Source organism: Sander lucioperca, chromosome 9 (assembly GCF_008315115.2).
Source record: "Sander lucioperca isolate FBNREF2018 chromosome 9, SLUC_FBN_1.2, whole genome shotgun sequence".
Lineage (NCBI taxonomy): Eukaryota > Metazoa > Chordata > Actinopteri > Perciformes > Percidae > Sander > Sander lucioperca.
In genome coordinates this window covers 17,929,250-18,001,338 of record NC_050181.1, presented here as the reverse complement: position 1 = coordinate 18,001,338, position 72,089 = coordinate 17,929,250, and the positions used below count along the sequence as shown (strand labels likewise).

Below are 72,089 nucleotides of genomic sequence, written 5' to 3'. Positions count from 1 at the left end.
TTGTTTACTGTCTCATGTGTTTCTGTTAGCTGTGTTTTACCATGTATGTTTCTTGCTTCAGATTCCTGTTTTACTTTGAAGTGTCTTTTTCCTGTCTTGTCTTGTTTGACTTCCTGCCTTGTGTTTTCCCGCCTCTGTGATTGTCTGCACCGCCCTGATGTGTTCCACCTGTTCTTCAGCCCTCGTGTCACCTGTCCCTCGTTTTACCCTCGTTACCTTGTGTATTTAGTCTCTGTGCTGTCTATGTCGGTGTCAGATCGTTGTGTATTTTGTAACCCCCTTCGGCGCTGTGTTTCTTGTTATTTGATGCACTCTTTAGTTTTCTCTGCGGTTTTTGGTACTCCTTTTGCCTGCTTTACTTAACTCATGTTTGGCCTGCCTGCTTGCTTCAGGACTCCCTTTGTTGTATCCTGTTTATTTAATTAAACCCTCAAACTTTCCACTGCCTACTCTTCTCTGCTTTTTTGGGTCCGCCATTCCTCACCTCTTGACAATGTTATCTCATTATTTTAATCTGTACAAAAGACAAAGGTCATACAGTGGTTTAAGTGGCGGACTATTTCCTGGCTGGGTGCAGTGATTTTGTGGAGTCGTGTCGTCAACATATAATGCTTTACTATGTCCACACTACTACGTTTTAATTTTTGTTTCTCGTTGTAATGTACAACACCTGCTAGCAGAAACGGCTGGAATACATTACCCATGTTTAATTAAGCACCCGTAGTCAAGGCCAATGTTGCTTTTTCTTCTTTAGAAAAGAGTCACGTGATAGGGGCCTGGCGAATCAGAGAAGGGCGCGTCTTGACTGATAAGACCCAATCAGGAAGCGAACGTGGGTGTCTGCGTCGTCGTTTCCAGACGTCAGTCCAGACTACAACCCCAGAGTTTTTAAACTAAAACGGGGTCAGCAGCGTTTCCAAATGTCTCCGCTTTAGGGAGTGGGAACCAACGGAGAGGTGTGGATGCCAAGCTTAAACGTAGCAAAAAAACTAATGTTTTAAAACATTAGTGTTGATGTAGCTCAGAGGTGCTGGTTCTCGTTTTGTTCCCTTGCTGCTAGCTGTAGCTTCATATTTGCCATATACACATGAGTGGTTTCGATTCTTTCATCAGGGTGTTTGCGGGGTTTAAAAAAGTATTAAAAGGTAGTATATCAAATTAGTAAAAATTAAGGCCATTAAAAGTTATTAAAAGGTATTAATCGCCATTTTACGAGGTATTTTTTTTTTTTTTGCAAATTATGAGTTGTCCATTTGTTTTATTATGTCTATTTAAGTTGATCTTGTAAAGTTTGTGTGATATTATATCCTATCCAGCATCGGGTGATAGCCTATCTTAGCCTGACAAGCCAGGAACTCCCCATTTGCAGGGCTCAATCCGAGTCGCGGGATTAACGGTTGTCTTTCAAATTCCCTCTGCACCCTACAACCAAGCAGAGCAACGAAGAAGATAGCTGAGCTAGTTGATAGCATGGATGTATTAAGAGAACGGTTGATACATTAAACTTTTGCCGTATCCGGTCGGCAAAACTCCGAACACGTCTTCCTTTTTTAAGAATGACTTCAGTGTCGTTCTTTGTTCTTTTCTCAAAGAAGAACTTAACTCCAAGTCTTCCAGAGTTGCAGCCAATTCCAAAGACCGCTGTTAGCCAGCAGCAGCTCTTCTTTGTTTTCAAGTTGTTTGTATCCCACAAAGATGAACAGAGATCCTGAGTGGTGCATCACACAGATGAAGCATATAGTGCAAACATTCCTCCAGAGCAAGCAGTTGGCAGATGGCATCTCAGCTGGTACGAAAATATTGTATAGGGACAGTAGAAGTGGATAGGTTATTCAGATTGATTAAGGACATGTGTTAGCGGTCTCAGTGTGCAAGGTGGTTTTGTGCATTCTCTTAACAGTGTGGAAGTGTCTTTAGGGATTGCTTTTCCTTAAATAATTTATTTGAACAAGTTCTGAAAAAATCTACTATGTACTCCTAGCTCTCTGTGTAGATGCTGCGATAGTTGACAGAGTTTCCTCTAGAATTGTTTTCAGCAGCGGGGGTGGGGGTGTTGAACGTCAAAAAGTAACGTTACCTGAAAACAGCGTGTAGATTCTTTTTAGCATCTCACATCACACTTTCAGTCACTATGACCACTACTACTACCAAAATATGAACAATAACATCGCTGTCAATGGGCTTATCTGCTAATGTTAGCTACCGACTGTTACCTTAAAACCATCCAGCAAATAGACGGTGCCGTTACCTGAAATCGGTGATTTCACGTCACCGCTCTTTTACACACAGTTTAACAACAAAACAAAAGGCTGAGTGAACATTACTAGCTATGTTTTTCATGTTGGTTTTGAGCGGTATGCTCACCTCGTGGGGAAGAAAAAACAATTCAACTGAAGCACTTACCATGAGATCACAGGTTCAAATGGTTATAACGGCATCATAAAGTTCAAACAGTGAATGCTTGTTTGCTTGTCTGTATGTATGTCTGTTTTCTTGTATTTCACTTGCCTCATGGAATATTTTCTATGTGTACTCATGTGGGTGTCTGTAAATACAGAAGAAGGTTCTCTTAGTTTGAAGTGGTTATAATGGCATCAGTGAATGCTTGTTTGAACTGCTTTAATTTATAATTTTATTTCATCTGTTAATGTTATTCTAAAGGTGAAATAAATGCAAGATGGGTTATGGTTGCAAGATGTTTCCAAAGTCAGTGAGTCTCAATCTATTCTGTTGACTTTCCCTATCTGCATTGTTCTATTGGCCTAGAGGGTGTAGTTTTATAAATCTCAAACTCTGTTTAATGGTTAGAAACGTGTTGCCGTATAAACCTGCAACTCAATGGCGTGTTGGTTTTAAAAAATATTGAGAAGGTATTAAAAATGGTATTAAAAGGTATTGAATTTACCTCCAGGATTTCTGTATATACCCTGTTCATCCTAGGAAGCGAATAAGCATTTTTCGTGTTAAACCATTTCTTTAACAATCAGTACTACGATTCTAAGTGAAGGCACATACTGTATTTGTTGTACAGATCATTGTGCATTCAGTTGCTTTTAACATTTATTTAAGCTTCTAATTTATATTTTTCTCACTTCTATTTTATTGGCTTGATTTTACTTGTATGACTCATTGCAAATTGTTCCCTTGTCTTCTTCTATCTTTGTTTTTGTTCCACTAATTCCTCTGATTTGTTCTTTATCTCATCCTTGCAAGCAGCGTATCATGCAGGCCTTACACAGCCAGTCAGTACTAAGATTAATCTGATAGTAATCTGGATCAGACTTCTCTGCTGGTAGTGCAAAAAAAAAAAAAAAATACATTTGGCAATAATAGTAAGGATTTTGGATGTCGTGCTGCTGAGATTCTTCTGCTGATAGCAGAGCCAGGACACCTCTGTGAAACTCAGTCCGGGTTGTCTCCTCTGCAGAAAATCATCTTTCCCTGTCCAGATGGAACAGAGAGAGAGATATATCGAGGGACTTAAAACCTGTCATCTCCCTCACTTCTCAAACATGTCTGTTGACTTAGAAGGCATTTTTGGGCTTTGGACAAACTGAGTGCAGAGTGATGTTGAGTAAAGTGAAAACCAGCAGGCAGCTATTCACTTCTTCTTTTTTTTTGATCCATGTGAAACCAAATGAGAGCAGAGAAACCACTGTGTAAGAGGTAGATGGATATTCCTTCCACCAGCAGCGCAGAACATACTGAAAATAACTATTTACAGAAAGCCATTTGGTTTCAGCCTCACACTCTCTCGGCTATTTGATGCGACGCCGACCCCATGGGACAGGACATCATTTTATGTTGCTTCTCTTATTTGTGCCTCTTTACTGTAGTACAGTCGGGATCTGATGGAATCTGTAATACATTGTGTGTATGTTTCTGTGAATGTGTTTTTTTGTAGTGCTTATTATTAAAACTAAACCCCTTAATTGTTACCATCACGTTCCAATAATTTAGCCATTGAAAGGCTAATTAATAATTATTATTACTTCATTTCTACCTAATAGGACTTTCATTTTTCAATTAGGTCAAGTGTAGGAGGATTATAATAGATGGTTTTTATCCCTTAAGAAGCCAGTAAGCATCCCTGAATCTTTATCTTAAATTAACGTAAAGGCCCTCAAACCTTAAGATATAGATAGAAAGTATTTACCCCATTAAAAAAACCCTTACACCATGTTCATAATCCATAATAAAAAGCTTAATGTTTTACAATCTATTGGCAAATAGTTTTAAATGAATGTGTAAATTGACAAACCCCTAAAATCTGGGGGGTGTTGTACATAGTGGTTGTACGTGTAAGGATGTTGCCAGCTCCATATCTCCAGTGCAGCAGACTGAGCTATATAATATAAAAGCCTGGTGAATTTATGCACCTTGATTAAATTTAGTTGCAGATCACATATTGCGAGCAAACGTGTGTTACCTTGGCAACTGTTGATCACACTTCAGCCCCTTATTATTCCCTTAGAAAAGCTGGCAGGTGTAAAAGGCATATTATCGACAGTATTCTAGGGTTCCTGTGAGAGTTTCTACAATATCATCCAGATCTTTGTTTATTCCAAACAAATGGATGCAAAGACCTTTGCTGAGTTAACAGTATGGCTGTCTGTTGTCTTTTTTGTCTATTTGTACCATTATTTCCCTGTAGTACTGGCTTCATACTCGATGTGGCTTTTTGTCAGAGTACACAGGACAGGTAATAGCATTCTCATTTTGGACAATTACATAATTTATCTCTATTGAAGATGATGTATTAGGGAGGAAAGTAGAGCCTTGAATGAGAATATAATGCTTCTCAGATGGGTAATCATCTACAGTACATGGTTTTATCAGGTCCATGTCCACGTTGAACAGTGAGTGGAAAATCCTCTTCGAATGCTACAATATGTTTAGCATTTTTGCACGACTATTTTAATAAATTGATACAAACAATAATTAAGTGATTTGCCAGAGAGTTCATAGCTGGCAATCGTGTACTTGGCATACTATTATAAATAAATATTTTCATTCTAATATTTCATTATTTGAGTTAAATAGAGAGAAAGAAAGCAAGCAAACTGAGTGTAGTTTAATTCTTCACCCTTATACCTGCCTGAGATTATCTAATTGATGTTGATCCTGTGCACTTGTGTTTAGTATCAGAGATGTGAACTGTATCGATTATTCAAGACAGTTGCACCTCTCCTTTTTAACAAATACGTTTTTTTTTTCAGCTGCAGCTCTCGTTAATGTTTATAGCACAGCGGCTTGGTTCAGCCTTCTATTTAGTCTCCTTTATTTACTAAAATGGAGTTGTTAAAATCACTGCTGTTGTTGGTATTTAGCTTTAGACCACAATGAGCCTCATGATGCCAAGGTCAGACTACAAACGTCAGTCTTTCAGGATGGCCGCTAATGGTGCTTATCCACTGCTAGTACCAGCTCTACTCGGCTTGGCTCGACTCGGCCGCGGTGCCCCGTCCTCCTTTTTCCATTGCAGATTTAGTACCGCCTCATGCCTGAGGCGAGCGTGGCTGGTCGTCATAGTGACGCCGCAGGAAACTGTCGCGACCTAACGCGACACACACACAGAACGTGGAAGGTGTGTTGTTTTTGATTCTCTGCATGTGGCTGTTTGCCAGAAGACACATTTAGTTTCTAAAGAAGATGGAGGCAGCAAAAAAACACACAGCTGGCTAAACTATTTAAAAATGTCGGGTTTGTTCAGGACACCCCCGTCTGTCGCTATAGCAATGATGACGCAGTGATTAGTGACGATTCTCTCCGACCAATCAATAGTCTGCAGGTTTTCACGTCACCTTTTGGTATCGCCTCAGCTCGCTTGGAACCTCGACAGAGGTGATACTAAATAAAGTACCTGTTGGCAGATACCAGGGACTTTTTATCAGAATGGAAAACCAAAAAAGGCGAGTAGAGTCGAGCTGAGTCGAGCAGGTACCATGCTAGGAAAAACGCCATATGTCAGATGTAGTATATATCCACGACGTTCCACTTCAAGGATTGCTCCGGTGCCGCCGGAAATTCCACCGGATGTCACTCTTTTCAGCCGGATGTCCGTCCCCTTCCTCTTTCTTTGTGTTGGCGTTCTAACCTCTGGTGGATTTGTGAGGACTATGGTTAACTGCTCCTCAGATCTCTGCAGGGTAAATCCAGACAGCTAGCTAGACTATCTGACCAATCAGAGTTTTCTGTTGCACGACTAAAACTACTTTTGAACGTACACATGTTCCACCAAAACAAGTTCCTTCCTCCGCCCAGTACGATTGATTGGTTTAAAAAAATACCAATAAACCAAAGCACGTTTTTCTCCCATCCCAGAATGCTGTGTGGACTAGCCAGACCTTCCTCTGCAGCGCTGTGGCGGAAGGTCTGGCAAAGCGAGACTATGTAAGATCAGATCTATGGTTCACAGAGAAACTCTGTAGAAACAGTTTGGGAACCACTGGATTAGATAACTGTGGTCCTGCCTGACTCTGCTGAGAGACGCACATCAGACTACACTGAACCACGGCCAGTATAAAGGTTGTGGTCTTTCAATCAGGAGATTCCAGAGACCGACTTCTAGGATCAGGAATTTCAACGACTGTGTGTGCATATCTGCGATATTGTCAAACTAGGCTCTCCCACTATCACACACTATACAGGACTATATATATATATTTACCGGGTTATTTTGTTTAGTTTGATCCCAGCTTTAAAGACACATGTGGATCATTAGGGCACTGCTGCTCTCAGCCTGCGCTGCCTCTATACTGTACAATGTGTTTCTGCTGTTAATTGATGCTCTTCTTTCTGATCTCAGCATATGGAGCGCTGATGCACTGCTTTATGTTGATTCCCAGGTGAGAAATGCCAAGTGAATTTCTCACACACACACACACACACACACACACACACACACACATACTTAGTGCGTGGCACTATCTTTGTGGGGACCTGTCATTGACATCATGCATTCTCTAGCCCCTTACCCTAACCTTAACCATCACAACTAAATGCCTAACCTTAACCCTTACCCTCACCCTAACCATAACCTAATTCTAACCCTAATCCTAAAACCAAGTCTTAACCCTCAAACAGCCCTTTAAACTTGTGGGGTCCAGCATTTTGGCCCCACAAAGCTGTCTGGACCCCACAAGTATACTGAGCTCCCGGTTTTTGGACCCCACGAATATAGTTAAACAAGAACACACACACACACACACACACACACACACACACACACACGCTAATGAACATGTCCAATGATAGATTACAGAGAGGAAAGTCTCCAGAGACAGATCAAAAGAGACTCTCTTAAACACATGCATGCCTTCACACTTGTTAGATCCTCTTTTGTTCCTGCACACATGCACGTATATGCACACTACGTAGAGACAAAACCCCACACACACACACACACACACACACACACACACACACACACACACACACACACACACACACACACACACACACACCAGATATCATCAAGCTATCTCATCTAGGACAGTGTGCTGTGCTTTGTTCTGCCTGATGTTTGTTCCCAAAGAGACCTGCCGTAAATTCAGACTAAAGCGATGTGTGTTCACGCATTAGCATAAAAGATGGAAGCAGCACTAGGAATAAAGCACACAGAAGACAGATACACTCTCTCTGGAGTTTAAATGAGGTATCTGATGATTCAGCACGAGTAACGGTACTGCCAAATCAAAGCATTTTCAAGCAACAAGTCGGCTGTGTGATTTCTGCTCCTGTGTTTTGATCAGAAACATTGTAATGTGCTCAACCTTTCTCTGCAGCGTGGCTGGATCTTCTGACAGAACACATGGGATCGGAGCGAGGCCTCCCCTGCTTCTGTAAACAAGCTTTGTATTGTTTAGTGAGAAGGGTGCCGCCATCCAAAGTCGAGGAGCAACGCTGACTCAGAGAGACAAGCTGTTTGCTTTTGTTTTTTGTTAACTCCCTACGCAAAACCGACGACTTTTCTCACTAGATTCCTTATGGCAAAACAGCAAGCCAAAACATTAGCCAAGCGACAAATCCAGTTCCCTCCTGAACCTGCTGGATGACGGGTGGCTGTGTGGAGCCGCGTGACAGCTTCCTGACTCGATTTCGACCAATAAAAGAACACCTGGGGAGGGGAACAGACAGTTAACAAATGGTGATTAGTGGCTGTGGTCAGTCGGACATGGTTGTACTTTTCAATTGGGCCAAGTGGGCATTTGGTCAAGGAGAGTGGCTCCATAGCCATGTGTTCACACAGGCATTGCATCACTTGAGACTGCAGTAACTCAAAGTACTGTAGGCCACAGAACTGGACAAAATCAGTTACCACAATTTTACTTTCTTTCTTTAATTAAAGTATATAAACTAATCCGAGACAGCATCAGTTGTTTCAACAAGTACAAATTGACACTTTTACGTTCAAGTGACAAAGCAGCCGTAGTAATTATGACTGTTGCTCTACAACAGGGGTCGGCAACCTTTTTAATATGAAGTGCCATTTCAAAATGTTCTTGTTAATCGGTGCCTACCATCATCTGCTGAGCCCGCTCAGACAGTGTTATTTCGCTTGCGCCGCATTCTGTGAAGAAGGTAACAAGTACTAGCCAATCAGAGGCAGAGTAGGGTGGGTCATCGCGGAATGCAGATGGGGAAAAAGTCAATCAAACTACCATAAATAACAGGCTGTGCTGCTGCCAATGGCTGTGAAAGAGGTCATTTTGCATGCAGATTCGAACATTTCCCCAAAACTCTCTTGCACACTTATCTCTAGTGTGCCATTGGTTAAGCTACTGCGGGCCACCAATGGCATTGCCTAAGATTGCTGACCCCTGCTCTACAATGTCACTTACCTTCTCCCATTGCTGCTGAGCCCGGGTGAGGAGGTTTGTGTGAACAGAGATCAACAAAACATTAGATTTATACATGTAAGACCCCCAATTGTTTGCAAAACCTATATGTCTAAGTAAGTGAGAGAATCTTATATTTAGATTTAAAATCTAGTCTGACTTGTTTTCAGTATGGATCTGTTTAAACAGGCAAGGCTGTTTGACTTAATTCAACTAAGTGACCCTCATTTACGAAACAAATGTACGACAGAAAACAAGCGTTAAACCGGCGTACGGTCATTTCCACGCAAAGCTCGGCATTTATCAATATGGACTACGATCAAATCTCAAGTTTAAACTTGTGTACGCAAGTTTTTGAGTCAGTGTGGACTTGTGGTGCAGCATATAATCAGTTTAACACAAGGAGAAGTCATCAGTTGATTACTTATCAGCAATGGCAGATCTGGCTCTTTTAGAGGACCTTTATGCGCCGGTACAACAGTGCACACGTACGCGCATGGGCCACGGTGGAGAGCTCCATCGGATTGATTAAGGGCAGATGGCTCTGTCTTGCATCAGCGGGGGGGACCCTACTATACATGCCAGAAAAAGTCTGCAACAGTGTTTTAGCCTGTGGGGTTCTGCACATTGGGCAGGGAAACAGGGTGCCATAAATGTAGTCATGGAGCCAGATGACCTGATGCCCAGAGAGCAGTGTCCAGCACAGTCCCAACTGGGCTACACGAAGGAGACAGGATATTATTCCTCACTTTTAAAAGGTATAGTGTTATGTTTGGCTATGATATTCAATACAGGAAACATGTCAATGCACAACATGTTTATATATATTATTTATTATATTATTATTTTATATTCTTCAGGTTTTTCGTTTCTCTTTTAAAGTGTCGTTAATGGCCACAAGTGAACGATTTATTTCTGCCATTGACCGATATATTTCGGCTTGTTTTTCCAGCCCCTCTGCGGTCAGGAGACAGGGTCGGGGTGGTGGTCCAGCACGGGGGGACGGAGGACACGTGCTCTCCCTCACAGCTCACGGTTGCCTGGCTCTGACTCATGAAAAAACTTAAACTCTGCTACTCTGTGTTTATTTAAATATAGGTATACCTACATGTAGGCCTAATATATTGCAATATAAGCCTGTATATTACTATTAGGACTATACATACGTCAAACTTCAGCTAGAGTCCAATTTACTACAGCAACACTGTTGACCGCATCAATGATCTCTTTCCATTCTGCATTCTTTCTACAGCCTTTAATAACCAAATAGTACACACGTTAGTGCAAATGAACCTGAGATATCAGGGTTTCAATTTCCACCTCTGAAAAGTGCCGCTTCTTAGCAGGATTAAGTCTCGCCATGTCGTAAATTGTAGGGGCGAGGCCTCAAAACAGAGAATATATTGGGGCATGATATTTAAATTACGATCGTTTCCAGCCGCTGCATTTATCAATGTACGACCATTCTTACGCTCTGATTGGTGTGATAAGAACTTTTCATGAATCACACGTGAAGCCTGTCGTAACGATGCATCCACATTGGCACAGTAGATACGGCTGCGAAACGACCGGAAGATTGAAGATTATCCTCCATTTTTTTCTACTCGCTTCCGATGCTTTTAATGCTGTAATACGATGTCACTGGGGGCGCATTGCGTATTACGGAGCTGATTTCAAGTGCCAGTGTGAAGGCGGCGTAAGAGGATTTCTGCGCTCATATCTGCGCTGGTTTCTACGTTAGGTTGATAAATGAGGGCCATTGTCACTTGCCTTGTCTTAAATAGCACAATGCTTTCTGTTTTAGCTCTGTTTTTGGTCTCCGCCAAGCCCTGAAGGCAATATCTGGCTGTTTAGCTGCTAAATCTTCGCTTACTTATAACCAAACTCTTGGAAACAACAAAGCAAAACAAATTGAAGTGTCACTCTTAATCCAGCTACTGGATACTGGGAGATGGATAAACATGCATATTTGCTGACCCGTGACATTTGATAGGCTACAAATAACCAATAGATGTCAACATTGTTTGGTTGTAGAAAACAAATATGATTTTTAGATCCAGGTCTGCACTTGACACATCTTTTGACACGCTGTTGTGCAGTCAATAGATGGTGATTTATTGACTCATATCCAGCAGGTTGGAATGTGCGTACATTAACCTCTGTGGGTTGTTTCAGAGTCCTTGCCATGATGCCCTGCTGTGCGATCGATAGGGCCGCACATGCATGACATTTGATGTTTTTACAGTGTGCGTTTGTGTGTGCCACTGCAATCTACATCAGCGCTGTTCCATTATTCTTTAAATGGCTTGCTTCATATTTGGAGTAGACGTTTACCATCCAGCAGCTCGGGAGGTTATGCAAATGTGTTCTAACTTAAAAGCAATGAGTACAATGAGCAGCTGTTGTTTCAAGGCCAGAGAGCACTGAGGCTTAATTAACAGCAATAGAAAATACAGTAACGCTTTAGATTACAGCCCGCAACGTACAGCGTAATTATTCGAAAATTATGGTGTACCAGTACAGTATGTACCAATACTTATATGTAGGTACTGGGAAACAAGATACTTATTTTACCGATACAGTATTGGTACGTAGTAGGTAAAAAATAGTATAGTTTCCCAGTAGGTAAAAAAACAACTAAAGTATAGGTACACAGTAGGTAAAAATTAACTACAGTATAACTTATTTGTAAGATCCAAATTGTTACACCCTTTTTCCATAACTTGTTCCATCTTGTTCCTCAGTACCTACATATAAGTATCGGTATGTACTGTACTCTACTGGTACACCCATATACAGTCTATGGGTACACCCTTATTCCGGAATAATTACCCTGTACATTGCAGGCTGTAATCTAAAGCGTTACCAAAAATCCCATTTCTTTTAACAAGTACATACACAGTTGACAGTGGGAGTCGATCTGCCTATGCTTACATGATGTAATGATTTATTTGAATTTCATTGTCTGATGTAAAGGAACAGGCATTGTCTGACAGCTAAACACAAGCTTCAGACAAGTCTGAGGCTGGAAATGTTTGTTTTTATATGAAATATTCCTAAACCCAAATTGTGGCTTTCTGTAAGTATTTGACATAAATCTTTTTTTCCCTTCAACCCACCAATGAAATGAACCCAACTGGGTGACATGGAGTTAATGAATGGCTTCAGGCTGCATGGAGCCTCTTCCTCGTCGTGACTAATCCTAATGACTAATCCTGTTGTAAACGATAGACCCGTCACTCTTTCCTTTACAATGTGTCTCACACAGCCTATTTCTGTACAGTAACATTCACACGGCTGCTTGGAAGAGATATCAAGAGTTTATTTTTTAACTGTTTAGAATAGAAACAACTTATTGCTACAGTCATTTATAGACAAATTGTTTAGCCTGTTGTATGCAGTGAGGTTGTTTGGTTGACATATATATTGTCAGTAATGGAGATTTCTCTAAGGACACTTTCACACCTATAGTTCGGTGGACTCGGTGCGATTCAGGGGTAAAATTGCAAGCATTTTTCATTTGGTTTGGTTTGCTTTCACACTGCACTTTATCAAACGCACCAAACACTGTAAACACGTCACGCGATGACACTTGTTTTTTGGACAGAATATCTGAAACTCGCCGACACTTCCTGGTCTCAGAAATAATGGAGCAACACCAAATTTATTAAGTCTTAGGTTTTTTATGGTTCTGGTTTAGTCTAATATTTTAGAACAAGGCAAACAATGAGCAGCTGACAGACAGCGAGAGAAGGTGAGAGATGATGATGATGTCACACAGACGACCAGCGATATGTGGTCAGAACAGCTCATGGATCTGAAAGTTATCCCTTAAATCATATATAAATCCGTAAATAGTGTGCAAGGTTGAAGTTGCAGCTAGTAAATGCTCTGTTTTTGGTTCTCTTCCTGTGTTTGGATCGGATCGCGTTCTCACCTGAAGTGAACTGAACTCTAGTTCCCTTGGAAGAGAACCAAGACCTTCATTTTTAAGAGGACCAGAGTTTGTTTGTTTGATCCGCTCCAGAGTTGAGATAAGCTTTCACACCAGCCCGAACCAACTGGACTATCAGACCAAACGCTCCAGGGTTGGGTTAAAACGGACCAAACGAGACAGGTGTGAAAGCAACCTAAGTGCCGTTTCATTATTCTTCACTATTTGCTCTTTGCTTTCAACTCTTCACTTCTGCCTAGTTCAAATTCAAAGTTTTGTTCTGTTCAATTTACTGCTACAGTACTTTAATTTGCCAGATTCATTGTGGAGGAAACATGATGACTGCTTGGATTACATTCAAAGGCAATTTTTTTTCTAATCCAGAAAGTGTGACATCTTTATACGACACAGCTGTGGTGTGGAGGAGGTTGGAGTAGATGATAAGGCACAGACAGCACAAGACTTTGACACCAGACCAGAGACACCAGGTTTTCACATCCTGCATTACACATGTCAATATGTGCAATAGTTCAACATTTTAAGAAATATGCTTACTAGCTTTTTTTGCTAAGAGTTAGAGGAAGGAACCGCTACCAATGTCATGTCTGTCCGGTAAAGATCATCACTGGCTTAGTTAACAGCTACTGGAAATGCTTAGGGTGGAGGTTTAGCCTCCTCATCCCATAAAGAGAAGGAGTGAAGGGAGAAATTGGCTACAAAATTGCCATTTAAATCTCCTCCATTAGCTCTTCAGCTTCAGGGCTGGGAGATGGAGGGCCAGCGAGACAGGCCAGGGTCGTAGATCTGGGAGGTGTAGAGGGAGGAGAGGAAAACAGCGTTGGATGGATGGGAGAGGGGGAGGGAGGTTCTTGTTTGGTTGGGGAAGAGAAAGGGAAGAAAATGACAGGTTTGATGGGGGAGACTGGGGAGGGGGAAGCTTGTTTTGAGGGGGAAGTTGATGGGGATGTTGCCTCTTTGGTAGAAGAGGAGGAAGGGGCTGGTTTGGTGGGAGAAAGAGAGGCTGGTTTGGTGGGAGAAGAAGAGGTTTGGGCTGGTTTGGTTGGAGATGATGATCTTAATTTAGCACATAGGCGTAATTTACAGGGGAGATGGAGGGTTTACAACCCCGCCAATAATCAAAACTGGCCAGTGCAAACCACCCCAAAAACCTATTATAATTTCCTTTACTTAAGTAAAGACATTTGCAGCTTAAATTGATGCAGAAAGGCACAAATTGTTGCAGAAAAATTCACCAGAATGCTGAAAATGAAGTGTTTGACATTGAAAATTTCAATTTTGCTCAAAAGTGAAAATCTCAACCCCAATGTTGAACCCAAAGTTATGCCCTTGACTTAGCATAAAGACTGGAAACAGGGGAAACAGCTTGCTTGGCTCTGTCCACATCTAACAAAATTTGCCAACCAGCACCTCACTAATTAACTTGCTATACATCATTTGTTTAATCCATTCAGAAACCAACCTGTAAAAATGACATGTTGCCTTTTGTACAACCAAAGCTGGTCTACGGAAAGCCGTTCCACTCCCTATTCAGCCCCATTGTACCGAATTTGTTTGCAGTTCCACCAGAGTTCCACTGGGGGTGATCGCAGGCGAGTGCAAAATGAATGGGACTCTATGGAGCTAGACGGCTAAATTTGTCTCTTTCGCCTGATTGTCGTTGAGAAATCTCAGATTTGATTGTAGTTTTTGCAAGTTCAACATGGATTATAGGTCGAAAGTTGAATGAACGAGTACGTATGTCCTTTTGATTTGTTACAGGTTGAGTCGTTGTTGCCCATAACACGCTAGCATTCTGCTAATGAATGCTGATTGGTCAGTGAAGGACTGATTACGACCAGAGATCCCGCTTGACGGCATCCGAAGCAGAACCAGAACGTCAGAGTGAATATTTCGGCGTGGTCTTTAAAACATTAGCAGACCTCTTTCTAGCACGTGTATTAACAGGGAGAGTCTAACCTGTCAGCTGTGTTGTCGATGCCTCGAGAGAAAGAAGGAAGTGACTCAGAGCTCGCCGTAAAGCAGAATCTCTGGCCGTATATATGTGTATGACGTCATTGACATTTCAAAAGGCTTTTTAGAACAAAAAAGCCACTTTAAAAAAATCTAACACCCAGCAGTGTGTATCTTCTTAGCCTCCCCTTTTGAATGCAACATTCAAATTACTAGACACAAAATTATATCCTGAGAAAAGTGGATTTTGAGGGGTATAGCTCCATAGAGGCCCATTCATTCTGCACTCGCCTGTGAGCACCCCCTATATGGATCAAGAGTGGAACTGCAACCAGTTCAGAAGCCGGAAGTAACGAGAGTGGAACTTCTTCCCTTATTAGAAATTCTTTGGTACTACTTCTTGGCTGGGCAGTGGGAGCAGTAACATCCTGGAGTCATCCTGTCAGTGTGGGGTTGCCAGGCAACCAGCTATTGCTAATGATAATTATTCGTATAGGCCTATGAACATAGCCTATATGAGCATACAGTAACATTTAGGAGATTTGTAGTATGGCGATAAATGGCACTCCTCTGCATAAAACTAATATATAGCCAAAAAGATTGTCAAGCTCACAAAAGTGGTCTCTTCTATCACTAAAATTCACTAGCTCTCAGCCTCTTGAGCTTTTTTATGCCTTTATGAAAGATGTTTGTTTCCCGACCGATTCAATAATAATGAATTTAATAAGCTGGCCCCCCTCCCTGGGTGACTGCTGGCTCAAACCCCTGGAAACCCCACGTTAATGAAGGTTTATGTGACGTGCTACATGCCATAAGCTTGGTCTGCTCTCTTAATGGGGGCTTTCACAGCCAGTTAGCAGCTCCTCAGTCAAGCTTAGATATCAGACAAATATGAGAAAACTGCTCATCAGACACTATGGAAAACAGGGATTTTGCAATGTTTATCGCTGCCTTCAGCAGGCACATGAAGGACAGAAGACAGAGAGGAATATTAAAAATGAGTTTTTATGGTTTACGGTTCATCACTTCGCCATCTACAGTTTTTTGTATCATTGTATGTTTAGTCTATATGCACAACATTCCACTTCCGGGTTTGCTCCGGTGCCGCCAGAAATTCCGTTGGATGTCCCTCATTTTTCGACCGGATGTCTGTCCTCTTTCTTTGTGTTGGCGTTCTAAACTCTGGTGGATTTGTGAGGACTATGGTTAACTGCTCCTCAGATCTCTGCAGGGTAAATCCAGACAGCTAGCTAGATTATCTGTCCAATCTGAGTTTTCTGTTGCAAGACTAAAACTACTTTTGAACGTACACACGTTCCACCAAAACAAGTTTCTTCCCGAGGCTATTTTACAGGTACAGTGGCTTCATCCGGAGCTTAGCGCTGCCCAAAACGATTGTGATTGGTTTAAAGAAATGCCAACAAACCAGAGAACTTTTTTCTCCCATCCCAGAATGCTGTGTGGACTAGCCAGACCTTCCCCCGCAGCACTGTGGAGGAAGGTCTGGCAATGCGAGACTAATGTATGGCAGACAAAAAAAAAGTGTGCTGTGTATTTTACATGCCACCAAATCCAACAGGTGCTGCATCATATTGTAATAGTGTCTTCTGAATGCATCTTATGTCATCACAATATGTTTCAGATCTATTTTTATCTATTTTTTTATTTTGTCTCATATCGCTGCTGGTGTTATAGCGAAAAGCAATTTCTTGGCAGGTTGGTAAGGCTCCATTGTGTCTGAAGATGAATGTTGTGTTTGTGTTTGCAGATGCTTTCGGTAGAAATGCACTGCCGCCCGTCCCGAGTATATGAGAGGAACAGAGACGATTAGTGCTTGAGAGGCTTGTCCACTCATGGCCCATTTCAGTCCTTCTCACTAGATTGCATTTCTGCAATCATGCCTTGTTCCTCTCCACTGAAGTGGTATGCACAGCAATCACTTCATCTTTTTGGAGAAAGATTGCACATTTTCTAATAAAATAGGCTTTTTTAAGGGAAGTTTTGAATATGAAGGCAGAATTCAAATTTTGGAGGCGATGCTAATCCAGATGGTTATACCAGACTACACCAAAGCTCAAAGGCTCTCACATATGCATGAGGACTGCAGGAGGGACATTACATTTAGGCTACATTTACATTGCTACATTTTGGTTTAAAAACAAATATCTTTTGCTACGTTTCCCCCTCCCATTCCCCCTGCTCTGGTGTTTCCCCCTCTCATTCCCCCTGCTCTGGCGTTTCCCCCTCTCATTCCCCCTGCTCTGGCGTTTCCCCCTCCCATTCCCCCTGCTCTGGCGTTTCCCCCTCTCATTCCCCCTGCTCTGGCGTTTCCCCCTCCCATTCCCCCTGCTCTGGCGTTTCCCCCTCTCATTCCCCCTGCTCTGGCGTTTCCCCCTCTCATTCCCCCTGCTCTGGCGTTTCCCCCTCTCATTCCCCCTGCTCTGGCGTTTCCCCCTCTCATTCCCCCTGCTCTGGTGTTTCCGAGCCCCTAAACCGGAGACATTAGGAAACACTTCTGACCCGTTTTGGTTTGGAATCTGCGGGGTTGTGTTGCAGTCTCAACGGCCGCAAACGGAGACCTTTGGCAACACCGACACTGACGCCAAAGTTCTGCCGCCTGATTGGGTCTTATCGGTCACGACGTCTCTTTCTCTGAGTCAAAGCTACTAACGTTACCATAGCAACTAGCAGCAACAGGCAGAGTATACATTCTGTCTCCTGTTTACACCAGCACGCGCATGCCCAGTATATGAGAATGTTTTGGTTTGGTATGAGAATATTTTGGTTTGGGCGTGTTAGTTTAAACAGAGATTAGTTCTTCTACTGGAGCTAAAAACACTTGGCTTAAAACTCCACTGAAAAACCGTTTGTGAATGAATGAGTTGTGAATGAAAGAGTGTTCACCCCTCACATCATGTTTGGCTTACAGTGAGTGAGCAGATTTGCTCAGGGACTTGTTGTCAGTCGTTAGATTTTGTAAATCTTACATCACCCTGAGTGCCTGCAGTGAAAGTAAGCTTATTGAAAATGTTTCCAAAATTATAGAGAGCATAACTGACATTTCAGGTTAAACTCAGTATCTTTCAATTAGACTTTCTCCACTTAATGCAAAGTGAATCTTAGCAGTGGCACAACAGCAAACAAAGTCAGTTATAAAACATTAACAGACACACAGGTTCTTGAAAAAAAAAAGAAGCACTTTCACAATTGGGTTCAGTTTGAACACGCCGTGGGTTGTGGACCAACCACAAGCAGCCGCCCCACCCTGTCGACCCCCTTTTTCCATGCACTAACTGCAAGGAGGCACAGGCACACACACTATTACCTCTGGAATGGCATTGGAATTGAATTAGCCCAGGGTGGCTTAAGCATGTGGGCATGTGTGAACCTGTTAGCGGGGTGCGAGTGCATCATCTTTCACAATCAGCCGGCTGTGTGATGTACCCGGGAAAATGAGGCTGCTGTTGCTCTGCAGATGGAGCGGCGCCTCGCTGGTGAAAATGTATTCGCTGGGTTTTTTAGAAGGAGATAGAAGGACAAAGAGGGAAAGATGAATGAGAAGGACCGAGGCTGGTATGACTTGATCTGTATGTTAGTGTTAAAAATTGACATTTAATGGCGGTAATAATTGTAGAAATTATATTCTGGATATCAGAACATGTTATGTTTTGCCATGTTACTTTACTTCCTTCGTGTATGTGAGCCGTGAATGCAGAGGAAGGAAGTAATAAAGTAAGTTACATAGTACTGCTGTTGGTTTCAGTGGAACATTGTGTTGCTAGTAGCAACCACTACTGGCAGAGTTCCATAGCAATTGTAGTTTAACTTTTAAATCCGACTGACAGATCTGTGACCAAAGAAATAAATTAGATAGTAAGGCCATTTCCATTCAAATCAATGTGAGCAGAATGGTCAGAGCACCAGCCATTTTTATGGGTACCATTGCCATGGTTACGTATAAACTTCCGATAATAAGCCGACTTCCGGACAACGGACAAACAAGCAGCGGAGTAGTAACGTTACGAGGCTTCATCCACACAAAGCACACTGCTATCACCATGAGTGACAGCTTTATTCGGCTCGTTCTCTGTGAACAATGTGGCGAGGGGGTAACGTTAAGGCGGAGTTAGCAAGCTAACTTTAGCCAACTAACATCGGCTGGCTGGCTTGCTGGGTCTAACGTTAGCGGTCCGCTGACCCACATATAAAACAATGTTAGGGTTGGCAAAAATTATCGATTCTTAGATGCATCACATTTTTTTTTAAATGTGTTGATTTTTATTTCAAAGTTACTGTCTCCAGACAAGTACAAATCAGAAAACAGAGTAACTGAAAGAGGATGGGATAATGGACAACAACTTAGAGTTTAGGCAAGAGTGCAGAAAAAAAATACACAAAAATGGCCAAAAGGAAAAAATAAATAAATTGTGTATATATATATATATATATATATATATATATATATATATACACACACACACATGATCTAATAAGACATACATAACATAATTAGGCAAAACGCATATAGGCTGTTGATCTACTTTATTACATGACATGTGACCACCTCATGTTTGATGTTGTAAGAAGCCAATTCTCCACCTTTAAACCTGACGGAGCCTCTGACATGAAGATCACTGGGAGAGAAGGGGACTTCACAAGACTGTTGAAGGCTTCAGCATGGAATGACTACACAATAAAAACCTCAGGAGACAAAACATTTCACAAATACTGTATATGTCAAAATCTAAGCTTTGTCTAGCTGCTTTGTCTAGGAAGTGATTAGTAAACTCTGAGTAGCAAACTCAGATTTATATGTATATTTTTTTTAAATCACGCATAAAAAAATTTGTTGCATCGAGATGCATCGATAATCAGTTTAGAATCGAATCGTTGGCATCTGAATCGGAATCGAATCGTGAGGTGCCAAGAGATTCCCCCCCCCTATAAAACATACATTAAACATTGATCTCTGTGTTAATTTAGTCAATAACAGTGGTAAAGAATTCCATGTTTGCCTCGCTCTATATACTGTTAACACAGAACACAGACTGCACAAACAGTACGGAGGTCAAATTCACATGAATAATGTGAAGCAATGTTTTTTACTCTTTTTACTTCAATTTTAATCCATAAATTGCTGTGTTGTACTGCCTATGGAGAGGTTTTTTTTCATGCATGAGGATCAATGTAACTCATTTGACAGCTATAGTCTATACATTTGGTGAACCTGGTTCTGACTCTTGCTTATGTTATCTCATCTTTTTTTCTGATTTGTAATCAACATCACTGAATTTCTGAAAAAAAGTCTTGAAATCTTCCTAGAGTTCCACTGTAGCTGTAGTTACCAACTACATGTTACACTATGTACAAGATAGGCTGACTGTTATCGGGTAAAACGCTCCAAAATGTCACCTTGTTAGAAACTATTATAATTCTTTGTTTTGGTTGGATGAAAGTTAATTTTTGACATAATCCAAAATCAAACTTGTCCTTCAGCTGGTGTGAAAACATATCTTCTCCTTTGAGGTATGCGTGAATCAATTATTGATAAATTCACATATACCCAGTAGAGATTTACAAAATAATATTGTGTGAGTACTTTTTAACTACATTTCGGACTGCTAATTCTTGTTTTTTGTTTCTTATTTATTTTGAGTGCAGGTATTTTACCTATATTTTTTATCCATTATGGTATTCCTATATTTACTTAACCCTCTGAGAACGAAAGACGTCCAAAAGATGTTTGAAAAAACTCCTACTCAAAAAGCGATATTACAAAATTTCATTTCAGACATTTATTGACTATTTTTTTATCATATATAACCAAAGACTTTGATAAACTAATTTCAAGCACCAAAACAATTGGTACAACACATCATGAGTTAAGGTTGGTTTTCAAAAGAGACTTGAGGACTTTCAAAAAGCGAACATCAACGTTTCGCCAACTTATCTATTTACACATTGCTCTAGAAAAAACGTGGGCGTCACTATTCGGAAAGCTGAGTTTGTTTTGAACATTTTGATATTAAACATGCGGGGATCAGTTATATGCAAATACCTTAGACCTCAGAGGGTTACGTAAAGGATTTAAGGGCTCTTACCACCACTGTGGGAATTAGTAATAGTGAGAAACGTGTTGCATCACCTTCAGTCCAATGTGCACGCTATTCGAGTTCCCCTCTGCTTCCTGTCTGTGATTTCAGTCACTCACGTGTCTGCTTTGAAAGCACTTCAAGGAAGGAAACGTAGTACTCACTGGCCCAATGAGACTATTTGGTTGTTTTCTGGGCTTTTTACCTTCATTTTTATATAGACTATTGTGTCTGACGTACTTAAAGCACAGCCTTGAAAAGCTATTCATCCACGCAATGCATATCTGTGTGTTTTCTTTACTAAAATTACCACCGAGTTTTTCAAGGCAGCCCTTGAGGAGGAAGCGTTCATGCTGTTTGGTGACAATGTTATCACATGGCAATCCAGGAAATGTCACCCTCCAGTTTGGGCCGTAAACAGTTCTGCGACTGTGCTATCTCTCTGTTCCCATACCACAGTGTCTACCCCAGGCGTTGTTCATGTAGTTGTTTGAGATAAATCTCAGAGTTTGCTTTAATCAGCGACGGGTGCCAAATGGGTCTTGTGTGCCACAGATTTTCAGATCATGCATAGTTTTTTCAGCCAGATAAAAATAACAATTTTACACAGTCTGCCTTAAAAAAACTCTGTTATGATGGAGTATTAGGGGTGCTGTTTCTAGATTTTGAGAATAAAGCTTTGTTGAAAATAAAATGTTGTGTGATGTGTGATGTTATAAAAATAGTCACAATTCTATGATAAATTTTAAAATAAATATGCCATTATATTATGAGAATAAAGTGACAAGAAAAGGGTTTTATTTAAAAAACAGAATATTTAATATTATGATTTAATTTCATATTTTATATATTTTCATATTTCTCATATTTTAGCATCTTTAGAAATATTGGAATTCTTTCACAAATAATTAAAACCAAATTTTAAAATCTCTAATTTTTCTCTCAAAGTGGCCCTCATGCTCACTTAAGTGTATTTAGTGTGTTTTAACTTTATTGTAGTTTGTAATTATTTGTCTCTTTTCCTAAAATAAAAATCGTAGTTGAGCAGCCATAGGCCATGCAGTAATCATAGATTAATATCACATTGTCAGCACTATACAGACTGTGTTTATTGAACTTCATTTATAGACTTTAATCAAAGTCAATAAGCGCCTCCTCAGCCTGCACTCGGTGCTTATCGACTTGCCATGGGACTGCATGTAATCAAAGCAGAACTGTGTTTCAGACGGAAGAAAAACTCCACGCATCGTTGCCCCATCACACCAACAGGAGCTGCTCTGGAGAGCAATCAGTGCTGACTAAAGCCGTCATATTGATGGATCTATCAGCCACTGGCTGGGCTCCCAGAAGCCCCTGGCTCTGTGGTTGGGCCATATTGTCAGCTCAGTTTGAGATCCTGCACCAGGAATCCTAATCCTTCGCTTGTGCTCAACCACCTACTGACAACTTTAATTACTGCCTCAATACTCCAAAAGAGACCAAAAGAACCACATTGTGGAGTTAGTTATTATTTTATATTTTTATTAAGCAGGGGTCTATGTCGGTGAAAACCGGAACACGGTGCGTCGTGCATTTACTTCCCTGGCCAGGAACCAAGACGGTTACATTTGGTATTGACATACTATTTACACACTCATACTGACCGACACTAGACTCACGGATGGACACGGTTACATTCAGTAGCCTGGTGCGTAGTCTCCTCGTGACAGCCTAACTACCGTGTAGCAACTTTCACTTCTCTAACATTTAACTTAACATAACTACCAAGATAACATGACGTGTATTTGTATGTGATGTACTTATTGTGATGTACATCGATAATGTGTGAATTGCCATGAACACAATCATCTAAGATGCACCAGAAACAAGGCTTGGTTAATAACTCAAACTTGCCGAGAACCCAGACACCGCTTGATTACATGACTTGAGCAGGCCAGCCGGTTGCACGGTTACATTCGGTCTCATTCAGTAGCCTGGTGCGCGATCTAGGTAGCTCATTTCCTGATTGATTCTACCACCACCACTCCAGTGGAGGCGCTAATGAGCTAGATTACTACACACACAGTAGTAGAAGAATACCAGCTACACACAACGGCACGAATGAGGTAAAAGAAAAAAACAGGAGTGAGTCGGTTCATTGACGTATGGCACTCAATTCTCCCGGTTCAGTGACACGAGTCAGGTTAATTAACGGGCTCTTCGGTCAGTTCGTCAACACTAAACCGTCCCAGCCCTACTGATGGCTGAATGTTCAGTGTCATTTTGGTCCACTAAAAGTGCTTTATTTTGCCACTGACAGACTCAGATTAATATTCTAAGTGTCTGACAACATTATGGAAAGGATCCCTTCAGAGACAGACATTTTAAAACTTAACTTTCTGTTTAACCAGAAACAGCTCTGAGGTCAGTTGCTGATGTTTTTATGTTTAAAAAAGGATCTTACTCTTTAACAGAAAGGTCGACCTCCTTAGAAATCCTTTCCATAATGTTGTCAGAAACTTAGAATATTAATCTGAGTCTGTCAGTGGCAAAACCAGCGCTTTGTTAAGGTAAATACAGGCTGGACAATTGCCCTATTAACTTACATTGTAGTTTGTTTCACCCCTGCTGACTGCAGCGATCTCTCTTAATACTGGACCAATGTCAAAGATTGTTGTTCCCATCAGTCACTTGGACACAAACACATTAAAAAAGTATAGTTCCCCTTTAACCACTTACTCTAAATATTCACACTGTTTTGACAGAGAATTATTTAGTAACCATTTTGAAAATCAATATATTGCCTGTCAGTTATCAAGCAAATTACCAAGCGATCACTTACCCAGTTTCTCAAAAGTGAGGATGTTTGGGAGTAAAAAATCTTTCCAGATTCACAGAGTATCTAGTGACTATTTTTTTTTTAAAATGTAGCTAAATAAGTAATTGGTAGTTGCAGGCCTATTGTAGATCTATGGCAAGCAAACAGGTACTCTATGCTGACAAACCAAAGCATTCTTTTGGAAGTAAAACTTAGAGGATTCATTCATTCATGTATTGTTAGGTTCTAAATACAGAACCAAACTGAAAACACCAGATGAGGAACAAAAAAAAAAAGATGTCACAGTGCATTAGTGTTTTTGAATCTTACTTCGCATTCAGTTCTGGTCAATGAGATAAAAGCTTTTTATTTATTTACTTTGAACAATGAAAGCCTAAAACATAAGTAAGTCACTTCCTGTTTGATATGGGAAAATAGAGCACATACTGCACTTCAATTAAGGGGAATGGGTTGCTCTTCCTTGTTGCAGCCCCTTAATCCCCCTAAACATGATCAGAGGTAAACCGCTAGGTAGGGCGCAGAGCATAGGGCAAGCAGAGGCAAAGTACAGCGCAGCTATACATTGCTTCTGGCTGCCTCCTCTCCTCCTCTCATGACTGCGCCTAAAAGGTCAGCGGCAACTAGGGAAAAGTTGAGATAATTTTAAGTTTGACCGCAGCGCTGCGTCACGCTGGGGCTGGGCAATATATCGATACTATATTGATTAGGGCTGGGTATCGTTCAAAGATTTTCAATACCTGTAATTTTTTTTCCTGTCACACTAGTTTCAACAAACCTGGTGTGGTTTAGGTTGTCCTTCTTGTCAACAGGTACACCTGTCACTAAAAAGCTTCTGCAGTCAGACTGGGGTTGTTGTCATCTTCATTCAGGAAACACTTCTCAATCTGATGTCCCCAGACACCACAGCTCCTTCTTCTTCAGCTACAGCTGTCATAGCAACACATAAATCCTCTGCCTTCCTGTTGTGCTACGTGTTTAAATAAACATGTTCCTTCCCCATCAGAAGCTAAGTAGCTTTGCCCAACAGTCCTGCCTCTCTCCAGACCTTGATAAGGGATGCCTTCTGGTCTTTGATCTCAAAGTCCAGACTGTTTCCTGTTCCGAGAAGGCAAACACAGGAAGTGTGGGATTTTGGGCTGTTACACTGTGGTAACAATAAGAGCAAAGTAAATCAGTATTTAGTGACAGCAGCTCCTAAAAGGCCCATGGGAAACTTCCATATCTAGAAAACAACAGGAAACAATAAAGGGCATGCAAATATATTCACTGAAACGCAAGATGCAAAAATCCCAAATCAATACATTGAATTAAACATTATACTACTCAAGGAAGCCCCTGTGATCAGCAGGCGTAATTATTCCACCGATAATTTGATAGAAATTTCAAATGATGAATTGCTAACATGCATCCTTGTGGTGAAAATTTGTAACTGAGCCGATGTAGTAAAACAAACACATTTTACAACACGTTTGAACACATCAAGACCAATTGTTAGATTATTTTGCTAGCTGAAGCATTTTCAAAGTTTTGCGACATCTTGTTTGGGAATGCTTTGAGCAAACTCCACCACTTTTATTATTGACTTCTTTGCAGAAGGTGACAATGAGCCTTACTGAGGATTATTATGTGATGGAATCAGCTTTGAATAGTTTTAAAATCCACTTTTAATACAGCAAGTAACAGCTGTCGCTCGATGCCCACGCATTAACAGCTCCACAGATGTCACTGTGTAATCTGGAAGCACACCTGCTGTATGTATGTGTGTGTATATATGTGTACAGTATATTGATTTAACATCTGTTTCCTTCCACTGTCCATGGGTTAGAATTCAAACTGACAGCTCGAGTACTGAACATGGTTCCCATGTTTTTGAAGCGTCTTTTTTTTAACCACACTGCTAAAATAGTAGATGCTTGTTTCGTCCTTTACACTGTAATAATTCATTTTTGATGTTAACAAAATTTAAACATATTTACTTTATACAAAATAGTGCAATAAAAAATATAAATATATGTGCAGTTGTTTAGGAGAATATATTTATCCAGTTTAATTAATCTGAGCATAATATAACCAAATAGATTATCGGAGGTTTTAAAAACTGAACGCTGGGCATTAATTGGTTATTTTTTCGACAGGCATTTATGAAATATTATTAAGTTTTCATCAATTGTTGTCACGTTGCCGCTGAATCGTGCTTGTATATTTTAGCTGGAAAATTGGCACAGTGAGATTGATTTCAGCTCTGTGTGTGTGTGTGTGTGTGTGTGTGTGTGTGTGTGTGTGTGTGGCAACCCTTCTTGGATGTGGATTTGTGGGTAAGGACAAATAACAATGTAAAGAACTTTTTGTCATATAGTTATCATTACTTTTTAATATATGTTTTAAATATTTCTTTTCCTTTGCTGTGCTGTAAGTACTGTGACCCATTAAGCAGTCAAACCCTCGACCCTGCCAGTGTGGGTGTGTGGCTGCATCCATTTAGCTACATGAGACCAAAGTGACGACTTTTGCTGTCGACATAACCTTTTCACCTTTTTACAAACCCCAGGCTGTTTCAACAGATTATGAAAGCAGTGTTAGGGCAAGTGCATGTTAAAAGGCCCTTGATCTCAGGGTCATACATGGGTCATGTACTGTACATGAATTGACTCTCCCTGCACAATATTTGCACATATGCTCTGCATACACAGTGTACAGGTAGTGTGTGTTTTCCAGGTCGCATTAAAGCCAGTGAACATGCAGGGTTGTTTTTAAACCAATCGTTCCAACCATAAAACATTGTGAACCATAGGATTCAGATGAAATTGTGTGGGAGTAGTCTATATCCACGACATTCCACTTCCGGGATTATTCCGTTACCACTGGAAATTCCGCCAGATGTCCCTCATTTTCGGCCGGATGTCCGTCAGTTGTAATTCTAACCTCCGGTGGATTTGTGAGGACTATGGTTACCTCCTCCTCAGATCTCTGCAGGGTAAATCCAGACAGCTAGCTAGACTATCTGTCCAATCTGAGTTTCCTGTTGCATTAATAAAACAACCTTTGGACGTACACGTGTTCCACCAAAACAAGTTTCTTCCCGAGGCTATTTTGCTGAGGCACCGTTGCTCCGTCCGGTGATTAGCGCCGCCCACATGATTGTGATTGGTTTAAAGAAATGCCAATAAACCAGAGCAGGTTTTTCTTCCATCCCGGAATGCTGTGTGGACTAGCCAAAGCTGGACTAGTGTGAGAGGAACCATTATGAATATTTAATCAAAGGTCTAACAATCACAGGGTCTTGTATGATTTGACTTCTCAGCACAGCACTTTACATTGAAGTAACCAGACAAATCGAGAATGAGGACTTCGGTTCACATGAACCATTCTAAATCTTCGATCACAATCAAACACTAGGGTACATTATAGTCAAGTCTTCTGCCTTCCTTGTGACTCACATGCCTGGAGAGCAAAGAGAGGTATTGTTTGTGAAAGCCCCATCCTGACCCACACAGTGCTGCCCAACTCCCATGGCCGTGTGAGCCGAGGCTGACGGGCGACTAATGACTCTCGCCGAGGGTTCCTTGCAAACAGCCTCATGAATTAGTCATCACCTTCCCTTGACCTGTGCATTGATACCATCTCAGCCAGCCTCGGCAGCCTACCGAGGATCACAGAGGTTATGTAAATTGACAGATAGCAGACTAATGTGAAGACGTCGTGCAGTCAAGAGCTGCAGAATTGTGATTGATGATGGCAATCTGTTGTTAAAGTGCGGCTTGTGTTGCTATGTAAATATATTTGATGCACTGGAATTTAGTAACACACTACAGGTCTTGTATTTGCCGGTTTTGTCACTGAATGAAGATTTGTTTTCTTTATGTCATGAACCAGCTTAAATTCACAACCGAAGAAGGGAGATCACACATTGATAAGGATTGAATTAAAACCAATTTATTTAACCCAAATTAAATATTACTATAAAATAGCATAACACATGTATTTCAGTAGTATCAGTAGTGTAGTGAGTGCATGCATGAAGGTGAGTGTGTGGAACCCAAAAGACAAACCAAAAACAAACCCTGCTGGCTGTTTGGACAGAGAGATTTCAACTGCTCAGCTCCAGCAATCTTACCCCTTGTGTTGTCCTTCGGGTCCCCGGGACCCATTCAGTTTTGCATTGTTTTTGCATTGGCCTGGCATTGAGCTTTGGGTCCCGGTGACCGTGTACTATGTGATGTCATTTCACGTGAACTGGCACGGGGGGTCCCAGAGACCCGTGCTGCGATCAAACGCGTTTGGACAGGCTAATACAAAATGTAAATAAACTAACCAAGTCCCCATGACACGAAGGACAATACAAGGATTAAATAGGAAACAGAAGGCAATCGGGCAGAGTGGATTCAGGTGTGGCTGATCCTCCTGCCACACCTTGCCACTCGGACTGCCTCCCAAACACCTGCAGGGAAAAATACCCAAGAGCCACCCACAGAGTGGGAGGGCTCATCGCAATGAGCAATTCAAAATATGTGACGATAAGGTAACCGTGGCCCCACAACAACAATGCTTTAATCTTTAACCGTAAATCTGCCTACATGTGACACAAGTTATTTGCCACAAACACATGGGATGGAATAAAATGACCCATTTTTTAAGGTGCATGTTTGCAGGAAAGCGTACCTGAACTTTATCACTAAATGTGTAGAATTGAAATGGTCCAACACCTTTCACAATGAACCAAAGTCTTGCGTTGGGACTAAAAACCTTCACAAAGTCTTGCAATTTGCTTTAAGTTTATGCAATCTATCTTACAAGTATAGCATATTATTAGCATCTTGTGTTCATGAATAGATTCACTTCATCACTTGCTTTATAAATATGAGAGGTCTGCCACGTCTTTAAACTCAATTACTAAAACAATATGCCATGCTAATGGAAAAAATACTCACTAATTCATTACCCGCTTGTGTTTTATGATGCCTGCAATAATGACTGCACATTACAATGTTACCAAAGGCCCTTAATGAACAGAATCTAATGTAAAGGGCTTCACAGAGCGCAACATGAAGTGTAATTACTATGTCCTACAGTGAAAAATGATGGTCATAAAAACAAAATGGCAAACAGGGTCACGATTTTGCCACACAAAGCATTTGCAACATCATTTCAAATCAATGAAGTTATTTCCCCGGTGTTTTTAAATTATTAAATCAGTCTCTGTTGCTGATTACTATAACACAATAGTGATTAAACCTTCTTACAGTATACCCTGACATGAAGGCTTTCACACTTGTGCCACACCCAGTTTGTTGGAATACACAAGGAGATAGCATGTAGCATTAGCAAAGAAACCTACAGAAACCAAACCAAATTAAAGCTCTATAAATACATATATTTTCAAATCAAATGAGGATGTGTTGTATGTCATCATATTGCTCAACTAGAGCTAAAAAGAAAGTGAATATTGGACTGACATTCAAGGTAGGGATCGACCAATACTGTTTTTTCAAGGCCGATACCGATAATTAGTAGTTAATGAAACTGATAACCGATTTTTGGAACCGATATGCATTTACAGTGAAAATTAAAATCTTTAAGTCAAAATTGAGATTTTGAATTGTTACAAACTCCAACACATAACTTTGTTAAAGTGCCCATATTATGAAAAAAACACTTTTTCTGCGATTTGGGGTGTTATGTTGTGTCTCTGGTGCTTCCACACACATAGAAACTTTGAAAAAAATCCATCCATGCTGTTTAGAGTGAGACACAGTTTCTGAATGTGTCCTGCCTTCAGTCTCTGGGTGAGCTGGTCAAAATCGGCACGGCTTGTGACAGAAGAAGAAGAAGAAAAGAGGTCTCACTCTGTAGCTAAAACAGAGACCAGCTGAAAAGAGGATCTGCAGCAGTGAGAGAGAGCGGTGCAGTACAACAAAAAGATGGTGTTTTTAGAAAATTAAACCATGTAAACCTATTCTGGTACAACCTTAAAATACAATTATGAACCTGAAAATGAGCATAATATGGCTGCTTTAAAGGCCCTGAACACCCACACAGGTGTTTATAGTTAATGTTGTTAGGCTCTAGTTTTTCTTCTGACTCAGACTCAGAGACAAACACAACGGAGACAGAGAAACAGTTAAGAGTTTTATTTTCACTGTAGTAATTAGGCAGTGAGAAAGACAGTTCGGGATTGAGCAGCTCCGATGGGGACGGAAGCCGGACGTAGTAGACAGGTGAGTGGCCAGGTAGGCTGAGACTGGACTGCGGTGAGATCCGTCCCGACTCACCCGGGCGATCCGGTGTGGAGGCGATGAGAGCCGAGTGGTCAGGTGAGCTGGCAGTGAGGAGAGCAGCGTGGCGAGGTGGGCAGGCAGCAATGAGCAGCCAGGTGAGTAGGCAGCAGGCGAGCAGGTCACAACAAGTGAGGGGATGCGAGGCAGCAGGTCCAGAGCGGAATCACTGGTAATGTAGGAACGAACTGGCGCTGAGGAGGTGAACAGCCCGGGTAGATAACTGCTGAGTGATTAATGGAATGTGCTGCAGCTGGCTGGAACAGAGCGGGAGAGAGTGGCCACGCCCCTTGACTTAGATCCTCCAGAGGACTCGTCACGGCAGGTGGAGACAAACAGACAACAAACACAGGGAAAAAGGGAAAAGGAAGACAGGCAGGGAACAGGGAAAACAGAGCTGACCCATAACAAATGTGGCTGATTGGACCTTTTCCAGGACTGTGTGGGTGTGGATAGACTGAGCGATTGACTTCGATCGATCTTCCTGAGTCCACTGTTAGTGTTGTTGCACCTGTTAGGCACCTTTGTCATCCTTATTGGTAGAAATAATTTGTGACCTAATAAGTTCCCATCAAAGCTCCGGCCCACCTTCAACCTGAAAAGAGTCTAATCAGCCAGAACAACTGAAAACACCTGTGTGGGTGTTCAGAGGCTTTAAATGTTTTAAGCAAGTATTTAATAAATGAGAAACGTTCAACATAATCCCCAGTAACAGAGAGTCAGAGTGTTGTGGGGGGGGACATGAAGTCAGACTCAGTGGTGAGAGAAACTGAAGCAGAGGGACAGACACAGAGCTGTAGCCGAGCCAAAGTACAACACTTTTTAATTCATTAACTTTATCAGTTATCAGGTAAATAAAACGCTGATACAAATAATCTGCAAACTGCCAAAAAACGGCCCGAAAATCGGCCAGGGCCCATAATTGGTCTATCCCTAATTCAAGTTGATATGTCAGGGCTGGGTTTATTATCTTGCTTTGGAATTCTTCTGAGTTCTGGCTTTTAGGAAATATATCTCATGTTCTTGCTAGCACTATAAGATAGATAGGTGATGTCTGGGAAGTGTAGTGCAGAAACTCCCCTGATCAGTGAGTCTGAGATGTTACAGAAGCGAGCGTCGCATAAATACTCAGCACATCGTTAAAACAAGTAAGCATTGTCTGTCTTTCGTTACGGTTCATGTATACATAAACATTGGACACAGATTTGTTGGTTTGGAAATGGTGGACTGGTCAATCTATTGCACAAGCCATATCACAACTTCAAATCAAAGACTGAAGCCATGTCTTGACTGCAAAGAGGGTAAAATAGTGACACATTTTTCACAGATTGCGAGATACCCAACTGAGCATTCGCTCAATCACTGCATTCTCACATCTAGAAAGGGTCATATGGGACGTAGGACCGCGAGAGAGAGAGAGAGAGAGAGAATCACGACCTGCTGTGCCTGCGAAGTCACACAAGAGTCACAATCTGTGCTGCTTCTGCTTGGCCAGGCGTCGGTAGGCTAGGACAGATGGGAGGGAGAGAGGTGTCATCTGGTCAAGGTGTGGCGAGAAGGGCGTCAGGGCAACCTTTGTGTAATTGGATAGATGGACTCTGCGGGTTAGCTGCTGAGCTGGCACTGAAACCTGTAGCTATGGGCCAATGATACTGAGCTCTGCACCAGACAGGGAGTTATCCTAACACCAATAAAGTGTACACGAACAAATACGTACACATGAACACACAACTGCTTTGTTTAGCATTAAAACTGGCAAACAAACAGGGGTTAAAGTGGGACTGATCCGGTACCTTTGATTAACAAATTAATCTAATTGGCAGTTTCATACATCAGTGTTTCCTGTTCTTTTAAAACACATTTGTCAAATTTAAGGCCCGGGGGTCAATTCCGGCCCCCCGCAAATTTTGATCTAGCCCGTATATCAATTTAGGTTCACAATAAATTTTGGAAGCTGTTTTTCAAGCTGCAATTAAGCAACACTCAAAGCAGAATTTGGCAGATTTGCCGAATTTGAGACTCAGAAATTCCTACACAACCAGAGAGTTTGCATAATCAGGCTCTGAAATACGTTGCTGTGAGTTGGCTGTGTGGTAGCCTGCTTTACAGATTTAATCATTGTAATGCTTGATTTGCTAAATTTTATGATGGCTAAAGAACTTTTTTGCTGGCTTTTTTTGAGGGCTTTATGTGGACCAAACTGTAAGAGAGAAGGCTGTATGAGACATCCAATAATAGTCAAAAATATTTTACTTCTTAGATTGAATAAAAGCATGTCAATAAACTATACATTGGCTGTTGATGTGATTCTCATTTTTCAGTGTGGCCCTTAGTAAAATTGAGTTTGACACCCCTAATTTAAAAAAATGCCAAATATCCATTCCAATATTTACCGTGAGTCCATACACAAAGCAACTGTCTGTGGTGAGTTCACATGTCTGTACCACCTACTGGTTACAAAGAAGCTCAGTAGTGACCGTAAAATAAAACGGTAACAGCGCTGCTGACCTGGTGTTTAGCTGTGCTGGACAGAGAGAGTATTCGGTTAAACAGATCGGTGATGCCTCATTGTTCTCCGTGAAGTTAGCCGGAAGTGAATGTGGTGTGAAAAGTGGTGTGTTTTTTTATGTGGACTGACTGCGCCGGACTCCGTTCAAAAATAGCCTATGCAATGTGGTAACTAAGTAGGCAATTTGGCTTTGTGTGCTCTGATTAATTGGGCATGCAGTTATCACACCAGTCATAATTTAGTTTTAATGTTTGTCGTTGCAGAATAAAAAAGCGCTATTTATTAAACAACCAACGTTTTGTAATGTTTTTGTCTACATGATTTTAGTTGTTTATTGCACTACAGCCAAATATGAACTTTAACTCTCCATTTTCTTTTTCTGAAGTTAATAACAGAGCCCTAAAATGTCCTGGAATAGTCAAACATTTCAAACTTTGAAAATGTCACTACGCTTTACAGGAGAGTGTGTATTGTTTGAGTTTCCTATATAATTGGCTGTGCATCTTATTTTCTGTGCACTTGTATATTAGAGTGACTCGTACTGACATTACACTTGTGTGTTGAGGGTGATGTAATTTGTTTATATGCTGTGAGATTTTAAGGCCCTGAACACCCACACGTGTTTTCAGTTAATCTAGCTGATTGGACCTTCCCCAGGACTGTGTGGGGGTGTCTAGATTGATTGATTGACTGACTGACTGACTGACTGACTGACTGACTGACTGACTGACTGATTGATTGACATGTTCCTGAGCCTCCTGTTAGCGTTGTTGCACCTGTTAGGGCAGGACAGATGATAGCTTTATCGTTCTTATTGGTAGAAAAGATTTGTGACGTAATAAATTCCCATCTAAGCTCCGACCCACCTTCAACTTGAGCAGAGGTCTAATCAGCCAGAACAACTGAAATCACCTGTATGGCTGTTCAGAGGCTTTAATAGGTCTACCTTTGCTGAAAATGTTGGTGAGATCTAGGTGGATGTAGTTGTGAATCTGTCTTTGGCTTCAATTGACTGCACCTGCTGCTGAGTGCTGTTAAGACACATAGCAGTGTAAGCCCTCTTACATGTGTTTTTGGGGAATATATCATGCTACCTATTTTTGATTATATTTCTTCAGCAGAATTGGATATTTGGGTATCTATTCATTAAAGAGAAAAGGACATATTTCTAATTTAGATTTCAATCCTGCTTAGAAACCATGCAGTGGACCTCAATTGAGCATAACATGAAACACAACATTTTAATTGACCAAGTTATCGATTACGATATAAATGAACAACCAAGGTTCTCTACTGTTATTGCCTTAAAGATGTACACACTGCTCTAATGAATTGAATTATCCACAGAGACTTTCTATCAGAATTCTATCAGTAGTTGTTGCTTGGCTGGTTCATTCATTCATTTTGGACCCTGGATTGTATCTATTTTCATTTCCGACTTGACAACCTACATTTTTCATCTTCAGTTACACTGTGACCGAACATGAACTTTTACTTTTACATATGTTTTTTTTTTTTTTTTGTTTAAATAGCTTTATCCCCTTTTCTTCCTCTGCCCTTCTTCTGTCTCTTTGTCTAATTTTGGATAGAGAGGGTTATGGAGGGCAAAGAGGGGCCCCCGCTAGGTGTGATTAAACCAGATGGAATGGATGACTGGGGAAAATGGGGTTGAAGAGGGTGAGAGATGGAGGAAGGGATAGACAGACAGAGAGAAAGACGGGTGGATGAGGGTTATGGCACTGCATTATGCATCGCAGATCCTCATCCCGGTTGGCTTGTTTTATGGGTTGGTGTCAGGGGTGCCCCTCCTGCTTCTCACTCTGTTGCGATGGGCCTGTTGCCATGGCAGCAGCAAAGCATGCTCATTAGCAAATATTACCCTTAGCCAATAGAGAGAGAGAGCCGGGTGCTGACTTTGATGGACAGCAGACATACAATAATAGGTTTACTATATGACAAACATATGAAAGACTCTGCAGCAACACGTGCATATGAAATTATGTAAATTCATTTTGGAAGATGCTCTGCTCATTTAGATCCATCCACTTTACATTTATAAGGCCTCTTGTGCTAGAAGACTGTCAGTTCAGAATATATTATTCAGATTTTCATTTTGGAAGAAAGTTGCCTCAAAATTGTTTGTGTCTCATTGACTTCCCCACCCTTTCTGTGGCACTGAGCCCCCAGCTCACTGGTTCCTCCTGAATATATTCAAATTAAAAATAAGTCCTAAATACAAAGTTTCATTTAAAAAACATTTTTTTTCTTTAATATCCAGGCATTAGGCATTATGTGGTATGACTATCTATTACATATAATTAAACCATTTTGTATCTTGTGTTTTGTGTTTTGAAAATGCTGGACTCAGTATACCAGGCAGCACTAAGATTTGTAACTAATTCTAGGTTTCGTACTCATCACTGTAGCTTGTATGAGAGCGTTGGTTGGCCTTCTTTGCACAATCGCAGGTTGGAGCATTGGTATATTTTTCTTTTTAAGGCCATACCGTGTAAACTGCCTCCTTACTTATGTTCGCTCCTGACTCCTAAAGTCACTACCAGGAAATGTAATCTTCGATCATAGGGGCAAATCATGTATGACATTCCCCGAACGCGAACTGTCTTCGGTGAAAGTGCCTTTAAAGTTTTTGCACCCTCATCCTGGTATAAATTGCAGAATCATCTTAAATTTGTCTACCTACCATCAATGACACAGTTTAAAATAGGGATAAAGGACTATTTGAGTACTAAATGAACATGTGCTGCTACTGAGCGCTGCTGGTGATTATGTTGAGATGATGTTAAATTGCCAACTGTCTTTTTCTGTTTTATGTTGTATATTTTAATATGGAACTATTATACTGCTGTCTTGACCAGGACTCCCTTGAGAAAGAGATTTTGAATCTCAATGGGATTATTTCCTGGTAAAATAAAGGTTAATAAAAATAAAAGAAATACCGTTTTCACTCTGTCTGTGAGATGATATAAAGAGTCACCGTAAACAGCTTGAGAAGCTTACTACGACTCAACTCGTAGTGAGAATTCCCAGTAGCAGGATGCCCTATGTGGGATTAAGTCTACAGTGTGTTCATGGAAATAAAGGAACATGTCACCCAGACTAATTCCCAAATGCGTTTCATTTTCGCAACAAAACAACGTGGCTCGGAGCGACACATGAAAGGTGTTTGGTCTGTTTTGAAGCAGGAAAAAATGGCTGCCTGGTCACAAACTTTTTCAAATTACAGTTTAACTAAGAAGAATTAACTGCGAAATATGCAATAGAGTAACATAATCTTGATTTATATTTGATCAGAACTGCCCAGTTTGACAGCCTGGTCACAAACTTTTTCAAATTACAGTTTAACTAAGAAGAATTAACTGCGAATTATGCAATAGAGTAACATAATCTTGATTTATATTTGATCAGAACTGCCCAGTTTGACAGTTTGATGAGAGTTTGGTGAGCCTGGTGCATTGGGCTGGACTCAGTATGAACAGTAACTAAGTTATGTCCAGTAACTGCGTTCTGTAAGCATGATGCTGCTCTGTCAGTCATTGTCTTAAATCTGCCCCATGTAAGATGAACGGCTGTGATTGGTCCACCCAGGGCCTGGCCGGCTGGAAATTTGTGGGGTGGGGGGGGCAACATATCTTCCAGAGCAAATTAATCACAAAACTTCAGCTTGTGTGACTAACCAGAAGGTAAACAGATATTTATTTCAACCCTTGTGTTGCCTCCCCGTCGACCATGAAAAAATAAATACAAATAAAATACACTTTCGTCGCTTTTCCCTACGTTTTAGTCACTTGTTCCCAAGTTTTTTGTCACTTTTTTACATGTGAAGAGCATTGTATAGAACCATCCACGGTATTTTTTTTAACAATTTGGTTGAAAGAAACCCAAATTTCTGATATAGAATCTTTTTGAAAATGGGTCAAATTTCACCCGAAGATAACAGGAGGGTAAACTTTCCTTTTGTACACAATATATTGCATGAAACTCAGGTTAAAGTTATTAGACTCATAAATAATTATAAAGTATAAATAGTATGCTATGATACTGCATTGCACTTTTGTATTTTGTGTGTTGGCGGAGATTGACAGCAGCCTTTCATTGTTTGTGACCCAAACACAATTTCTAGGAAGGAAGATAAATAAAAATACCAATTTTCTTAATGCTTTAAACAGATTTCAAATATCAAGGGGCGATTGACGTCAACCAACACACACTGTGACCTTCAAAACTTTCACTTGAAGGATGCAAAAACAGCCAAAATTGCAGCTTTCTTCTTCCTTTACAGACGTGATTGACTGCTTTGCACGGCCCTCCACTCCTCTGCAGCAGTGCAGCATGGGACACGGCGGATAATCTTCAATAACAGGTGATCATGGCTGAGCAAACAGCATCAAAACATAACACCTGGGCGCCAGAACAGCCTTCCCTTCAGTCTCACAATCACACTTCAGTACGTACGGCTCGGGAAAAGAGCTTGTCCCTGGTTGTGTGATCCCTCTAATGGAAAAAGGTGTATAATCGAGAAGAGAGCTGGTGAGCTAATGAAAAGGGTAGCAAGGTGACATTTTCAGAGTGATGTCTGAAGTAGGATGACATTTACAGAGAAGAAGCCCTAAAGACGGTCTTTGAGAAAGGCCCGTGTATATCATATAGGAGCAGCACAGGACGACGTGGATGTGAAGCTGATTTCAACATGACTCAGGCTCGCTGGCATAGCTCTCCTTTTTGTCTCCAGGTAGGTAGTATCATTTGGCGGGGTAGTGTTGCACAGATGGATGGTTTTCATGTTTGCTGTTAAAGAGGCGCTATGCAGTTTTGGCTATTTCTTCGCTGTTTTTTCCCTTTTTGCTGGCAGGTTTCTCTATAGAGCTCCCCCTACAGCTTCAGAATAGATATTTGGCAGCTCCTATGTTTACTCGTGTCTGACTCCTCTCTCGGTCAGTCTGCCGTTTCCTCTTTCTTTGTTCCTCCGACAATTCTTTCCTAGCTTTCTGCTTCTTTTTAGCCAGCTCAGCCATAACGACAGTGTGAAAAACTCCATCACTACCTTGTTAGCCGGTTCCTGAATGGGCGTATGTGTGCAGTGCCGTGAAGCAATTTGGTACATCGCGAAACCTGATATCACGCGAAAATTGCAGCTTCGCCGGCCGAAAGTTGCAAGGGTGGTTTTTGCGCTCACAGGCACTAGGGGGGAGCGAGATGACCACCATTTAACCCGAAAAAGGTCATATAACCATTCTAATGACTCCAAAGCTGTTCAGTTAAGGTAAATTAAGCTAAAAAACCCCCGGCATAGTTCCCCTTTAAATGTGAAAGATTCTTTGCAAAATGTCATACATTCAATTTAAGACAAAACTGGCATTCATTGCACAGTAAACAAGTCACCAATTAGTGCATTGTTGTTAGTTATTTTTTCAAGAAAAGAGTTCTGTTCAGCTGAAGAATTTAGAAATGTATCATCTAGTTTAATGACTTTCTGTAATGGTAGCCAGAGCATCAAACCTAACTGACTACCAGCGGTGGAAGAAGTATTCAGATCAGTAAGTATTCAGTAAGTATAAGTACTAATACCATAATGTAAAAATACTCTACTACAAGTAAAAGGCACTCATTGAAAATATTACATAAGTAGAAGTAAGTAAGTATCATCAGGAAAATGTACTTAAAGTAATAAAAGTAGAGGTACTCCGTATAGAAAAATCCTCACATTTTAGAAACTGGAAACGACAGTTCTGTCAATCAAGTTAATGGTCTAGTCATTTCGGCTGGACTTGTAGGCCGTTATATTGTTGGCTAGTTTAATTGAAGATGAATGTAGTGGAGTAAAAAGTACAATATTTCTCTCTGAAATGTAGCAGAATAGAATTAGAAAGTGGCATGAAAAAAGTACCTCAACATTTGTACTAAAGTACAGTACTGGAGTAAATGTACTTAGTTACATTCCAACACTTCTGACCAAGTGAATCCAGGTGAGGCTGCAACCACCAAATTATTTCCTTTGTTATATCTACTTAAATCATAAAAGAACGAGATGAATATGGGAGATCATTTGGAGGTTTATGATGTTCACCCAATGCATGATAGCAAATGATCTTCAAAGCATCTGTTCTAGGTAACTAATGGCTACCATCCACTAGAAGACTCTGAACAGACTTTGAAAAGACTAAAGTCTGACACCATCTCACATCTAACGTTAAAGACTGTCATAACATGTAAAGACTGGGGATTTTGCAGGGTCACACATTGCAAGACTACAACTAGATTTGTTTTGAAAAATGTAACCAAGCTAGCTAGCTACTGCTAGCGTTAGCTGGTAACATAAGGGAAAGTCTGCAGATGTTTTGTTCTACTGTATATGCAGATGAATGTCTCCAGTACCTGGAGGTCTGTGTTTATCCGCTGGTAAAACTCCCGTTGGATGACGTGCTTCAGAAGGGTTGAAAATCAGCAACTTTCCGTCTTTAGCGTTTAGCTTAAGAGGGATAGCAACCATAAACAACACTGGCTCTAGCTGTTTGATGCTTCCTGCTTGGTGCTGGAGGGCGCATTAGTCTGCGACAGTGGAATTGCTTGAAAAGTCATTTGGTGTAAGGTCAGCATTACGTGATAAAACCAGCATACTTGGGCTTGTGGGTTTTACCATGACAGCAATGAACGTCTGGACAAGTTGTGCTTTGATCATCACAGTAATATTTGGCAGAGAACTTTCAAAGAATCCAAGCAGCAATGGGATTCTGCTGCACAGAATTGGCCAGACATCTTTCTTAATTAAAAGGAGCTAAGACATAGAATGAGCTGCCCATTGAGCTAAAAACAATACAAAATCATAAGCTTTTTAAAATTAATTAAAGTTTATAATTGATAATCAGACATGTAGTCATATGTGGCATGGGGTGTGAGGGGTGGGGTATGTGCTTTATGTATTTTAATTTGGAAATGTTTCATATGTGTTTTTTATGACTCTTTAAAAGCACTTCTAGGGACGGGCATTGGAAATTAGCAATAGCTTTGAAGGCTGTGATGCTGTACATTGAAGATGTGTTGCACAAATGTCTATGTATTAGCATCTTTCCAGAAGTTAATCACACAAAGAGAAGGTTGGGGTGGAGTACAGAGTGACGGCAGTAACAGTGACAGGTGACATCTTATACTTGGCCGTATTGTACACCTACATGAATATAATTGGACGTTGCAAATCAGCTGGCAGCCTGAATGAGCCAGTGATTATGAAGCATGATTGAAACAGCTGATGCCAATCAGCTTATGCAAGCATAACATAATGCTACAGCATGCTCCATTTGCAGGCATTCTTGAATCATCCAAAGGTAAATTTTTCCTAGATTTTTATAAAGTGCGTTAACATTGTGGAACTGCTTCTGTACTGTAGACAAAACATTCATGTCATGCGGCCACACACTGTCACATGACTCTATTACACCAGAAAGCCTAGACAAGTTAGAGTGTAGAGGCTGTTTGTACCTGCAACATAGGAGTTTATGGCATGATGTACAACAATTACTGATGCTTGATTAATTATGTAATCTACTCACATTGAGCTCAGTCACTGGAAAACACACTGATTTACTTTTTATTTTGTTGAATTGTTGATTTTAATGGAACATTCATAGTTTTCACTTTGTAAATGATAGAGTAGGTCTAGACCACTCTATCTGTAAAGCGTCCTGAGATAACTCTTGTTATGATTTGACACAATATATAACATTTAATTGAATTAAATGTATTCATTTGCATATACATGAGGCTACCATGGAATAGCACACTCTATTAACAGAGACTGAAACTATGACCTTATACAGTAAGTGATTGGTATAGAGACAAACATACAACCACACCTTTCACATTTCCAAAGTGAATGCTATCAACGCCAAACTTAAGATTCTTGTTTGTCATGCCACTCTAAGGTTTTGGACCCAATTTGGCAAACACTGGCCATTAGGGTGCGCTACAAATATTACAAATTCTTATCTCTTTTGCTCATTTGATTTTTACGATATTTGGAGGGTACGATCTAGAGTGTGGTCTAGAGCTACTCTATCTGTAAAGTGTCCTGAGATAACTCCTGTTGTGATTTGACACTATAAATAAAATTGAATTGAATTAAATATATTCATGTGTATATACATGAGGCTACCATGGAATCGTACTTTAGTGTACGATTCCATTCCATTTAATAGAGACTGAAACTATGACCTTATAAGTGATTGGTTTGGAGACAAACTATACAAACACACCTTTCACATATAAAGGTCATGCGCTTTTATTGTCTCCCTTGAGAGTGTCCTTTACTCCGAAACCTTTATCCAGCACATCGTTTCCTGTCAGAAGTTTGACATTTCTTTTACATCAAAACCAAATATATCCATAGTGATCTAACTTTTTAAAGTCATAACCAATGTATAAGGTCACGCCAAGAGCACCACATAAAACTTTGTGAATGGTGAAAGGCATTAAAAGTCCAGCCACCTCCGGTCTGGCACGACATTTTTGCTCAAACGCATCATCAAATGTGACTAAATTGCATGAAATCTTTGCAGAGGAGCACGAGCCATTTTCTCACAGAGGACAGGTCCGCGGGGAGGGAATCAGGTCATTTGAGAGACGCAGATCAAGGAAGGGAACATTTCCCTGCCACATGGGGGACTTAATCAGGACAGCTTTTTGAGGCTGTGATCCATCTCTAGAGGAAGGAGGATAGCAGGGTTTGAATCTTTGATGTTCCTGCCAATGGACTGCAGCTGTGTATTTTCCTGGGTAGAAAAATGAACCAATAAGCATGTAATGATACTGGCCTGAGTGGGATATGCGACAGATGTTTTCATAATTTTTTATTTGCTTTAGGTGGATGACTCCGGGTGCAGGCCAAGAACATGGACATTAGCTGGTAAAACGTGGAGTAGAATTTCTCATAAGGTAAAAGGTTGTAATCACTTTATCTTGAGCAGACAAATTGACAATTAGTATTTAAGTATCATATAAACATTTAATAAATGGTTCATAATACACCATAGTTGTAAGCAGATATAAGTGTTTTTATTGTTTGTTAACAACTACAACTCCTGCGGGCACCCATGAGTGGAGGCTGGTGTGTGAACAGTTTATGAATGATAGTGACTTTTGGGACTGTTTTCAGCTGTGGATCGATACACATTTCATGTGCTAGTGAGAATTCCCAGTAGCAGGATGCCCTATGTGGGATTAAGTCTACAGTGTGTGTTCATGGTAATAAAGCAGCATGTCACCCAGACTAATTCCCAAGTGCCTATTAGTCTGGAACCGTTTCATTTTCGATTTCCAAGCGGCGTTATCAAAGGGCATGGAGCTAAATTTACTTTTGCATATCTCGTCCAAAAATTAAATGCTATCAATGCAAAACTTAAGATTCTTATTTGTCATGCCACTCTAAGGTTTTTGACCTAATTTGGCAAACACTGGCCATTAGGGGGCGCTACTAAAATGAAAAGTTCATATCTCTTTCGCTCATTTGATTTTCACAAAATTTGGAGGGTACAATCTAGAGCCACTTCTGAGGCCACGCCTACAATGTTGTACTGATTGGTCAAAATCGATGTGGCCTATTACATCCACAATCTAGTTTTGAATCCACCTCTTACACTAACATGAATAACTTCAGATTTACAGGGTAAATGTACAATACGTCAAACACTCGGGCGTCGCGTTTAACCCTCCTGTTGTCCTTTGATCAAATTTGACCCATTTTCAAAATGTTTCTTTATCAAAAATTTTAGTTTCTTCCAACCAAATTCTCAACAAAAAAAACATGGTTGGTTCCACACAACGCTCTTCACCAGTCAAATAAATGATCAGTTCACGACTTTCATTGAATTTGGGTGTTTTATTCAATTTTATAGCATTTGAAAAAAAATTGATAAAAGAACGTTGAAAAAAGTGACAAATGACAGAAAAAACAACAAATATGTTTAAAAAAAAGTGACAAAAACATTGGGGGAAAGCAACAAAAGTGTCGAAAAAGACAACATAATTTAGAATTTCAAATTTTGACCCAGAAAAACAAACGTGGTCGACGGGAAGATAACACAAGTTCCACTTTGGTGGACTCGGCGGGTCGTTGGGAGGGACTAGCTCGGGAGGTTTGGACCTCGATATAACTGCTTGCAGTTCTAGTATTAAATTCGTTTTCATATGAGAAGTTATAATTGCTGACATGTACATTAACAAACACTTCAAATGTCCCTAGAGCTGCATTCAACAACAATTCAATACACCTTTGTTTGCACTTGTTTGCTTCTCTGTTAGTTACATCACAACTGTGTCTTCTTTAGATTTTGGTTACTATAAAAAAAACAGAAGAAGAATAATTTGTAAAATTTACAACACTTATGGTTTAGCTAGCTAGCTCAAAACTATCCATAAGCTAACATAAACACATGGATGGCTCTCATTACTACTACTCACATGGAGCCACTTTTGTTCTGGCGCTTTAATGTATTGCAGAGAAATATAGCTAATTTCTGTGTAAGTTTAGCGTCACCTCAGTCTCGCCGCAGTACACACACACCTGGGAAAAGTCAAGATTATCTTAAAGAGATGGATACATTAACACATTTTCAACATTTGGCTAGAATTCTTGAATGCGTCCTCTGTGAGCAATCATGGTTTGAGCAATTTACTGCTTCTTGGTTGCATTTAAACCATTACGATTTCCCAAAATACATAAGGCAGCTAAGTGTAAATGGATATTAATAAGTCATAGTCATGTTTCACAATCTGTTAGGACTGGAATGGTAGGCAAAATACTTTAAATGTCAAGCTTTCTCTAGACTAAGTGCTTGCATGCTGCTGTTCAGGAGACCGTTTTTATTATCTCCCTGTGTGTGTGTGTGTGTGTGTGTGTGTGTGTGTGTGTGTGTGTGTGTGTGTTGTGCGTGCGCTTTCTTGCGTTTGCAGCTCCTCTTTGTTATTCAGTTTTAGAAAACAGGTGGATTTGAACTTGCATATTTCACAGTTAATTACAAATATCAGTTTGTCTCTGTGTACATTTTACAACAACTGTCAACATGACATTTACTTGAACAATGACACCTAATGGTTTATGTCTCCCTGTACTATTTTGATGGATGAGACACACGCTGCCGTCTCCAGCTCTGCGGTATAGCATCTCTTCATCTTATTGTCTCATAAGTCATCAAGCTTTTGAAGGACTCTTGCCAGAGCTTTTATGCCTCTGTGAACTCTGCTGGATTTGTACTAGTTTGTGCAATATTAATAAATAGTTAGGTTTAAATCCATCTATATAAAGACCCTCACACATAGCACACAGCGGTGCTCTTTCTCTTTCCTTTTTTGCGTCCGGAGCTTTGCGCCGCCCAAGATGATTGTGAATTGTTAAAAGAAATGCAAACAACCTCTGGCAGCTTTTTCTCCAATCCAGGAGTGTGTGTGTGTGTGTGTGGGCCAGACCTTCCTCCGCAGCAGTGTGTCGATAGATCTGGCAATGTGAGAATACTCTAGGTACCTAGCTAGATTTCTTAAATAAAAGCGTGGATGAGATTGGAGCTGTATAAGTTGTAGTAAATAACTTTTACAAATGACATATTTCTTTGATCAATGTTAAAGCCCATGTTGCAGGGTTTATTTTCTAATGAATTTGTGCAATTTGCTTGTTGGTAATAAACATTTAAACTGTTACCCAACAACATCAAATACAATGGATATCACAAAACGGAATAAAATACGAAAAAGTAGTACTATTTTACAGCAGTTTGCAATGATTCTCTTTTCCCCCACAATGCATTGCATTACGCCACGTTGGGGAGACGACAGACGAAAGCTTATTTATACAGTATTTATATACAGTCTATGCGAAAGCCCCGTCTGTGTTCACTGTCTATGGGCTCAGTCTGTGCCGCTAGTGTTGCAAAATATGACTTTTGGTCTCGACCGAGTCCATGTGTCTTTATTATGTGTATAATAATATTGGAGGGAAAGTGAAACACAGCTTGGACGGGGATACTGTTCGGCTTTTCACAAGTTTAGACAGCTAGCTACGCCGACGTTTGCTAACGTTAGCGCAACAGCGTTAGCCTAGACTGCTAGCTAGGTAAATATTACGACTGCCTTCGGAGTTTCCTATATCTGCGTCCACGTTGTCAACATAAGACATGTTGCGTTAGTGCTCCTTTTGTACCATCATTTTATTGAATGAAATGTTAAGCTTCGCTCCTACGAGATAGGTGGGTTTTTGTTAGCTACATACAAAGCTAACTGGCTATAGTTAGCCTGTATGCTAGCGGAATTAGCTAACGTTGCGTAACCAGCCAGCAACTTCGGCAATCGGCAGTAGTTTCGGTAAGCTAACCACGACAGTATTGTCACCCACAATCAACCTCTGCTGCTAAAAGCAGTCAATCTGCAGTGATGTTTGAAATAGAGACGCTTGTGGATGTGTTAGCTGTCGTGGTTAGCTCGCCGGAACTACTGCCAAAGCTGCTGGCTGGCTACGCAACGTTAGCTAATTCCGCTAGCACAGGCTAACTATAGCCAGTTAACTTTGTGTGCAACGTAGTTAACAAAAACCCACCCATCTCGTAGGAGCAAAGCTTAACATTTCATTCAATACAATTATGGCACAAAAGGAGCACTAACGCCACATGTCTTATGTTGACAACGTGGACGCAGATATAGGAAACAACGAAGGCAGTCGTAATATTTACCTAGCCATCTAGGCTAACGCTGTTGCGCTAACGTTAGCAAAACGTCGGCGTAGCTTTAGCTAGCTGTCTAAACTTGTGAAAAGCCGAACAGCATCCCCATCCAAGTAATAAATAAACACTAGGCAAATATGTTGTTACTGGAGCTAGTAGGATCCATCAAAACGTGAAATATCTAATCGAAAAGTGTTTACAACGTCGGGGGATTTCACAGGTAGGACTGACTGGCAAGTTAGCCCATAGCTAGCATGATGCCTTCTATTTCTAGATCTAGCTAGATTACCGGTACTTATCTGAACTAACGACATGATCACTGTCACTAAATATAAAGAAAACATTGACTTCACTCGGTGCTATTCACTGTAAAAACACCTCTTCCTCATCCCAGTCAGTCGCCATAGTTCTAGTACTAGGCTGAGGCACGTCTCCCCAACGTGACGTCATCACCGAATTGCGTTAAAAAACCCACTAAACGACTAAAACGGTAAAAACTGGCCTTTAACACTATTTGGTGACATTTTTAACAATGATATACATATGTTGAGTGCTTTATGTACCCATTAATCAACAGTGGTGGTTAACCTGCAACATGGGCTTTAAAAATGTAAACTGTTCCTTAAAATGCCATAGGTGAGACAGATTATGTAACTCGCTTTGGACACTGGACATTGAACACAGTGCCAGGCTGAATGAATGTAGTGAAGAAATGGCAATTTATTTTTTAGATTTTCTATTTCATGCTGAAGTAACTTCTTGCAGTTTGCACCAAATTTTTATAACATCTTTGGCTGGGTTAGCTCAGTTGGTAGAGCAGACGCACATATATAGAGGTTAACTCCTCGATTCAGCGGCCGTGGGTTTGACTCTGACCTGCAGCCTTTTGCTGCATGTCATTCTCCCCCTCTCTCCCCTTTCGTGTCTTCATCTGTCCTGAGGAAATAAAGGCATAAAATGTTTGTTTTTTTATAACATATTTCAGGCAAGTTGGAAATATCACTGTGGCATCAATAGAGTGAAGAACTTCTGCGAAAGTACGTTTTGTGCCACGAAAATGGCATGAAGTGTCATCAAAGTGCATCACGTCCCAAGTGTTGCAAATTAATATATGATAATAATATGGTAATTATATTATAATCATAACCAGTTAATTTTCTTCATTTTGTAGCAAGAAATTCATTACATGGCACAGGAAAGAGCAACTTGGTGCCCCAAGGTGCATTTTGTGCACATAATGCATTCCGTGCCATGAAATATACATTTTGTGTTAGGGGAAATGTTGTGCACGAAATGCAGCATGAGACATTTGGTGCTCAATATTAAAGCAACGTGACTCAATCTGAGGAGGGCAGCGTGAAAATAGTGACTTTATAAATGAGGGATGAAGGGCAGAGTTAGTGCTTTATTAGTTGTACACACTATCCTTCACTTGAGTTCAGTGTTCATCTTCAGACAAAGAGTCTGTGTGTTGCTTTCATGGGTTTTTCCCCAAAAAAGTTAAATGTACTTATTTCGTGGTAATTTCTTTCTCCCTTCAACCCTGTTCTTCATCATATTGTTTCTAAGTAGACTTTGGTCTTTCCCCAGCCAGAGGCCTTCTTACATTAAGAGTGGAAACAAGTAGCCGTCCATGCATTATTGTTTTTTTCCCCTTTTAACCATCTGTTTTAGTTTCATGTACCAGTGCCACATGATTCAGTTTAGTCCATTTAGTGACCTTGCCTCACACAATTGAGCCCTTTCCTTGCATTGTTAGGCATAATGTATTCTAGCCTCATCCACAGCCACAGTCATCATGTAGTGTACATTCACATGATGATTCAATATAGGATATTTAAATTACAGGTATATTATAAATAGGGGGGAGCTTTTCCGATGCTGCCCCTTCCCTCTGGAACTCTCTCCCCCAACACCTCAGACTTTCCACATCACTTGCTAACTTCAAAACCACACTCAAAACCCATCTGTTTAAAAGCTGCCTTAAACCTGTAACCAACTTAGCTTTTTTCCATTTGTTTCTATCCTGTTTCTATCCTGTTTTGCTGCACCTTTTTCATATTTATCTCAATTGTTATTGATGTTTTTATACTGATCTTGCTATTGTTTTTACCTTGTAAGGGGCCTTTGTGTACCTTTTGAAGCACTATATAAAATAAATGTATTATTATTATTATTATTATAATTATTATTATTATTAAAGCATATAAAGAAAACACTAATTCACTTGCCTTTTTGTCTCCTTCAAACACACCAAATAACTCCATAATTCAGAATATGTCTCTCTCCACATTTACTCGAATAATATTATAATATCCTCTTCTGTTTATCTCAACAGTTGATAGGCATTAGTTGTGGCAGACAATTTTTGGCTTGCAGGCAAATTCTAGACACATTGTGCCACAGAAGCTACACTGTCAGTGAGGATCACCATGTTTTATAGTAAAGATTCCCCCTGGGATGTCATTACTTTAAACCCTCCCGCAATACATCAATTTCTAATTAACATTTGCATACTAGATCATCGGGGGGTGCCTGAGAGGAGAGGGAGGAAGGGTGCCGAGGACTCACATGCATACATTTATGCTAATTAATTGAAATAAAAAAGAGCCTGGAGCTTAAGATGGGGCGGAGCAATGGAATGCTTCAACACCCAATGGGAGGGGCAGGCTGGATGCTTGAGTGCTGTCAGCGATGCCCGGTGCATCCAAAAACACCATCACTCCTGAGAACTAACTGTGGTTGGATGGAGTGTGTGGGATATATATATATATATATATATATATATTCCTGCGTCGGAGGATGCTTGTTGTGTGAGTGTGTGTTCTATTATGTCCCAGATAGCATGTGTTGCATGTGGGCCAGATCAGGAATATGTCTTGCAGTCACGGCTCACTTACAGCAGTAATACTACCACAAGAAACAAAACTTTTTTTTGTGATTAACATTTTTTTTTTTTTATTTATTCTTTCAACAAAACATACAACTCGCAACATAAACAAATCCCCCCACCCCATCATCACCACACACCCAAACAAAAATCGAGAAAAGATGACACAGCAACTACAACATTCCAGACCATTGAACAAAATAGTAACAAAATAGACAATAAACAATAAACCAAATAAACATATGTAGAAATGACAACACCATAAGCCCATCAACACGTCTCTCCCCAGCACAAGGCTTCTTAGGAGCCCTCCAGGAAGCTCAGGTACTTTCCCCTTATTTCTAGTATAGACATCCAATCTGGCAAACCGTTTATATAATTTTTTTCAAACGCTGCCACCCTAGCCATCTCACAAGCCCACTCCTGGATTGACGGCAATCCTTCATTCTTCCATCCTCTTAAAATAATCTGTCTGGCTATCATTAAACTAGTTTGGATCCACCTTCTTATGTTCTTATTCATCCTGTTTAGGACTGACCCATCTCCCAGAACAAATAATCTTGAGCTGGATGGAGCCTGGCTCCTTGCAATCTGACATAGGTTATCATGTATCCCGGTCCAAAATTCCTGGACTTTATCACAGGACCATAGGACATGAAGTAATTGGCCGTCCTCTGTCTTACATTTCCAACAATTTGGTGCGTCTTTCAGACCAATTCTAAACAATCTGGAGGGAGTCCAATAGAATAATAATCTTGAACTGAATGAGGTGAAAAAAACTTTAACACTTCAACACTGAGTGTTAGATTCATGTACACCACAATACTGCACTATAGTGCAACTTGCCCAAACATAGGGTTTACTTACATCTTTATAAATACTTTTTAAGAAGGTTGTACATTTTTATTCCCAACTTGTATATACTATCACACACACCAGGAAATGGACCCACAAATGCTCAACTCAGGTAATCAATGGTTTTATTAGAGCACTAATAAAAACGGTGTCCAAGTAACGACAGGCAAAGGGAAATCCGAAAAACAAGCAGTAGCCTAGTCAAAAAAATCCAAGGGAATCAGGAACACAGGAAACAGGGAAAAACGCTCGAAGGCTGCACACAAGAAAAACAGACGATCTCGCACAGGAGTAAGGGCAAGACTGAACTTAAAGGAACATGCCGACTTATTGGGACTTTGTCTTATTCACCGTATCCCCCAGAGTTAGATAAGTCCATACATACCCTTCTCATCTCCGTGCGTGTTGTAACTCTGTCTAACGCCTCTGTCTAAGGTTAGCACAGATCCTGGAGGTAACCGGCTCCATCTAGCCTACTGCTCCCAATAAGTGACAAAATAACACCAACATGTTCCTATTTACATGTTGTGATTTGTATAGTCACAGTTTGTACAAATAACAAGGTCACATGACACACAGCCATCTTCTAACCGTATATAAACTGGGAACTATATTCTCAGAAGGCGAAGCACTGCTACTTGGGCGGAGTGATTAGCACCTGAAAAGCACCGTTGTTACTCTTTGCTCCTCACCACGGGGTTTCTCGTGTGCTGCGAGCAAATCACTCCGCCCAAGTAGCAGAAGTTGCAGTGCTTCGCCTTCTGAGAATATAGATGGAGCCGGTTACCTCCAGGATAGGCTAGTGGTGGGGGTGTCAGACAGAGCTACGAGATGAGAAGGGTATGTATGGACTTAGCTAACTCTGGGGGATACAGTGAATAAAACAAATTCCCAATAAGTTGGCATGTTCCTTTAAATACACAAGACAGGAGAGACAATGAGCAACCCAGTCTCACGGCAGTTCGTGAAATGGTCACGTTATTTAATCTATTGATTTGTGTTCACGGGGACATTTTTCTCGTTTTTTTTGTGGTGGCCAGCACGAAAATCTAAAGTAATGTATTTCAATGGGAAGCATATGTCGTGATCACAGCACGACTATGGTAGGGAGTAGTATGAAATGCCGAAAATACGCATAGGAGGTTGGTTGGGGTGGTGGATGGGTCAAACAATACAGGACTTTCACCCCGGAGACCGGGGATTACGTCCCGCGTGTGGCGTTTTGTTACCCCGTTGTTGTTTTCCTAATCACAACCGTCCCGTTATTGTCGCGCATCCCTCGCGGCCGTCTCCCGGCGTGTGACGCGTCCTTTCCCCATTGGTTTTTTCCTAAACCCAACCTCCGCCATCCCGTTGTTGTTGTCGCATGTCCCCCAGAGACCACGGATCGTGTCCCGGGGTGTGACGTTTGCTTTCCCCCGTTCATCTTTTCCTAAACCCAACATCTGTATAGATGGTTACCATTTTGTGCTGGCCACCACGAAAAAAAGGATTGTTGTTGTACACAAATCAATAGATTAAAAATAACGATAATTCACGAACTGCCGTGAGACTGTGTTGCAATGAGACGCAGGTGCAACACATAGGGGTGGGGACAGGTAATCACACAGGCGGGAAGGAGGACAAAGACCAGGAAGTCACAGATCTGAAATGAGAGAAGGTAAGTTTCAAAATAAAACAGGAAATGGAAAACTAACTAAAACAAAAACTTGACACCGAGACATGACATATACGTTTGTACATTCTTTCCTGCGTATATTTTTTTTTTAATAGTTTTTTTATTCTATCCTTTTTATTATTTCTTGTATATTCTGTATGTGTGCTTTTTTATATTTGCTGCTGACCCAATTTGGGGTCAACAAATTTTAATCTAATAACATTCATATGAACCAGATATGGCCAATATGCAACCAAGAGGTTTCTAGGTGTGTCTTGCTGTGTTTGGGCCAGTTGTGGCCCATAAGAAACAAACTTAGGGTTTAGAGTGAGTTGTGCCCAGATTGCAGCATGCTGTATGTAGGAGAAATGATGAGCAAACCTGTCATTTCACAGAAAATGTGTGCCACATATAACTATGCCTATAGTATGCAAGCACTTGAGATGAACTTATATTAATGCTTTGTGTCAAACTCAAGGCCCGCAGGCAGGGGCGTTTCTAGGACTTGAAGAGGTTCGGGGCTTAGCCCGGACTCATTAAAATAAACTAATTGCAATGCACGCAGAGCAGATCACAAAAACGGCGATTAGCTTGCCCAGTTTGCTAATAGCCGTGTATGTTCATTTTAGCTGCCTAGTTTGTAGATGCTAGTTAGATGTCACAAAAATTTGGGCCACTCACGGCTGGCCGGACAACCCCAAGGCAAACGTTTTGTTTCCATTTGTGGGGACACACATGATGTGGGGGGTTAGGGGGTCCTCCCCCAGAAAATGTTGAGCGTTGAACACTTACTTTCCAGCATTCTGGTGAACTGTTATGCACCTATTTCTACCTTTTTCTGCATCAATTTATGCTGGAAATATCTTCATTAACGTAAAAGGGACCATAGATGAGAATTCAAAGTATAAAATTATAATGGAATACCGTATAATGCAGTAAGGCTCTCAGGCATTATGTATTGTGTTCAAATATTTATTCTGCTGTCGATCAATTTTTCTCATTATCTCTGCTGACTGAGTCAGCACACATGTAGGCATGATTTACTCTTCCCTCCTCTTGCGTCTTTTGTTAGAGAAGTAATTTCTTTAAATGTGCATGGGGCACTTATTCACCTCATGGATATATTTAATCCCTGAACAGCTCAGATGTGTTTCAGCAAGATTTCTGCTCATGTTCAAAACGTTCTGCACATTCAAAATATAACTTTTCCCATCTGTGTTCTCTGAGAGTTGGAGGAGTCGTGATATTTTAAGAAAAATAAAGTTATAATATTACAAGAATAAAGTCCCTATATTTCAGGAAACAATCCACCTGCCCTGTAGTCTGCTGTGCATTACGTTATTGCTCTGCTGATATGGTAGTATCTCATTCAGACCGCCTGACAGACAGAGGCATAAGAGATGCCCGTTTGAGTCTCTGAAGGAGACAAAGTTTAGGGAAGTGGCTGTACGCTGCTCTACATCGGAGGTGGAAAACCGAAACTACGGCAGAAATACATGGAGCACAAGCGCGACACATCTGCCGCACCATGTCCACAGCAGAGCACGGCCATTAATCAACTGAAGCTGCACAGACCTCGGAAGCCACGCTACTCATCTCTATTACAGCAGACACAAAGCAAAGTATGGGTCTGCTTCAGAGCTCCGTGTGTTTGAGCCTGAACCATAGACTGTAAACGTCACGTCACGGGAACTTTAAAAAAAAAGTAGCAATATTATTGCGCACCTAAACTTAGTATTGCCTACATTTAAAATTACATTCGGGGCTGCAGTCAAAACATTCTGGGCTGAAGCCCCAGCAAGATCAGCTGATGCCGCGTCTGCCCGCAGGCCAAAGCCGGCCCCTTGCAGAATTTGATCAGGCCTGCATATCAATTTAGATTCACAATAAATTTCGGCCCACCTAGTATTTGTCGCTTTTTCTGAAGATTTTGATACTGAAGTGTACTTTGAACCTGTGTTTAGAATGTTTTCCTAGTACGATGTTAGATAAGCAAGTGAGGCAAAATATGTCTGAGATTTCTGCTTTCACCCCAATACAATGGAGGTGGAACATCAGGTTTTTATTAAAAGGCCACTATCAGCTCAATATATCAGTGTATCTTAGAGTAAGTGTATGTGTTTGCTCATTTCTGTACTTGTGTGTGATGTATGTGTTTGTTTGTGATCTGGAGATGTTTCTATGATGGAAGTGAGGATTTGTATCCATACTAGCCAGCCTGAAGTCTTTTCTCAACTTATTTTATAGCTGAAGATTAAGCTAATTTTAATGAATACTTATATACACCATACCATACACTAGAAGACTTTTTTTTTTAAGATTATTTTTTTGGGCTTTTCCGTCTTTATTTGACAGAACAGCTAGGTGAGAAAGGTACGGTGGCTGTGAAGTGCAAAGCAACATTACAAAGAATTAAACACTTTTACAAAGCTCGAGACAAATTTACATTTTGGAAAACATTTTTACCTACCATAAAACACAATTACATGGGCAAAACACTTTTACCAAGGACAAAACAAAGTAACATTTTAGAAAACAAATTAACAAGACGCAAAACACTTTTACCAGTCCTGAAACAAATTTACAAATGACAGATTCTTCACGGAAAGGGAATGTACCACATATCGGAAGCGACACAGAAGTGATGAGGTGTTGTTGGTGAGCGCGGTCAATTCGTGTTGTCGTTGTGGAGTATATGGCGTGAATGAAGTTTATGGTGACCGAACATGGATTGCGTCCGAGGGATGTTTTGCCCGTTTTGTGGCAAACACATGAACAGCTTAACGCGGTTTTGCTTTACGTGTGGTCGGTGTTTGGAGTTTTTAAAGGACGCGGACCTGACAGAAACACTGGAAAAACAGGGGACGCCGGATAGAAGCTACAGTGGGGCAGCTGAGTCCGTCTGCGGCTGCAGGACCTGGAGCTCACTGCCTGTTCCTGGGAGCCAAAACCGACACCACGCAGCTGGAGGCCCAGGCCGTATTGCTGGGCCCGCTGGAGGGAAGGGAAGCCCAGGAGAACCAGCACCAGGACTGAGCGGAGCGGACTGTCACAGCCTGCTGAAGTTTAAATCACAGGTTTCCTAAAGGGAGTCTGGCGGGACTCGGACTGTGGACGACGAAACATGACTTTAAGTCTCGTTAAATAAATAAATACACACAGAAATAAATTAATCAATAGTGGAGGAGTGAGCCTGGACATTTCAGTCTGTTTAAACTTCACTTTGAAGCAGAAACTCTTAGTTCAGAAGGGTGAAGTTTCCGTTTGTACTCATATCTGTGAACTGATTATAATAAATATTCTTTGTATTAACACATTAATTAGTCTCTTTGTCTTTTTGTTTAAAAAAACTAGAAAATCGCATGAGATTTTGACGATTTATAGTGATTTTATTTCCGTTAGAGTTTGCCTACATTGATGCTGATGCATTACAGAGGAGTGCCTCCCCTGTTCCAAGATGGCGGCTCTATTGACGCATTCGTTCCAATGAACTGCTGTAGTCAAGGCGACATCGCAAATTGACCGCGCTCACCAACAACACCTCATCACTTCTGTGTCGCTTCCGATATGTGGTACATTCCCTTTCCGTGAAGAATCTGTCATTTGTAAATTTGTTTCGGGACTGGTAAAAGTCTTTTGCGTCTTGTTAATTTGTTTTCTAAAATGTTACTTTCGGATTCCGTCCTGGTCGTGGAACAACGGACCAGATCTTTACTCTCGCAAGGATCCTGGAGGGAGCCTGGGAGTATGCCCAACCGGTCTACATGTGCTTTGTGGATCTGGAGAAGGCGTATGACCGGGTCCCCCGGGAGACCCTGTGGGAGGTGCTGCGGGAGTATGGGGTGAGGGGGTCCCTTCTCAGGGCCATCCAATCTCTGTACGACCAAAGCGAGAGCTGTGTCCGGGTTCTCGGCAGTAAGTCGGACTCGTTTCAGGTGAGAGTTGGCCTCCGCCAGGGCTGCGCTTTGTCACCAATCCTGTTTGTAGTATTTATGGACAGGATATCGAGGCGTAGTCGGGGTGGAGAGGGGTTGCAGTTTGGTGAGCTGGGGATCTCATCGCTGCTTTTTGCAGATGATGTGGTCCTGATGGCATCGTCGGCCTGTGACCTTCAGCACTCACTGGATCGGTTCGCAGCCGAGTGTGAAGCGGCTGGGATGAGGATCAGCACCTCTAAATCTAAGGCCATGGTTCTCAGCAGGAAACCGATGGAGTGCCTTCTCCAGGTAGGGAATGAGTCTTTACCCCAAGTGAAGGAGTTCAAGTACCTTGGAGTCTTGTTCGCGAGTGAGGGAACAATGGAGCGGGAGATTGGTCGGAGAATCGGCGCAGCGGGTGCGGTATTACACTCAATTTATCGCACCGTTGTGACGAAAAGAGAGCTGAGCCAGAAGGCAAAGCTCTCAATCTACCGGTCAGTTTTCGTTCCTACCCTCACCTATGGTCATGAAGACTGGGTCATGACCGAAAGAACGAGATCCAGGGTACAAGCGGCCGAAATGGGTTTCCTCAGGAGGGTGGCTGGTGTCTCCCTTAGAGATAGGGTGAGAAGCTCAGTCATCCGTGAGGAGCTCGGAGTAGAGCCGCTGCTCCTTTGCGTCGAAAGGAGCCAGTTGAGGTGGTTCGGGCATCTGGTAAGGATGCCCCCTGGGCGCCTCCCTAGGGAGGTTTTCCAGGCACGTCCAGCTGGGAGGAGGCCTCGGGGAAGACCCAGGACTAGGTGGAGGGATTATATCTCCAACCTGGCCTGGGAACGCCTCGGGATCCCCCAGTCGGAGCTGGTTAATGTGGCTCGGGAAAGGGAAGTTTGGGGTCCCCTGCTGGAGCTGCTACCCCCGCGACCCGTTACCGGATAAGCGGAAGAAGATGGATGGATGGATGGATGGATGGATGAAAATGTTACTTTGTTTTGTCCTTGGTAAAAGTGTTTTGCCCATGTAATTGTGTTTTATGGTAGGTAAAAATGTTTTCCAAAATGTAAATTTGTCTCGAGCTTTGTAAAAGTGTTTCATTCTTTGTAATGTTGCTTTGCACTTCACAGCCACCGTAGAAAGGGGAGAGAGAGAGAGGGGGGGAAGACATGCAGGAAAGCAGGAAATCTTCACAGGTCGGATTCAAACCCTGGACCTCTGCGTCGAGGCATAAACCTCCAAGTATATGTGCGCCTGCTCTACTCACTGATCCAACCCGGCCAGGCTAGAAGACTCTAAACAGACTTTGAAAAGACTGACATCTCAAGACAATCATCTCACATCTAACGTTAAAGACTCATAACATGTAAAGACTGGGGATTTTGCAGGGTCACACATTGCAAGACTACAACTAGATTTGTTTTGGGAAATTTAACCAAGCTAGTTAGCTACTGCTAGCATTAGCTGGTAACTTAAGGGAAAGTCTGAAGATTTTCTGTTCTACTGTATATGCAGATGAATGTCTCCAGTACCTGGAGGTCTGTGTTTATCCGCTGGTAAAACTCCCGTTGGATGACACCTCAGAAGGGTTGAAATCGGCAACTTTCCCTCTTCAGCATTTAACTTAGCGTGGCGCCATAGCAACCATAAACAACTGCTCTAGCTATTTGCTGCTTCCTGTTTGGTGGGGGAGCGAGCGCACCCATTGGTTGTTAACAATGCTCATGTGATTTAACTTCACTACCAAAACTTCAAACTTAGGATAATATCAAACACGTTTGATTTTGTCTGAACGTCAAGACGGGAAAAAGACTGACTCAGAGTTTTATGACATTACACCGAATGATCGAGACAACAGTAGCGCCCCAACTGTAGCAAGACTCTCAGGATTTTATTCCCATATTGGAAATTATTCTGACAGCGGAATCGCTTGAAATGTTGTTTGGTGCAAGGTCGGCATTAGCTGCAATGCATAAAGTGGCTTCTGAGATATTGTGTGTGACATAGGCTACAGAGAGTTAAAAAAAAACTGTTGCCCCCTTGGCACAATCACCATCATTTAGAAGAGCTGAGCATGTATGCATCATACCACAAATTGCCATTAAAATCCAGTCAACAGCATTCACCTGATAAACAAACAGACTCAGGCTGATCCATAATCCCTTCCCTCACGTAGATCTTTGGAAATTTTCACCAGTCCAGCAAGATAATTAAACTGATATTATCTTGAAATAAACTTGGAGATGGATCTATAGCATCATTATTTGACTGCTTGTACAATCTGCTGTGTACAGTGAGTAAGTTATGTGCACGGAAGTGTGTGTGTGTGTGTGTGTGTGTGTGAGGAGATGACAAGACGAGGTGTGATGACTTTGCCCCAAGCTAAAGGGCTGCTGAAACAGACGCGCAACGTCTTCCTCAAGTGCTGTTGCCTCGTCTGTGTGTAAATTGTAGTTTGGAGCAAAGTGGCGTATGCATTTCTACTTTGTATGCAGATGCGCTAATGCAAGCAATTTCAAATCTAGAATTGCACTCAAGGCAAACACATACTGATGCTGGTTGGTTAGTGTTAGAAAAACAACCCAAACTCCTCATCAATGATAACAATACACTAGGGCTGTGACCTGCAAGCTATTTTTTGCAACAGTGTGAATCAGCCTCCATACCACACACAGCAGCCAGGTGTTTGCAGCGATAAAGCTCCCTGCCTAGCACCAACATAGTGACTAACAGGTAAACATAGTTTAGCAGCTTAAAGGTGTCCTGTCAAGGTTTCTTATAGAAACAAACAAGTTATGTTTACATTCAGTGTTACTCACCAAAATGCATTGTGTGTATCCTTGAGTTCTAACTAATGTGTTAAATGATTTCCCTCCTCATAAAACATTTGCAAGGCTGAGTTTTGATGTATTTTAAATCCTAATTTTTGTACATCCATTTATTAGCTAGCTAGTGTGCCTAGTCCACATCAATCCGGTATAGGAGAAAAACTTGCTCTGGTTTATTGGTCACAATCAAATCACAATTCACAATTGTCTTGGGCGGCGCTAAGCGCCGGACGAAGCCACGGTGCCTCTGCAAAATAGTCTCAGGAAGGAACTTGTTTTGGTGGAACATGTGTACGTAGGGAAGCGAGCTCTGGTATTGAAATGGCTGTGGAGTGTGTGATGATACTTTTATTCGAATAAAAGATAGATATAATTTCATTGTCGGTTCCTAGAATGCCAACACAAGTGAAAACGGAAGGGGAGGGACATCCGCCGGACGTCGTCGATATAGACTATTAGTTAGCAGTCTTCTTCTTCTTCTCTGTCTTTGCTGCCGCTTTGCTGAATATCTTGGTATGTTCCCATCATCTGTACAGTAGATCAGTGGAATAGTGTGAAACCCCTGGCAGGAATGTGTATCTGGTCAGCCATGTGCGTCTTCGCACGCAAGATAAATAAAACGAGGACTTTGTCATAGAAAAACAGCTCTATAGCGCTAGTAGCGATTAAAAACAAAAACTCCACAGAAAACCTTTAAGAGCCAGATATTTGTCTCTGGAGGCTGAAACAGATCTACTGTAAAAGGAGAGTGAATGTTGCACCTACCTGCATCAGGTCAAGACTGTCCTCCAAAAAAACACCCACATAAGTCGTTTGTTCAATATATATATCTACTATATATATATATATATATATATATATATATATATATATATATATATATATATATATATATATATATATATGTTAAGTGTACTGTAAGTGTTTTAATGTGCTGAGTAATGTCATTTTTCCCCGCCGTGCGCTACGTTAAAATCAATGTGACACAACTTAGAAAAAGCGTGGAGGTTGTCGATATGACTAGGTAAGATGCATGTAAATTGTTGTGCCCAACACTGTTGAAATTTACAGCTACAGTGAGGAAAATAAGTATTTGAACACCCTGCTATTTTGCAAGTTCCCCCACTTAGAAATCATGGAGGGGTCTGAAATTGTCATCGTAGGTGCATGTCCACTGTGAGAGACATAATCTAAAAAAAAAAAAATTCAGAAATCACAATGTATGATTTTTTAACTATTTATTTGTATGATACAGCTGCAAATAAGTATTTGAACACCTGAGAAAATCAATGTTAATATTTGGTACAGTAGCCTTTGTTTGCAATTACAGAGGTCAAACGTTTCCTGTAGTTTTTCACCAGGTTTGCACACACTGCAGGAGGGATTTTGGCCCACTCCTCCACACAGATCTTCTCTAGATCAGTCAGGTTTCTGGGCTGTCGCTGAGAAACACGGAGTTTGAGCTCCCTCCAAAGATTCTCTATTGGGTTTAGGTCTGGAGACTGGCTAGGCCACGCCAGAACCTTGATATGCTTCTTACAGAGCCACTCCTTGGTTATCCTGGCTGTGTGCTTCGGGTCATTGTCATGTTGGAAGACCCAGCCTCGACCCATCTTCAATGCTCTAACTGAGGGAAGGAGGTTGTTCCCCAAACTCTCGCAATACATGGCCCCGGTCATCCTCTCCTTAATACAGTGCAGTCGCCCTGTCCCATGTGCAGAAAAACACCCCCAAAGCATGATGCTACCACCCCCATGCTTCACAGTAGGGATGGTGTTCTTGGGATGGTACTCATCATTCTTCTTCCTCCAAACACGGTTAGTGGAATTATGACCAAAAAGTTCTATTTTGGTCTCATCTGACCACATGACTTTCTCCCATGACTCCTCTGGATCATCCAAATGGTCATTGGCAAACTTAGGACGGGCCTTGACATGTGCTGGTTTAAGCAGGGGAACCTTCCGTGCCATGCATGATTTCAAACCATGACGTCTTAGTGTATTACCAACAGTAACCTTGGAAACGGTGGTCCCAGCTCTTTTCAGGTCATTGACCAGCTCCTCCCGTGTAGTTCTGGGCTGATTTCTCACCTTTCTTAGGATCATTGAGACCCCACGAGGTGAGATCTTGCATGGAGCCCCAGTCCGAGGGAGATTGACAGTCACGTTTAGCTTCTTCCATTTTCTAATGATTGCTCCAACAGTGGACCTTTTTTCACCAAGCTGCTTGGCAATTTCCCCGATAGCCCTTTCCAGCCTTGTGGAGGTGTACAATTTTGTCTCTAGTGTCTTTGGACAGCTCTTTGGTTTTGGCCATGTTAGTAGTTGGATTCTTACTGATTGTATGGGGTGGACAGGTGTCTTTATGCAGCTAACGACCTCAAACAGGTGCATCTAATTTAGGATAATAAATGGAGTGGAGGTGGACATTTTAAAGGCAGACTAACAGGTCTTTGAGGGTCAGAATTCTAGCTGATAGACAGGTGTTCAAATACTTATTTTGCAGCTGTATCATACAAATAAATAGTTAAAAAATCATATATTGTGATTTCTGGATTTTTTTTTTTAGATTATGTCTCTCACAGTGGACATGCAGCTACGATGACAATTTCAGACCCTCCATGATTTCTAAGTGGGAGAACTTGCAAAATAGCAGGGTGTTCAAATACTTATTTTCCTCACTGTATATTTTGATTTCTTTGCAGGAACACCACCTTCACCTGCCATGTTTATCGGCACACTTTTGGGTCTGAACTTTCTGCGAAGCTTGCGCAGACATCAACTGCGCAACTGGGTAATAGGTTACCAGGTTGAGGGTTATAGGTTACCAAGTTGAGGTGACAAATGGGTTGAAAATTGTATATGGTGTGTGGATTGTATGAATAGGATGCGTTTCATATAAGATCTGGCAACTGGTCAACATTAAACAAACATATTGGTCCGAATATTTATAAAGGAGTTTGGGCCATACAAATTACGGGAGTTTCCTGGGAGAAATAACAAACCAGGAGGGGTCCGGGAGATAGGGGTAAAAAACGGGAGAAACCCGTGAAAAACGAGTGTTGGCAGGTATGTATTAGAGGGTAGAAATAAACGGCCTATATTGTCCTATGGTTTGGAGGACTTGTTGATCAGTTGCCCAGAAACACAACCCCAAATGAATTGTAATTTTGCGCCGTGTCTGCTGGATGTGTAAATAAATAAATGTCCACTGCCCCGAATTGCTAAAAAATCTATAAATGCTGCGTTAAATGCAGTGCATAATCTCATTCCTAATAAACACACTCTGCTGATACCCACAACTTTGATTGTTATTGCTCTCAGCAAACTAGGCAAACCACATATACAGCTTTTAAATAATAGTCTAATACCACTTCAAGCATTTCTTAAGTCCAAAGACTGATAGAAACAAATCATATGCTAATGTTTCCTTGCAACAACATCTACGTGATTAAATAAAAACTTCCTTGGGTTCTGCTACAAATCAGAAATCCTTCCTATTCTCCGAGTGTCACAGACCTCAGGCTGCTGCATACTATCAATCATTTTAATAAGGCAACCGTAACAAGGGTCAAAATATGCACCATTATTTGGCCATGATTGTCAGCTCACCATGTTTAAGGTCACATAAAACAAGAACAATACATTCCCAAGAATAGTCCACAGTAAGTGACATTTGGAAAATAAATATATCAGTATACCTCTGTTTCACAGTACTGGCACATGCAGTTCAAGGACAACAGGACCTTTTTCATAATAATGCTCCTAAAAATGATTCACCCCCTTGTAGTGTGATGAATCTACTCTCCCTTTGGGATGAAATGACATGTTGTGTGTCAAGTTGAGGCAGAGTAATATGCTCTGATTATCAAGCAATGCACCGAATCTTCGACTATCTCCAAGGAATGCTAATCACTCTTCTATTGGATTTCCCTGTGACGCCTGCCATTAATCCTCACCACGGTCTCGTGTGATGAAATTGCGGCACTGCTTTGAACGTAATTAACTCCCATGATCGCTTTTGAACTTCACTGCATCGAGTGCTCTGATAGAGAGAAATTACACCAGGCTATTGCGAGTATTTAATGGACCCACGAGTGTCAATTAATGTAGAGAAGCTTTTCATTGCTCTTTCTTTTCATGTCCACTAGCCCAGGTTTTTTATTAAAAAGCACTTATCCTTAGCCTCAGCTTTTGAAATGAACAGCCTTCCAAAGCATTACAATAAGCCACGTCCTGTTGTGATTAGCCTGAGGGTGCTGGACCTCCATCACTGGGACTTTAGACCCACCTCTGCTTCTGGTTTGGATTGACTGCTTCAGCCAAGGATTTGGTAGATGTGAACAAGTAGTACATGTCTATCAAGTTAGACCACTGCTTATATTCTGGCCTTAAACCAAGATGTATGTGAAGAAAATCTGCATTTATATTTATTTTGATTTTAGTGTTTTGAGAGTTAAGTTGGATTAGATGCTGACATTAGTACCATGGATGGTTCTGTAATTGAACATGATACCTCTTACAAATACCTTGGTATCTGGTTAGATGAAAATCTTTTCTTCAAATCACACATTGCTGACTTGGTGAAGAGACTAAGACTTAAAATTGGTTTCTTTTATAGAAACAAATCATGTCTGTCTTACCAGCATATATTGACATTGACATTGTTTAAAGTACTTTTATGTCAGTGCTGGACTAAGGTGATTTACTATATATGCATGCACTAGCCTCTGTGTTAAAATCTTTAGATGCAGTCTTATCATGCAGCATTGCATTTAATTACTGGTGCCAATTTCCGCACACGCCATTGTGTTCTGTACACTCTAGTGGGTTGGGACTTGTTGGTCTCTAGGAGGACCAGGCATTGGCTGATGTTTGTCTATAAGGCTATAATGTATAAGCATCCTAACTACCTTAGCGGACAATTAAATTGGAAAATTGGCGGTTATCAAACTCGTTCCAAAGATTCGTTGGTTCTGGAGGGTCCTTGGGCTCATTCAGATTTGGCCAAAACTGCGTTTGTATACAATGCCTCTTTTACTTGGAATGAGTTTCAAAAGGAACTGAAGCTAGATGTCTTGGTTTCCACTTGGCAATTTAAAGCCATGCTTAATGAACAAATTGTTGTTGAATGTAATTGTTATTTGTAATTGTGTTTCTGTATTTTTTAAATGATGCTGTACACAGGGCTCAGCTGTGAAAGTGACCTGTGTCTCAGTCTGATCTTTCCCTGTATAAATAAAGGTGGGGGAAAAAAATACAAATGTTCTCACTTGACCCGTCCACTCATTTTTAGACACCCTCAGTTGAAAGTGGTGATGAGTATTTTCAGAATAGAGCCATACTATTCATTGACCCTCCACCCACTTTCATGGCATGGACTCATCCATTCTCACCTGACTTCACTCACTCCTAATCAGGGTCCATACCCACCTGACATCAATCACTCCTAATCATGGCCTCGTCATGGCCAATCATGGCGTCATACTCTATACGTCCCGCCCATTTCCTTTTTTCTGACTGGCAGCAACATGAAGCAGCATGTGAGGGCCCTCTGTCCCCACGATTCAGAGACAAAAACTTATGGTTGTGTGTGATAAAGTGGGTTTACTGCTTTTTTCATATGTTGTGTTACTTTAATGGTTATCTGTAAATTGGATGTGATTTAATGCAGTGAATATTGGTAAATGCTATAATTGTCGTCTTGCCTGTTTGCCTTAAAGTGCTCATATTATGCTCATTTTCAGGTTCATAATTATATTTAGAGGTTGTACCAGAATAGGTTTATGTGGTTTAACTTTCAGAAAACACCATATTTTTGTTGTACTGGTCATTACTGCAGCTCCTCTTTTCACCCTGTGTGTTGAGCTCTCTGTGTTAGCTACAGAGTGAGACATCTCACTTCTGTTCCATCTTTGTTGGGAGTCGCACATGCGCAGTAAGTACTGCTAGCTAGGCAGTTGCAGAGTATGAGGGCGTGCCATGCTAGCACTAGCAGCTAGGTGAGCATTATAATGTGTGTTCCAAAGTGACCACGTTTGTCTCTGAAGTAAAGGCTGGACTACAATAGAGCTGTTTGGAGCAGTTTGTGAACAGTGTTTTCTGTTGGAGATGGTAAGTCCCTTTGGGGTGGACTTTGGACTTTTTCACTTTGTAAACCTCTAACGTGTACAAAAAGATATACAGTGGGGAGAACAAGTATTTGATACACTGCCGATTTTGCAGGTTTTCCCACTTACATTGATGATTACATGATTTTTATCATAGGTACTCTTCAACTGTGAGAGACGGAATCTAAAACTAAAATCCAGAAAATCACATTGTATGTGTAACGGTCGGAGTGATTGCCGCCGCCTTGTAGGAGTAACACAGTACTTAGTCTGGGGAGGACTGAGCGAGACGGGAGCACAAGCGCGGCGTCACTTGGTCCAATTCACAGTTCGGTTCTGACTGTCAGTGTTAATAGCAAAGTGTGTTGCAGACATTACCCAAAAACAGCAGCGATCGCACTTGAAGGATATCTTATGGCTGGCTGGGTAAACTTCCTAAGGAACCCGTCGCACCCGTGGAGGAAAAGCCGCCGTTTTCCCTCTGCATGCAGGATGGCTCACAGCTACAAACTTGAGGTTGCCCAGGTTTTCCCACGCTGTTCACACACGAATTAGAGGAGGGGTGGCGATAACGTTTCAACACAGTACTCCTCGATATCCATGACGTTCGAACTAGCTCTTACTACACAAAACTCTTGTAAAGTTCACTTTAGCACTTCTAGCTACCTAAACGATATGAACGCCCGCACTAGACTCACACTTGAATGCTCTTAAAGTACGACTTTAGGTGCTGCAGTGCAGCTCCACACTGCTACCGTTCTGTCCTACCGGCTCGTCCGTCTCTCCCCCGACTCTCCTCAAGCACACCCCCCCTCCGCACGTTCACCTCAGCTCCACTCTTAAAGGGCCAGCAACTATTTGTACCTGCTACATTCCCCCCTGTGAAACACTGCCATGCCATCCAACAACCAAACAATAGTGCGATCTCTGAAACAGAACAAAGGAAAGTACAACATGTTAGTCCATATAACAGTACCCACAGGTAAGGTCTTAACACAGGCAACATCTCAGCACATACAGAAGGATGCCACAGAAAATTGGACAGTAATAGAAACTCTGCATTATAACACACCACTGCTTTAAACTCAAATACATAAACATGCATCAAGGTAAGTATGAAACATTAGCAGTTGCACACCTTATTTCAAAACATAATCACTCATGAATCTACAGGGAAGGGTACCCCTGGTCTGTCTTTGAGACTGTCAAGGTTCAAACACACTTTCACTTCCACTCTCTGCGTCTGACCCACCTGTAGTTCCCTGCTCTTCATGTATGGGCCTAAAAGTTCCCCCTGTGGACCCCCCATCAACCCGACCCTCATCACTTAAGTGCTCCTCCACTACTTCTCTGTTCCCCATGTCTGTGTTTGTGTTGGGCGTGAGTGTAGTGGCAGGGATGCAAATAATGTCGGGACAGTCAGTGTGTGTCAGGGACCGTGTCCTTCCTAGGCTGGTGCCTGCCTAAGGGACGTGGTGGTGGTGACTGGAAGGTACAGAGTCTGAGTTGGTCTCTGTGAACAACTTTTGAGGGGCCTCCCTTCTCAGGGCGGATAGTGTAAACAGGGATGTCCCCGTGGTTCTGTTTGACCACAATGTAGGGAAATGGCTCCCACTTGTCTCCAATCTTATTTCTGCCCCGATGGAGGTGATTGCGTAAGAGAACACGATCCCCAGCTCTCATGAGGGCCCCAGCAGCTCCGCGGTCGTAGGCCCTTTTCCTTCTGGATGCTTCCTGCGCTGCAGCATTAGCAATCTCCACCACTGTTTTGAACTTCTCGTGGTGAGTCTTTACCCAGTCATCAAGATTATCCACTTCTTCATCCTCCAGGTCCTTTCCCCCTAAGATGTCCATCGGCAGCCTGGGATCCTTGGCGAACATCAGGTAGAAAGGTGAGTAACCCGTAGAAGAATGGATGCGGCTGTTGTAAGCCATGGCAAGCTCAGAAAGGTGTTCGTCCCACCTCTTTTTCTTCTCAGCAGGCAAAGTCCTCAGCATTTCATGCATGGTCCTATTGAACCTTTCGCACTGGGCGTTGCCCTGAGGATGGTAGGGGCTGGTGCGGCTCTTTCCTATTCTGTAGATCTTGCACAGCTCTTTTATCACATTAGCCTCAAAACAGTGCTCTTGGTCGGAATGCAGACGTGCTGGGCATCCATAATGGACAAACCAGTGTTTTATGAGGGTCTTGGCTGTGGTGTACGCAGTTTGATTCTTGGTCGGCACGGCAACTGTAAACCGAGTGAACATGTTGGTAAGGACGAGCACGTTCTCATACCCCCCATTGGATCTCTCAAGCAGGGTGTAGTCCGTTGCCACAACTTCAAGGGGTGCCATAATGTTGGTACAGGTCATGGGGGCCTTGATCTTGGGAAATACGTCTTTCGCCTCATTTCTGACAGAGTGGGCTTTCTGTGATTCCACACAGCTGAGAGGACAGGCTGGACGTTAGGATCCCGTTTCTGCTCCCGTTCTATCTCTGGCCAGCTGTAGCCACTCACAGTTCCCTTTATGACGTTCTGTGTGGCCTTTTCCATCTTGAGCACACCGGTTTTCTCTTTGGGCCCTGGCCAGAGACACCCTGAATCTTCCTCATCTGGCTCTGTCGTCGCCGGGATTCTTGACAAGATATCAGCGTTCGTATTTTGACGCCCAGGCCTGTAACAGACTTCAAAATTGTACTCTGCAAGCTGGGCCACCCAGCGTTGCTCTACTGCTCCTAGGTTGGCAGAACCCAGTTATCGCAGCGGGTTGTGATCGGATACGACTGTGAACTTGGAATACATTAAATATTCCTTAAATTTTTCGGTCATCGCCCATTTAAGAGCAAGCAGCTCCAATTGGAACGCGCTGTAGTTCTTGTCGTTCTTTTCATCCCCACGCAGACCCCGACTGGCGAAGGCAATGACGTACTCGACTCCTCCCTGCTTTTGGCTTAAGACGGCTCCCAGGCCCTGGAGGCTTCCATCAGTGGTAAGGATGAAGGGTAAGCTAAAGTCAGGATAGGCAAGAACCGGTGGGTTCATCAGGCTACACTTCAGCTCTTCAAAAGCATGTTGGCAATCATCACTCCATCTGAACGGCTCTGCAGGACCAGCTTTACCTCCCTTGCCGACCAGAGCATGGAGGGGGCGAGCAAGGTGGGCAAACCTGGGGACAAACCTTCTGTAGTAACTCATGAACCCCAGAACCTGCCTCACTTCTCTCACTGACTTGGGGGGTGTCCACGTCTCCAAAGCTCGCACCTTCTCCTGATCCACCTGGATGCCTTGAACGGATATTATGTGGCCGAGAAACTTCACTTCCTCCCTCAGGAGGTGGCACTTGCTGGGCTTCAGTTTAGGCCGTGCTGCCTCAGCCTCTGGAACACAAGTTCAAGTCTCTCACAATGAGTATCGAAGTCATTGGAAAAGACTACGACATCGTCCAAGTAGATGAGTAGCACTTCAAACGTCACTTCAAAGTGGCATCCTCGACCACTCGAACAAACCAAATGGAGTGGTGACTGCTGTTTTAGCCCGGTCTGCATCGTCCATGGCCACTTGGAAATAGTCAAAGGTTAAGTCCAGGGTCAAAACAGCTGTGCCTTCCCTAATGCGTCGAGCGATTCGTCAACACGGGGCAGTGGGTAGGCGTCTTTGCATGTCACTTGGTTTAGCCTCCGATAGTCGCAACAAAATCTCACACTGCCATCTTTCTTCAGTACGATCACGGCAGGTGAGGCCCAGGGGCTACAACTCTCTTTAAGAACTCCTTGGGAGACCAGATCTTGGATGTGTTTCTTAAACTGCTGGAAGACCTGAGGTGGAACCCGGCGATGCCACTGCTTAATGGGCGGGGCATCTCCTATTGGTATACTGTGGTTAACAGAGGTGGTGTACCCAAAATCTGAATCACTTTTTGAGAACACATCCTGATACTTAGCTAATACATCTCTGAGCTTATGGCACTGGATGGGAGAGAGTCCTTCGAGGCTAAGTTGAACCGGGACAGGTAGCTGCTCTGTTTCACCCCCTTCAGCCTGGGTCAGGGCCGTTTCAACAGCCTTCACATACAGCTCTCCCTCTTTCTCTTCAAACTCTATGAGTTCTTTTCTTCTTCTTTCAGTTCACCCAGCACATTCATCCCCAGGATACCAGGGAGACCTTTCATCTCTTCCACGTCTGGGTTCTCATCTTTGAGGACAAAGATACATTTTCTGCCAACGGTCTTCCCCATGCACTCTACTTCCGCCTCCAGGCATCCAAGGAGAGGAATTTCCAGACCGTTTGCGGCGGTGAGCTGGACCCGGTTGGCTGAGGACAAGGTGGCCTCTCCAAAATGTTCTCGAAAGTAAGATTCCCGGATTGTGGTCACCTCCGACCCAGTGTCTAAAAGGCAATCCGCCTTAACGCCTGCTATCTTCACTTCAACAGCCAAGCAGTTTCCAAAGGCACTTTCATTCAGGGCTCCGGGAGTGTTATTGGACTGCATCGCCAGGTGACTCCTAATTACAGGGGCATCTGGACTCGGGTGCTCCACCCGTACTGGGTTGTTTCCCGCAGTCTCAGATGGCCCATCACCTCGGAACGGGGGGCGGGTCATGCCTATAGCTCCCCTGTTCAGAGGACAGCATCTGCTCATGTTCCCAGGCTCATTACACGTGTAGCAGATAAACTGCCCCTCTTGGTTCTTCAACGGCGGGCTTCTTGCCTTCCCATCCTGCCCTTGTATCCTGCTACTGCCTCTGCGACCCATCATCTGGAACAGTTCATCTTGGCGGAGGGCTATCTTTTGTATTGCTTCATGCAGCGCCTCCGTTGTGAACTGTGAAGTAGCTTCATCGGTCACCCTGGTAGCATTAACGGCGCCTTTGGCGCGGGAACTGCTCTTCGCCACATCAGAAGCCTGAACCTCTTCCTCCTCAGACCATGAAATGGCATCTTGCATTAGCTCAGCGAAGGTAAGGCTCTCATTTTGCTTTAATCTTCTCTTGATGTCTCTCCTCAAAATGTCATCTTTGAGCCCCAGAGCAAGCTGTTCTTTTAGCATTCCATCTGCATCTGGGACGCGCTTAGCATCTCTGCGCTGAATCCGCATTAGCCTCTCTTGGATGTCGTAGGCGTAGGAACGTATGGTCTCTCCAGGCATCTGCTTGCGGTCATAGAATTCTTTGAGCTGGGTGCCTATAGGGGCTTGGTCACCATAAGTCTTACGCAGTGCTTCAAATATGCCCGCTGCATCCATACCTCTGTCTTCTGCCACATACTTGACTGTGAGTTTGGCTTCCTCTTTAAGATGCTGCTTGACGAATTCCGCTTGGTCTTCTACGGGAATCTTCATGACTTGAATGGCCGACTTCATCGATGAGATCCATTCCTCCACATCACCGGGCTTGCCACTGAAATCCGAAATCTTCCGGTCTCTGTGGATATACACCGTAGCAGCAGGGGGCTTTTCTTTCTGCTGATTCTTTCTGCTGATTTAGCTAAGGCCAGAGCTAAAGAAAGAATGTTAATCTGTTTTGTAGTGCTCTACAATTTCAGCAGTGGTAGGCCTATCGCTCACCCCCTTAGGTTGGAGTACTCATATGTATTGTTTGTTAGGTACCTAATTGTTAAGTTTGTTGATGTTATACAGTATATATTAACTGTATTGTAATTTGTGTATTTTCTGTTAATTATTCATAGAGAAACAATAACAATCAAGCCTGCCGTCACCTGCTTTTGCCCTGAATGTGTGGAAAGTAAAAAAAGAAATAGCTTAAACGGAAACATCAGTTGTCCCTCCTACATTCTTGCCGATGTACCATGGTGATGCTCAAACTTCTGTGAACCAATCCCAGAGATGGATTCTACAGTAGTGGTTAATAATATAATATGACAGACTGCATCACAGAATACATCAAATTCTGTGAGAATGTCACCATGCCCTCCTGGACTGTACGCTGCCTTCCCACTCACAAACCGTGGATCACCAGTGACCTTAAAGTTCTTCTGAATGAGAAGAAGAAAGCTTTCAGGTCATGGGACAGACAGGAGCTGAGGGAAGCACAGCACAAACTACGGGATAAACTGAGGGAATGTAAAAACTCCTACAGGAGGAAGCTGGAGGCCAGTCTACAGGAGAACAATATGAGGGAGGTGTGGACAGGGATGAAAGAGATCACCGGGTGTGGGGGTAGAAGAAGACCAACACCAGGCAGCCGTGAGAGAGCAAACAAGCTGAACTGTTACTTTAACAGGTTTAGCTCACAGCCATCCCCTGCCTCTTCTACCACTCCACCAACCCCCCACACCCACTCTCTGCCTCCTCCCCCCCTCTCTTGCTCCCACACCTCCCCCCTCACTCCCCTGTGGTCCCCCCACAACTACAGCACATCTCATCTCCCCCCACAGACACTTCAAGCAGCCCCCCCCTGCTTTTCATTCACACCTGGCCAGGTGAGGAGACAGCTGGAGAGGCTTCACCAGCGCAAGGCTGCCGGCCCGGACGGCATCAGCCCCAGGGTCCTGAAGACCTGCGCCAGTCAGCTGTCTGGTGTTCTCCAGTATGCCTTCAACCTGAGCCTGAGCATGCAGAGGGTGCCGCTGCTGTGAAAGACGTCCTGCCTTGTCCCGGTCCCCAAGAAGTCGACTCCATCTGGCCTCAAGGACTACCGCCCTGTGGCTCTCACAACCCATGTGATGAAGGTGCTGGAGAGGCTGGTCTTGGCCCGCCTGAGGCCGCAGGTGAGATCTTCTCTGGACCCTCTACAGTTTGCCTACCAGCCTCGTCTGGGAGTGGACGATGCTGTCATCTATCTTCTGCAGCAAGCTTATTTGCACCTGGATGGCGGTGGCAGCACTGTGAGAATCACATTTTTTGATTTCTCAGTGCATTCAACACCATCCAGCCACTGCTACTAGGTGAGAAGCTGCAGATGATGGGTGTCGGTGCGTCCACAGTCTCCTGGATCACTGACTACCTGACAGACAGACCACAGTTTGTCCGCCTGGACCGTGTTCTGTCTGATGTGGTGGTGAGTGGTACGGGGGCTCCACAGGGGACTGTGCTGTCTCCTTTTCTGTTCACCTTATACACCACAGACTTCCAGTACAACTCAGAGTCATGTCACCTACAGAAGTTCTCTGATGACTGCAGTTGTTGGGTGTATAAGGGATGGACAGGAGGGAGAGTACAGAGCGCTGGTGGACAACTTGGAGTGGTCTGGTAAGAATCACCTGCTGCTGAATGTGGATAAGACCAGAGAGATGGTGATTGACTTCAGGAGGAAGGGAACGGCTCCGCAGCCCCTTAGCATTCTGGGTGGAGATGTGGACATGGTTGAGGAGTACAGATACCTGGGTGTCAACATCGACAACAGGCTGAACTGGAAAGTCAACAGCACTGCTGTTTACAAGAAGGGAAGCTGAGATCCTTCAACGTGTGCAGCAAGATGCTGGAGATGTTCTACCAGTCTGTTGTGGCCAGCGCTCTGTTCTCCTCCGCCATCTGCTGGGGCAGCAGCATCGGAGCCAGCGACACAAACAGACTGAACAAACTGATCAGGAAGGCTGGCTCCGTTATTGACTGCAAACAGGAGACATTTGAAGCTGTGGTGGAGAGGAGGTCACTGAACAAACTGTTATCTATCATGGATAACCCCGACCACCCTCTCCACCCCACATTGGTCCAACAGAGGAGCACCTTCTCTAAGAGGCTCCGACAGCTTCGATGTCGCACGGACCGCTACAGGAAATCATTCCTACCACAGGCAATAAAACATTTTAACACTTCATCTCTGAGTGTTAGATAAGACTCATAGACATCACAACTGCACTGAATGCACCTTGCACAGCCTTGCACAATCATTACCAGTGAAACAGTTGTACATTTTTACTCCCCAACTTGCACATTAAGTTTATGATATTGGAGGGAATGATATTTTTTTTTTATTGTTTTCATTGAAAAATATTAAAATTAAAATGATTAAAGTGTGATTTTTATGAGGATCTGTACCAAACAAAGATTGTTTTCTTTAGTCTGTAGGATAGGATTTGTAGGCCGGGACGTCTCTGCAGCACCACAATACTTAAAGAGCTCATATTATGCTCATTTTCAGGTCCATAATTGTATTTAGAGGTTGTTCCAGAATAGGTTTACATGGTTTAATTTTTAAATAAATTAATTAATATATCTCTCCTTGTTTGATATAATTGCACCTTCTATTCTTAATTTGTGTTCTTGTGCTATTTATGCTATATATGCACCCCCTGCCTAGTGTGGTGGTGAGTTTGGAGGGAGAGAAGGATGACTGACTGACTTCTAAGAATGGAGTTTTTGTACTGGAAACTCCTCATACCTAAACTACACAGTAGGTCTTGGGAATGGAAGTTCATTCTTGACCTTGGTCAACAGTATGTGCAACATAATAAACATACCTCAAAGGTCCATTTAGCTCTTTCTGAACTTTTATTTTTGATGACATGCAGTTGAAAGCTCCAAGAAGGCGGGTACGTGGACCTTTTGATTTAAGATTAGTTTGTCACTGCATTAGAGGAAGCCTTTGTTGATTGTTGGTAGGGAAAGGGAAGTCACATCCCTTTGTACACCCATTCATTCATCTTAACTTCCTCTCTGTAACTCTTTGCTGGGCTACAAGACTGTCCATTGACTTTTGCAGTGCATGTAAACATAGGGTGTTGTAAGCAGTTGGGTAACAC

At 42.0% G+C, this 72,089-nt stretch overlaps 1 long non-coding RNA gene across 1 annotated transcript; it reads left to right on the top strand.

The window, feature by feature from the left end:
- The first annotated feature begins 31,778 nt into the window (after positions 1–31,778).
- On the top strand, positions 31,779–52,487 carry LOC118495898. Its single transcript, XR_004898350.1, has 2 exons — positions 31,779–31,810; positions 52,387–52,487. It is a non-coding gene; the product is annotated as an uncharacterized LOC118495898 (long non-coding RNA).
- Positions 52,488–72,089: the final 19,602 nt, after the last annotated feature.